Source organism: Paramisgurnus dabryanus, chromosome 4 (assembly GCF_030506205.2).
Source record: "Paramisgurnus dabryanus chromosome 4, PD_genome_1.1, whole genome shotgun sequence".
Lineage (NCBI taxonomy): Eukaryota > Metazoa > Chordata > Actinopteri > Cypriniformes > Cobitidae > Paramisgurnus > Paramisgurnus dabryanus.
Genome location: NC_133340.1, coordinates 7,472,242 through 7,544,330, shown reverse-complemented (window position 1 = coordinate 7,544,330; position 72,089 = coordinate 7,472,242). Strand labels below are relative to the sequence as shown.

At 38.1% G+C, this 72,089-nt stretch overlaps 1 protein-coding gene, 3 long non-coding RNA genes and 2 other non-coding genes across 8 annotated transcripts; 5 read left to right on the top strand and 1 right to left on the bottom strand.

The window, feature by feature from the left end:
• The first annotated feature begins 21,492 nt into the window (after positions 1–21,492).
• On the top strand, positions 21,493–24,518 carry LOC135786234 (uncharacterized). 2 transcript variants are annotated; one of them, XR_010546923.2, is made up of 5 exons: positions 21,493–21,816; positions 21,893–22,301; positions 22,486–22,570; positions 22,755–22,889; positions 23,085–24,518. It is a non-coding gene; the product is annotated as an uncharacterized lncRNA (long non-coding RNA). The 2 variants fall into 2 exon arrangements; XR_010546922.2 differs by having other exon boundaries at positions 22,486–22,889.
• A 5,714-nt stretch (positions 24,519–30,232) lies between these two features.
• On the top strand, positions 30,233–43,676 carry tpt1 (tumor protein, translationally-controlled 1). Its single transcript, XM_065295783.1, has 6 exons — positions 30,233–30,379; positions 31,037–31,110; positions 38,213–38,400; positions 39,275–39,380; positions 39,638–39,754; positions 43,240–43,676. The coding sequence occupies exons 1-6, from the start codon at positions 30,352–30,354 to the stop codon at positions 43,240–43,242; spliced, it is 516 nt and encodes a 171-aa protein (XP_065151855.1). The 5' UTR covers positions 30,233–30,351; the 3' UTR covers positions 43,243–43,676.
• LOC135786303 (small nucleolar RNA SNORD58) lies at positions 31,178–31,248 on the top strand. The gene has a single exon (XR_010546936.1). It is a non-coding gene; the product is annotated as a small nucleolar RNA SNORD58 (small nucleolar RNA).
• LOC135786305 (small nucleolar RNA SNORA31) lies at positions 40,201–40,332 on the top strand. Its single transcript, XR_010546937.1, has one exon. It is a non-coding gene; the product is annotated as a small nucleolar RNA SNORA31 (small nucleolar RNA).
• A 3,349-nt stretch (positions 43,677–47,025) lies between the features above and the next one.
• LOC135786233 (uncharacterized) lies at positions 47,026–50,242 on the bottom strand. Of its 2 annotated transcripts, none has more exons than XR_010546920.2 (3): positions 49,741–50,242; positions 47,735–47,893; positions 47,026–47,129 (listed from the first exon to the last, which is right to left on the bottom strand). It is a non-coding gene; the product is annotated as an uncharacterized lncRNA (long non-coding RNA). The 2 variants fall into 2 exon arrangements; XR_010546921.2 differs by having other exon boundaries at positions 49,963–50,240.
• Positions 50,243–57,455: 7,213 nt separating this feature from the next.
• Positions 57,456–64,139, top strand: LOC135786065 (uncharacterized). The gene is made up of 2 exons (XR_010546810.2): positions 57,456–63,232; positions 63,343–64,139. It is a non-coding gene; the product is annotated as an uncharacterized lncRNA (long non-coding RNA).
• Positions 64,140–72,089: the final 7,950 nt, after the last annotated feature.

Genomic DNA, 72,089 nt, shown 5'->3' with positions numbered 1-72,089 from the left:
TATTTTTTCCTGTGACCCGGGATTTAGCTGATACACATGTGTACCAAACCGCGTTAAGATATCTCTAACCGTTCACGAGTTATAGCCATTTTCCTGGAGATAGTCTACTTCCGGTATTGAATTTTGCCGCCCCTTAGTGACACTGAAGCGAAATTACACATTCTGTTCGATAATTATTTACCTACTCACTCCACAGATTTCTCCTGCGTTGGAACGATTCCGATCGGGCGAAAAACCTAGGACTAGTTCATTTTGGCTTGAAATGCATATTATGCAAATTAGCGAAAAAATTTGCATACCGGAAATGAAATCGGAGATATACATTTTTTAAGTTTGGAGCCAGGGATTACAATGATACCAAACACTTGAGTGTAGGATGTCCGGTTTAGGAGTTATGAGCCCCAACGCGTCGGGCATTGCTATAGCGCCACCTATGGGCCGATTTGGCTGATTCACTGTATCTGAGTAGCCTGCTAATATACAACCAGTTGACCAAGTGGCAAGTTTCTACGACTTACGGTTTGTGCTGGGCGACGCGTTTTATGGCGGAAAAATAATAATAATAATAATAATAATAATAAAACAGACAAATACAATAGGTTTTCAGCACTTCGTGCTCGAAACCCTAATAAAACAGACAAATACAATAGGTTTTCAGCACTTCGTGCTCGAAACCCTAAATATAGCTGCAAGCAGCGATTAGCGGGGTTCAAGCGATCTGGGACCTTAAAGGGGTCATAGCGTGAAAATCTGACTTTTTCCAAGTGTAAGTGCTATAATTGGGTCCCCAGTGCTTATATCAACCTAGAAAACATGAAAAAGATAAAAAATAAAATAATCGAGAGCACAATTGAATTTCAATTACAACAAACCACCATCATTGTGATCAGTGTTTGCATTTCATCCACTCATTTGCATTTTAAAGGAAACACCCAAAAACTGCACAATTTTGCTCAGGCCTACAAAGTGTCAATTTTAACATGCTATAATAAATGATCTGTGGAGTATTTTGAGATAACACTTCACATACACACTCTGGGTACACAAACAATTTATTTTACATCTTTAAAAAATCTCATTATATGAACCTTTAAGACCTTTAAGGGCATGCCTGTTTAGATTTGCTGCATTGTTATCAAATATACTTAGAATATGAAATACTAACATGTTACCAATTAGGTAAATTTTCTGAAGAGAAAATTATGTGGTGCATGCTGTTGCAAGATTTGTCACACAAAATGTTTCAAAAATTGTTAACATGAGACAAAACAGCCCACCACAATTTCTCTACGATGTTCTGATATAGAGATATAGGTCTCATATGGCTAATCTATAACACAGCAATGATGAAGAATAAGCTAAAACACATACATGCATTTACACACAGAAGCAGAAATGGCAGGGTTAGGAAATAAGACTTTGAAATAAATGACCAATCTCCATATGCTTGGTGTCCTTTAAGAGTTCATCAACCTATTTAAATGTTTATCCTATGTTCGAATGTCACATGACTGTTAAAACGGATACCGTCAGAATGATTGACGAAATGTTATTTTAACATAATAATACTGACTTCATAAAGTTAAATCATGCATCCATTGATGAAACCTGTGAACACAATTTCATTGAGTATACATTTTAAATAATAAATAATAGTTTTAGCCAGCAGATGGCAGAAGATGACCTTCTGCCATCTGTTGGCTAAAATTATTGTTTTCCTTTTACAATTAATTTAACATAAAATTAGTATTGAATATTTAAAAGTAAATAAAGGTAGACACATTTTTAACTCAAATCCTGATAAGCATGCTCTTAAGTATATTAATGAGGGTCTGTGTTTCACACAGAGAGTATATATTTTTCATATAATCCTTTTATTGTGTTATTGTAAGAGAATACTAATTTATGGATTTGGAAACAATAAAGCAAAGTTACATATTTTAATAGAAACATTTTTAGGCTCTGTCATGTTAAATTGTCAAATAGTGGTATAGCTCTGCAATTATTTTCATGTGATTTTAGGCTGGGCCAATAAATAACTGATCCAGATATGTTTTCAATATCAAATTATGTCAATAACAAATGTCATGTTATTTAGTAGATTTGCAGCAGATTTGCTGGTGAGCATTTGTCTGTGTTACTTTCATAAAGTGCTGCTTTTTAGTTGGGTTCTAGCAGGTCATTTATGTGAATAATAACCAATTGCATTATCACATGAAGTTTTTGGTGCAATATTTGAAAAATAACATATAAAAATGTAACAACTTTGTATTATACATCATGTCAGGACACGTTTATGTCATGGAAGGTAGAATAGAATCCTAATGCTACTGATGTAAATAAATGGAGATAATGAAAAACTTTAATCCATATCTTTATGAGTTCCTTTAAACACACATGCTGCAATTCAGTCGTACAAATGGCACCTACACCAATGTGTGACATCACATGAAATCTATGCTTACAAAAGCAGGTATTCAAATTCATTACATTTTGTATTTGATATACCTTTACACACAGAGGACAGAAAAATGTACTGCGCTGATTTTATTGTTGTTGACTGAAAAAATTCTAGTAGTTTTGAAAAGTTGTTTTTGTAATTCAAAGCTAAACAACTAAAGGAATAAGACGTACAATTGGTGATAACAATTTGGCATTCATATTTGCTCACAGACTACAGGAAATTGTATTGCATTGGCTTTAGTGGTGTTGAGTGAAAAACCAAGTATTAGTTCACAAAATAGTTTTTTCATATAAACATAAACATATAGAGCAGTGGTTCTCTACTCCGTTTCTGGAGAACCACTGCTCTGCACATTTTGTATGTTTCTCTCATCTGACACAATCAGTTTAGTTAATAGAGATCTCTACTATTGTGCTGATTATGTGAAGCAGGTGTGTTGAGAACCACTGATCTAGAGAACTGTTTACTTTGCACACATTGTGTTAGATGCAAAGATTTTCAGAAAGATGAACTAAAAATCCTCACAGACACTTGGAAACATAAGACCAACAGTCCCATGAGTTTAGTTGTAATCACACACCATTAGGCTTGACTCGTACATGGTTAATACTGGTTGGCTGTTGAGTGGCATGTTTTCAAAGATAAATAATTATCCTCATAGACCATTATAAGAACCTGAAAGTAGATGTAATGTGCAAAATAACAAGTAGGTCAGACAAATATTTATGTGTCATATACATATGCTATAGTTATGGTTATTTGTTCTTAAGTTATAGCGCCACCTAATGGACAATCTCTGCAATTTTTTGCATGTGACCTCAGCTTGGGTCTATACATATGTGTACCAAGTTTCATGTTGATATCTCATTCCTATCATAAATGATAGCAATTTAAGTATTTGTGGCCCCGCCTCTTCGTACTTTTGACCGTAGTGTTGCGACGACGAGTGCAAAGTTCAACTTTTTTTTGATAATTATTGATATTCAGTGTCTAAGGAATATTCCAGCACTGGATTGGTTCAGATCGGTCAAAAAACCTAGGACTAGTTCGCAAAAGTAGGTTTAAGAGAAAATTATGAATATCTAACAAACGATTCGACTGAGACAAGTGCTTCTTGAGGAAAAGTTGTTCATTAAATGTAGCTCTATTAAATGATATAAAGATCTTGTTGATATCTGAAACACTGCATAATACACAATCACTTAAACATTGAAAAAACGTGATAGCGCCTCCCGGAGGCCGAATTTTTTCTTACTCTGCACAGACCTTCATGGCCAAGAGACAAACAGGTCCACCACGTTTCGTTTCGATCGGCCTCCGTTAACCCTGCCCAATAGCTGCTTTTTCTTGATTGGCCGATGGCGGCCATGTTTTTTGAGCTACGCGAAATTCCTTTCCCACACAGATAGTACCCTAGACCAAGAGCACCCGTGCCAAATCTCAAGTTGATCGGTCCCATATTTCTCTAGTTACAGCTCTTCAAAGTTGAAGTAGTGTTATAGCGCCAACTAGTGGTCAAGCGATGCAATTTTTTGCACGTGACCCCAGAATAGTCCGCTGTATATGTGTACCAAATTTGGTTTCGATACCTCTTTCCAATCCCAAGTTACAGCCATTGAAGTCCAAGAGGCTCCGCCCATTGGGGGCGTTTGGGCGTGGCTTGACGACGACGAGTATAAAGTTCAACTTTTTTTTGATAACTTTCATATTCACACTCCAAGGAATATTACAGCACTGGAACGGTTCCGATCGGACAAAAAACCTAGGACTAGTTCGTTTTTATTTTTTTCGACAAAATCGAAAATAGCGAAAAAAATTTCATGACGGAAATGAAATCGGAGATATACGTTTTGTTCGTCTTGACGCAAGGAATCCAGGGATATAAGACACTTGACATTTGGACAAGAATTCTGGGAGTTATGAGCATCAACGCGTTTGTTATCGCTATAGCGCCACCTATAGGCCAATCGGGTTGAAACTCTATCAACCTCTCCCCAAATTGGGTCCTACCATTTGGCCAAGTCTCAAGTCTCTAGGCCTTACGGTTTGGTCTGCACGATCCGTTTTACGGCAGAAGAAAAATAATAAAAAGAAATATAGCTGCAAGCAGCGATTAGCGGGGTTCAAGCGATCTGGGACCTTAAAGGGGTCATAGCGTGAAAATCTGACTTTTTCCAAGTGTAAGTGCTATAATTGGGTCCCCAGTGCTTATATCAACCTAGAAAACATGAAAAAGATAAAAAATAAAATAATCGAGAGCACAATTGAATTTCAATTACAACAAACCACCATCATTGTGATCAGTGTTTGCATTTCATCCACTCATTTGCATTTTAAAGGAAACACCCAAAAACTGCACAATTTTGCTCAGGCCTACAAAGTGTCAATTTTAACATGCTATAATAAATGATCTGTGGAGTATTTTGAGATAACACTTCACATACACACTCTGGGTACACAAACAATTTATTTTACATCTTTAAAAAATCTCATTATATGAACCTTTAAGACCTTTAAGGGCATGCCTGTTTAGATTTGCTGCATTGTTATCAAATATACTTAGAATATGAAATACTAACATGTTACCAATTAGGTAAATTTTCTGAAGAGAAAATTATGTGGTGCATGCTGTTGCAAGATTTGTCACACAAAATGTTTCAAAAATTGTTAACATGAGACAAAACAGCCCACCACAATTTCTCTACGATGTTCTGATATAGAGATATAGGTCTCATATGGCTAATCTATAACACAGCAATGATGAAGAATAAGCTAAAACACATACATGCATTTACACACAGAAGCAGAAATGGCAGGGTTAGGAAATAAGACTTTGAAATAAATGACCAATCTCCATATGCTTGGTGTCCTTTAAGAGTTCATCAACCTATTTAAATGTTTATCCTATGTTCGAATGTCACATGACTGTTAAAACGGATACCGTCAGAATGATTGACGAAATGTTATTTTAACATAATAATACTGACTTCATAAAGTTAAATCATGCATCCATTGATGAAACCTGTGAACACAATTTCATTGAGTATACATTTTAAATAATAAATAATAATTTTAGCCAGCAGATGGCAGAAGATGACCTTCTGCCATCTGTTGGCTAAAATTATTGTTTTCCTTTTACAATTAATTTAACATAAAATTAGTATTGAATATTTAAAAGTAAATAAAGGTAGACACATTTTTAACTCAAATCCTGATAAGCATGCTCTTAAGTATATTAATGAGGGTCTGTGTTTCACACAGAGAGTATATATTTTTCATATAATCCTTTTATTGTGTTATTGTAAGAGAATACTAATTTATGGATTTGGAAACAATAAAGCAAAGTTACATATTTTAATAGAAACATTTTTAGGCTCTGTCATGTTAAATTGTCAAATAGTGGTATAGCTCTGCAATTATTTTCATGTGATTTTAGGCTGGGCCAATAAATAACTGATCCAGATATGTTTTCAATATCAAATTATGTCAATAACAAATGTCATGTTATTTAGTAGATTTGCAGCAGATTTGCTGGTGAGCATTTGTCTGTGTTACTTTCATAAAGTGCTGCTTTTTAGTTGGGTTCTAGCAGGTCATTTATGTGAATAATAACCAATTGCATTATCACATGAAGTTTTTGGTGCAATATTTGAAAAATAACATATAAAAATGTAACAACTTTGTATTATACATCATGTCAGGACACGTTTATGTCATGGAAGGTAGAATAGAATCCTAATGCTACTGATGTAAATAAATGGAGATAATGAAAAACTTTAATCCATATCTTTATGAGTTCCTTTAAACACACATGCTGCAATTCAGTCGTACAAATGGCACCTACACCAATGTGTGACATCACATGAAATCTATGCTTACAAAAGCAGGTATTCAAATTCATTACATTTTGTATTTGATATACCTTTACACACAGAGGACAGAAAAATGTACTGCGCTGATTTTATTGTTGTTGACTGAAAAAATTCTAGTAGTTTTGAAAAGTTGTTTTTGTAATTCAAAGCTAAACAACTAAAGGAATAAGACGTACAATTGGTGATAACAATTTGGCATTCATATTTGCTCACAGACTACAGGAAATTGTATTGCATTGGCTTTAGTGGTGTTGAGTGAAAAACCAAGTATTAGTTCACAAAATAGTTTTTTCATATAAACATAAACATATAGAGCAGTGGTTCTCTACTCCGTTTCTGGAGAACCACTGCTCTGCACATTTTGTATGTTTCTCTCATCTGACACAATCAGTTTAGTTAATAGAGATCTCTACTATTGTGCTGATTATGTGAAGCAGGTGTGTTGAGAACCACTGATCTAGAGAACTGTTTACTTTGCACACATTGTGTTAGATGCAAAGATTTTCAGAAAGATGAACTAAAAATCCTCACAGACACTTGGAAACATAAGACCAACAGTCCCATGAGTTTAGTTGTAATCACACACCATTAGGCTTGACTCGTACATGGTTAATACTGGTTGGCTGTTGAGTGGCATGTTTTCAAAGATAAATAATTATCCTCATAGACCATTATAAGAACCTGAAAGTAGATGTAATGTGCAAAATAACAAGTAGGTCAGACAAATATTTATGTGTCATATACATATGCTATAGTTATGGTTATTTGTTCTTAAGTTATAGCGCCACCTAATGGACAATCTCTGCAATTTTTTGCATGTGACCTCAGCTTGGGTCTATACATATGTGTACCAAGTTTCATGTTGATATCTCATTCCTATCATAAATGATAGCAATTTAAGTATTTGTGGCCCCGCCTCTTCGTACTTTTGACCGTAGTGTTGCGACGACGAGTGCAAAGTTCAACTTTTTTTTGATAATTATTGATATTCAGTGTCTAAGGAATATTCCAGCACTGGATTGGTTCAGATCGGTCAAAAAACCTAGGACTAGTTCACAAAAGTAGGTTTAAGAGAAAATTATGAATATCTAACAAACGATTCGACTGAGACAAGTGCTTCTTGAGGAAAAGTTGTTCATTAAATGTAGCTCTATTAAATGATATAAAGATCTTGTTGATATCTGAAACACTGCATAAACACAATCACTTAAACATTGAAAAAACGTGATAGCGCCTCCCGGAGGCCGAATTTTTTCTTACTCTGCACAGACCTTCATGGCCAAGAGACAAACAGGTCCACCACGTTTCGTTTCGATCGGCCTCCGTTAACCCTGCCCAATAGCTGCTTTTTCTTGATTGGCCGATGGCGGCCATGTTTTTTGAGCTACGCGAAATTCCTTTCCCACACAGATAGTACCCTAGACCAAGAGCACCCGTGCCAAATCTCAAGTTGATCGGTCCCATATTTCTCTAGTTACAGCTCTTCAAAGTTGAAGTAGTGTTATAGCGCCAACTAGTGGTCAAGCGATGCAATTTTTTGCACGTGACCCCAGAATAGTCCGCTGTATATGTGTACCAAATTTGGTTTCGATACCTCTTTCCAATCCCAAGTTACAGCCATTGAAGTCCAAGAGGCTCCGCCCATTGGGGGCGTTTGGGCGTGGCTTGACGACGACGAGTATAAAGTTCAACTTTTTTTTGATAACTTTTCATATTCACACTCCAAGGAATATTACAGCACTGGAACGGTTCCGATCGGACAAAAAACCTAGGACTAGTTCGTTTTTATTTTTTTCGACAAAATCGAAAATAGCGAAAAAAATTTCATGACGGAAATGAAATCGGAGATATACGTTTTGTTCGTCTTGGCGCAAGGAATCCAGGGATATAAGACACTTGACATTTGGACAAGAATTCTGGGAGTTATGAGCATCAACGCGTTTGTTATCGCTATAGCGCCACCTATAGGCCAATCGGGTTGATACTCTATCAACCTCTCCCCAAATTGGGTCCTACCATTTGGCCAAGTCTCAAGTCTCTAGGCCTTACGGTTTGGTCTGCACGATCCGTTTTACGGCAGAAGAAAAATAATAAAAAGAATAAAAATCCATACAAATACAATAGGGTTTCAGCCCTACGGGCTTGAACCCCTAAATATAGCTGCTAGCAGCGATTACCGGGGTTCAAGCCATTTAGATCACAAGACGTTTAAGGACATGGCCATATAGATATTCTGCATTGTATATTGTACACACACACGTTTATCTGAGAAAGGAGAAACAAGACTGTTAAAGAACAAGACTTAATATTGACATGGTTACACACTCATTTGGTATGTTTTTTTTATAAAAAACTAAAAATATATAATTCTTACTGCAAATGTCGTGTAAGTGCCTCCAAAATTATGTTCACGTTTCACAGCTTTCATAAAATGACATGAGTGTTAAAACTGATAACTCAGAACAATTGAAGTGGTAGTCTTTAACTAAATGTGATTTTAATATTATAACAGTAAAATCATGAAGTTAAAAGTGCAGTGTGTACATTTTAGCGGCGTCTAGTGGTGAGGTCACGAATTGCAACCAATGGCTTAGTCCACTGCTCACCCCTCGCTTTTGAAACACATAGAGAAGCTACGGTAGCCGCCACCAGACAAACATGTCATCGTCGGAGACAACTTAGTAAAAAAATGTCCGTTAGGGGCTTCTGTAGAAAAATGGCGCCACAAAATGGTGACTTCCATGTAAGGGGACACTCGGTGTATGTAGATAAAAAGGTCTCGTTCTAAGGTAATAAACACATACCGGTTCATTATGAAAGGTCTTTATACACCCCTGATGATATAGTTTTTTATATCATTTTGCATTTCTGTCAAGAGATCCTTCTAAAATTTACACACTGCACCTTTAAATGTGAACAGATTTCTATTAATAGTAAACTTAGATGATGATTACTCTTTAACTGTGTTTTCTGTGAGTGCAAATGTCAGCCAGTGATTGATCCTCTTCTACCATCTAGTGGACATAACGGAAAATTGCACCTAAAAACCACAATAAAGAATTTGAGTATATTGCCTGATCTCAATAATACATTGTATGCTTTGTCATAAGCTTTAGGGGCCGTTCGTCAGAGCCGTTTTCAAAATGACTGTGTGATAGCTATACTTCTGCAAAGTTGTTTTTGTATTTGATATATATATATTTATACAGTGTAGAGAAAATTGTACTGCACTGGCTTTACTGTTGTTGAGTGTAAGAACTGAAACAATTTAATAAACATAACCAGATACTTTATCTGAATGGTGGATGATGTTATTAAATCGTGTCAATAACAAATATCATTTCATTTAGCAGATTCATGTTCATGTCCTTTAATCGAGTACCATGAAGGCTTTCTGTTTTAATTAGGTAAATAAAGTGAGGTATGCAAGTTATTAAACCGTATATATTTTTATGGACAAAAGGAACATATACACAAACATGCTCTGAACATTTTGTATGTTTCTCTCATCTGAAACAGTCATTTTAGTTCATAGAGATATATTCTGTAGGTCTTACTAAATGGTTGCTTGTTTAAATCTTTTAGACTATTTTTTTTATTAACAAACGTAATTGTTCTTAAAGAACATATATATTCTTTGACATAAATATTATGTGCAAACATACAAGTATTTCAGATGACAGCCTCTGTCTTATTATAGTAGGCCTAAACATAACAAATCCAGATGTGTTGTTTATATCAAATGGAGTTAATAACAAATATGATGTCATTAAGCAAATGTCAGTCAGATTTGGTATTAAGCACTTATTTGTGTTCACACATGTGCTGTGCTTGAGTAAGTTTTCAGTAAATCATTTACATTTAAAACAACCAATTATATCATAACATTACAATTTCATTGCAATAATTCTATAAACAATTATTAAAAACTTTATAAGACACATCATGACATGTTTATGTCATGGAAAATAGATTAAAATACTAAAGCTACTGATAACCAAATATATATTCTCTTTATGTGTGATTATTAGTAATTATTTCTAATGTTGGCCTGTTCTTTAAGGATCCACATATTTACAGCAATCTTTTTCATACCTTTAGGATTTGAAGAATTCTAAGACAACATTTGAAGCTTTATAACTTTATTGGGTTGTTTCCCACAGGTTTAAATTGATGCATGACTAGCCATTAGTTATTTAAAAACATTTAGGTACTTTTTACAAACAAACCTTTTAAAAAACATTACTGGTGTACATCTTAAGACAAAACTATGGCCCTGATATATTTAAAGATAGGCCATTGTAAGCTATTTTCAAGTAAGACAACTAAAACATAAACCTAAATTTTAGTCTGTAACTACACTTAAACCAATGGTCAGTAACATTAATCTCTAAGACTAGTCTTAAAAGTTAGTCATACATTTTTGTCTTCATGACTGAACATAACTGCTTTAAGTATCATGTGAAAAAATATTTAAATTATTTAAATTATATTTAAATCCAAATAGTAAGACTGATTAGCCCTAACTAACTACTAGTTCTTCAGACTAGTCCTTAAAACACAGTTTTAACTTAATTATTCAACCAGCCCTAGTCTTGGAAAGACATATATTGTCTGATCTTAATAAAACTATTAATATTTTGTCATAAGCTTCACATTACTAGTTAATTGGTTAGATATACTTAGTCTGGCCCATTTTGAAAATGTCACATTTCAAAATGCTTGAATTGATAACCTCAAGTCTTTTAGTTTTAATGAGGTAAATGACTGCAGATCATTGAATCTTATAATAATTTTCATGCAGATGCAAACCCATGGACAAAAGGAACATAACAGCAGTTACAAATGAAATAACGAATACAGGTTAGAAATGGTTCCCACATCACTGTGAGACATCATATCAAATCTAGGAATACAACGGCAAAAGTTTATTTTATGTTTCATATTGATATTTGCCCAGATAGTACAGCAAATTCACAAAATTGTTTTTCATATAAACATAAACATCTAGAGCAGTACTTTCAACTAAGTGAAACACAGTGGTTTCTCCAGACCCAATGCTCAGCACATTTTCTATGATTCCCTCATCTGACACAATCAGGTCAGTTCATACAAATCTCTACTGATGATTAAAGTGGATTTGTTTAAAATAGAAGACTTTTGTATATGTGCAGAGCAGTGGGCTTCCAGGAATACTTTTGAAAACCACTGATCTAGGGGACAGTTAACGTTACACCCATTGTTCTAGATGCAAATATTTCCGGAATGATGAGCCAAAAATCCTCACAGACACTTGAGAACATAAGACAAAAAAGCCCATCAGTTTAGTTGTAATCGCTGGACTCGTACAAGGTTAATGCTGGCTGGCTGTTGGTCGGCATGTTTTCTAAGATATGTAATTATCCTAATAGACCCTTATAAGAATCTGAAAGCAGATGTTATGTGCAAAATAGTAGGTGAGACAAATATTTATGTGTCGTATACATATGCTATAGTCATCGTTCTTTGTTCTTAGATTATTGCGCCACCTAGTGGACAATCTCTGCTATTTTTTGCATGTGAACTCAGTCTAGGTCTATACATATGTGTACCAAGTTTCGTGTTGATATCTCATTCCTATCATAAATGATAGCCATTTAAGTATTTGTGGCACCGCCTCTTCGTACTTTTGACCGTGGTGTTGCGACGACGAGTGCAAAGTTCAACTTTTTTTTGATAATTATTGATATTCAATGTCTAAGGAATATTCCAGCACTGGATTGGTTCAGATTGGTCAAAAAACCTAGGACTAGTTTGCAAAAGTAGGTTTAAAAGAAAATGATGAATATCTAACAAACGATTTTACTGAGACAGTTGCTTCTTGAGGGAAAGTTGTTCATTGTAAGTACCTCTATTAAATGATATGAGGATCTTGTGGATATCTAAAACACTACATAATACACAATAATTTAAACACTAAAAAAACGTGATAGCGCCCCCCGGAGGCCGAATTTTTTCTTACTCTGCACAGACCTTCATGGCCAAGAGACAAACAGGCCCACCGCGTTTCGTTTCGATCGGCCTTCGTTAACCCTGTCTAATAGCTGCTTTTTCTTGATTGGCCGATGGCGGCTATGTTTCTTGAGCCATGCAAAATTCCTTTTAGACATTAATAGTACCCTAGACCAAGAGCAACCGTGCCAAATTTCAAGTTGATCGGTCCCACACTTTTGTAGCTACAGCCCTTCAAAGGTTGAGGTGGTGTTATAACGCCAACTAGTGGTCAAGCGGCGCAATTATTTGAACGTGAGCCCAGAATAGTCCCCTGTATATATACACCAAATTTGGTGTCGATACCTCTTTCTAATCCCAAGTTATAGCCATTTAAGACCTAGAGGCTCCGCCCATAGGGGGCGTTTGGGCGTGGCTTTACGACGGTGAGTCGAAAGTTCAACTTTTTTTTGATAACTTTTGATATTCACGCTCCAAGGAATATTACAGCACTGGAATGGTTCCGATCGGTCGAAAAACCTAGGACTAGTTCGTTTTTATTTTTTTCGACAAAATCGAAAATAGCGAAAAAAAATTCTAGGCGCAAATGAAATCGGAGATATACGTTTTGTTCGTCTTGACGCAAGGATTCCAGTGATATAAGACACTTGACATTTGGACAAGATTTCTGGGAGTTATGAGCATAAACGTGATTTCCGTCGTTATAGCGCCACCTATAGGCCAATCGGGTTGATACTCTGTCAACCTCTCCCCAAATTGGGTCCTACCATTTGGCCAAGTTTCAAGTCTCTAGGCCTTACGGTTTGGTCTGCACGTTCCGTTTTACGGCAGAATAATAATAATAAAAATCTTAACAATTACAATAGGGTTTCAGCGCTTCGCGCTTGAACCCCTAATAATAAAAATCCATACAAATACAATAGGGTTTCAGCCCTACGGGCTTGAACCCCTAATAAATATAGCTGCAAGCAGCGATTACCGGGGTTCAAGCGATTTGGGACATTAAGACCATTAAGGGCATGGCTGTGTAGATTTGCTGCATTGTACAAAATAAATGATGAAAAATAAGATACCAGACACACGTGTTCAAAGTTATTAGCAAAAATTGCTATCGTTCAGTGAAATGTCTCCCTCTCTTCTCACGGAACATTGACAAATAGAACACTGAAGGAAATGTTTGTGGTGCTTGCAATGGCAAAACTCGGGTCACAAAATGTTAAAATAGGGTTAATGAGTCAAAAGAGCCGAACCCCACGTCTCTACGATGTTCTGATACAGAGATACAGCTTGCTAAATGGTTGCTAGGGTATTCTCATTGGTTGCTAGGGAGTGACTTGCAATCCATCAATGATTATACTCAAAGCCATGAAAGGAATAATCCATGATGACTCATGATTTTAAATGTAAGGTTACAGTATTTTTAAGTGAAAATAACAAATTACCACTAGGTGGCGCTATGACAAACTCGTGCATGGAATCTCAGGTCATGACTGTGTTACATCTAGCTAGTATCATGGCTGTACACTTTAGTTTATTGAAAAAACAGTTGTTTGACCATAGGGTTTGCTCAATGTCATAGGTTTTGTTAAATTATGAGGCCAACTAGTGGTGCAGGCATACCATTTTTTTTTGTATTGCCTCAGACTGTGCTCAGACATCAGCGTATCAAATCTGGTGAAAAAATATCATTTCGTTGCGGAGTTATAACCATTTATGTGTAAAAACACAAAATTTTGAGGTAATTTTTCGTTTTTTTGCAATTTTCGGCCATTTCTGATGAAAATTTTAACATAACGCCAATAGAACTTTTTGTTCAGAAGGTAATACAATGTTCTTCCTATGGTCGTTTCGAGTCGATCGGAATAGCCCTCGCGGAGTTATTCGCGCGTGTTTTTTAAGCGCTATTTTCCTGTGCAGAACCAACCGTAAAGCAAAACCTGGCATGCTTGGTATCGTTGGACTCGGCAACAATTCAGGACTCCAAAGAAAAAAGTTGCATGAAAATATGTTAAACTCAGCCTAAGTTATAAGCGTTTAAATGATTCGTCTGACCACTAGGTGGCCCCGAGACGAAACGACGCATGCCACCTCAGGCCATGACTGTCATCACAAGTACCAAGTGTCGTGTTAATACTTCATTCCTGTCCGCAGTTATATCCAATAAATCCCTAGTGGCTGCGCACACTTCAGACGTTTGGGCGTGGCATGTCAACCGTGAGTCGAAAGTTCAACTTTTTTTCAATAATTATTGATATTCGAACTCCAAGGAACATTTTAGCACCGAAACGATTCCGATCGAGCGAAAAACCTAGGACTAGTTCGTTTTTATTTTTTTCGACAAAATCAAAAATAGCGAAAAATTTTTAATGACGGAAATGAAATCGGAGATATACATTTTGTTCGTCTTGACGCAAGGAATCCAGGAATATAAGACACTTGACATTTGGACAAGAATTGTCGAAGTTATGAGCATCAACGCGTTTGCCATCGCTGTAGCGCCCCCCATAGGCCGATTGGGATGACACTCTGTCATCTTCGCGCACGAATGAGACCTACCATTTGGCCAAGTCTCAAGTCTCTAGGCCTTACGGTTTGGTCTGCACGATCCGTTTAACGGCAGAAGAAAAATAATAAAAAATATAGCTGCAAGCAGCGATTACCGGGGTTCAAGCGATTTGGGACATTAAGACCTTTAAGGGCATGGCTGTGTAGATTTGCTGCATTGTACAAAATAAATGATGGAAAATAAGATACCAGACACACGTGTTCAAAGTTATCAGCAAAAAAGTGCTATCATTCAGTGAAATGTCTCCCTCTCTTCTCACAGAACATTGACAAATGGAACAATGAAAGAAATGTTTGTGGTGCTTGCATTGGCAAAACTCGGGTCACAAAATGTTAAAATAGTGTTAATGAGTCAAAAGAACTGAACCCCATGTCTCTACGATGTTCTGATACAGAGATACAGCTCTTGCTAAATGGTTGCTAGGGTATGCTCATTGGTTGCTAGGGAGTGACTTGCAATCCACCAATGATTATACTCAAAGTCATGAAAGGAATAATCCATGATGACTCATGATTTTAAATGTAAGGTTACAGTATTATTAAGTGAAAATAACAAATTACCACTAGGTGGCGCTATGACAAACTTGTGCATGGAATCTCAGGTCATGACTGTGTTACATCGAGCTAGTATCATGGCTACACACTTTAGTTTAGTGAAAAAACAGTTTTATGACCATTGGGCTTGCTCAATGTCAAAGGTTTTGTTCAATTATGAGGCCAACTAGTGGTGCAGGCATACCATATTTTTTATATTGCCTCAGACTGTGCTCAGACATCAGCGTATCAAATCTGGTGAAAAAATATCATTTCGTTGCGGAGTTATAACCATTTATGTGTAAAAACACAAAATTTTGAGGTAATTTTTCGTTTTTTGCAATTTTCGGTCATTTCTGATGAAAATTTTAACATAACGCCAATAGAACTTTTTGTTCAGAAGGTAATACAATGTTCTTCCTATGGTCGTTTCGAGTCGATCGGAATAACCCTCGCGGAGCTATTCGCGCGTGTTTTTTAAGCGCTATTTTCCTGTGCAGAACCAACCGTAAAGCAAAACCTGGCATGCTTGGTATCGTTGGACTCGGCAACAATTCAGGACTCCAAAGAAAAAAGTTGCATGAAAATATGTTAAACTCAGCCTAAGTTATAAGCGTTTAAATGATTCGTCTGACCACTAGGTGGCGCTGTGACGAAACGACGCATGCCACCTCAGGCCATGACTGTCATCACAAGTACCAAGTGTCGTGTTAATACTTCATTCCTGTCCGCAGTTATATCCAATAAATCCCTAGTGGCTGCGCACACTTCAGACGTTTGGGCGTGGCATGTCGACCGTGAGTCGAAAGTTCAACTTTTTTTCAATAATTATTGATATTCGAACTCCAAGGAACATTTTAGCACCGAAACGATTCCGATCGAGCGAAAAACCTAGGACTAGTTCGTTTTTATTTTTTTCGACAAAATCAAAAATAGCGGAAAATTTTTAATGACGGAAATGAAATCGGAGATATACATTTTGTTCGTCTTGACGCAAGGAATCCAGGAATATAAGACACTTGACATTTGGACAAGAATTGTCGAAGTTATGAGCATCAACGCGTTTGCCATCGCTGTAGCGCCCCCCATAGGCCGATTGGGATGACACTCTGTCATCTTCGCGCACGAATGAGACCTACCATTTGGCCAAGTCTCAAGTCTCTAGGCCTTACGGTTTGGTCTGCACGATCCGTTTTACGGCAGAAGAAAAATAATAAAAATAATAATAATAATAATAAATATAGCTGCAAGCAGCGATTACCGGGGTTCAAGCGATTTGGGACATTAAGACCATTAAGGGCATGGCTGTGTAGATTTGCTGCATTGTACAAAATAAATGATGAAAAATAAGATACCAGACACACGTGTTCAAAGTTATTAGCAAAAATTGCTATCGTTCAGTGAAATGTCTCCCTCTCTTCTCACGGAACATTGACAAATAGAACACTGAAGGAAATGTTTGTGGTGCTTGCAATGGCAAAACTCGGGTCACAAAATGTTAAAATAGGGTTAATGAGTCAAAAGAGCCGAACCCCACGTCTCTACGATGTTCTGATACAGAGATACAGCTTGCTAAATGGTTGCTAGGGTATTCTCATTGGTTGCTAGGGAGTGACTTGCAATCCATCAATGATTATACTCAAAGCCATGAAAGGAATAATCCATGATGACTCATGATTTTAAATGTAAGGTTACGGTATTTTTAAGTGAAAATAACAAATTACCACTAGGTGGCACTATGACAAACTCGTGCATGGAATCTCAGGTCATGACTGTGTTACATCTAGCTAGTATCATGGCTGTACACTTTAGTTTATTGAAAAAACAGTTGTTTGACCATAGGGTTTGCTCAATGTCATAGGTTTTGTTAAATTATGAGGCCAACTAGTGGTGCAGGCATACCATTTTTTTTGTATTGCCTCAGACTGTGCTCAGACATCAGCGTATCAAATCTGGTTAAAAAATATCATTTCGTTGCGGAGTTATAACCATTTATGTGTAAAAACACAAAATTTTGAGGTAATTTTTCGTTTTTTGCAATTTTCGGCCATTTCTGATGAAAATTTTAACATAACGCCAATAGAACTTTTTGTTCAGAAGGTAATACAATGTTCTTCCTATGGTCGTTTCGAGTCGATCGGAATAACCCTCGCGGAGTTATTCGCGCGTGTTTTTTAAGCGCTATTTTCCTGTGCAGAACCAACCGTAAAGCAAAACCTGGCATGCTTGGTATCGTTGGACTCGGCAACAATTCAGGACTCCAAAGAAAAAAGTTGCATGAAAATATGTTAAACTCAGCCTAAGTTATAAGCGTTTAAATGATTCGTCTGACCACTAGGTGGCGCTGTGACGAAACGACGCATGCCACCTCAGGCCATGACTGTCATCACAAGTACCAAGTGTCGTGTTAATACTTCATTCCTGTCCGCAGTTATATCCAATAATTCCCTAGTGGCTGCGCACACTTCAGACGTTTGGGCGTGGCATGTCGACCGTGAGTCGAAAGTTCAACTTTTTTTCAATAATTATTGATATTCGAACTCCAAGGAACATTTTAGCACCAAAACGATTCCGATCGAGCGAAAAACCTAGGACTAGTTCGTTTTTATTTTTTTCGACAAAATCAAAAATAGCGGAAAATTTTTAATGACGGAAATGAAATCGGAGATATACATTTTGTTCGTCTTGACGCAAGGAATCCAGGAATATAAGACACTTGACATTTGGACAAGAATTGTCGAAGTTATGAGCATCAACGCGTTTGCCATCGCTGTAGCGCCCCCCATAGGCCGATTGGGATGACACTCTGTCATCTTCGCGCACGAATGAGACCTACCATTTGGCCAAGTCTCAAGTCTCTAGGCCTTACGGTTTGGTCTGCACGATCCGTTTTACGGCAGAAGAAAAATAATAAAAATAATAATAATAATAATAATAAAAATCAGTACAAATACAATAGGGTTTCAGCCCTTCGGGCTTGAACCCCTAATAATAATAAAAATCAGTACAAATACAATAGGGTTTCAGCCCTTCGGGCTTGAACCCCTAAATATAGCTGCAAGCAGCGATTACCGGGGTTCAAGCGATTTGGGACATTAAGACCTTTAAGGGCATGGCTGTGTAGATGATGAATAAATAATAAATGATGAAAAATAAGATACCAGACACACGTGTTCAAAGTTATCAGCAAAAAAGTGCTATCATTTAGTGAAATGTCTCCCTCTCTTCTCACGGAACATTGACAAATGGAACACTGAAAGAAATGTTTGTGGTGCTTGCATTGGCAAAACTCGGGTCACAAATTGTTAAAATAGTGTTAATGAGTCAAAAAAACTGAACCCCATGTCTCTACGATGTTCTGATACAGAGATACAGCTCTTGCTAAATGGTTGCTAGGGTATGCTCATTGGTTGCTAGGGAGTGACTTGCAATCCACCAATGATTATACTCAAAGTCATGAAAGGAATAATCCATGATGACTTATGATTTTAAATGTAAGGTTACAGTATTTTTAAGTGAAAACAACAAATTACCACTAGGTGGCGCTATGAAAAACTTGTGCATGGAATCTCAGGTCATGACTGTGTTACATCGAGCTAGTATCATGGCTATACACTTTGGTTTAGTGAAAAAACAGTTTTATGACCATTGGGCTTGCTCAATGTCAAAGGTTTTGTTCAATTATGAGGCCAACTAGTGGTGCAGGCATACCATTTTTTTTGACGTGCGTGAAGTTGGCCCCCCACCCAACGCAAAACGTCGGCAAAATATGCTCAATCGTTTGTGCTCCGTTTGTGCTGGTTTGTGCCGCAAAAATTTTCGTTTGTGCTGCTTTGGTTTTTTAGATATTAGAAGAACATTTATAGGTCATACTGAGGTCACGTAGCCCCCCAACATGCTCCAAATTTACCCAAAATAGTCTTAAACGTTTGTGCTTCGTTTGTGCTGGTTTGTGCAGGTAAAATTTTCGTTTGTGCTGCTTCGGTTTTTATAATATTTGACATTGAAATAAGGCGATGACGTCACTCAGCCCCCCACATGCTTCAAGTTCACCCAAAGTATTCTTGTTTGATTGTGCTTCGTTTGTGCTGGTTTGTGCAGGTAAAAATTTCGTTTGTGCAGTTTTCGTTTTTTAGATATTAAAAGAACATTTATAGGTCATACAGAGGTCACACAGCCCCCCACATGCTCAAAATTAACCCAAAATAGTCTTAAACGTTTGTGCTTCGTTTGTGCTGGTTTGTGCAGGTAAAATTTACGTTTGTGCAGTTTTCGTTTTTTAGATATTTAAAACATTTATAGGTCATACTGAGGTCACGTAGCCCCCAACATGCTCCAAATTTACCCAAAATAGTCTTAAACGTTTGTGCTTCGTTTGTGCTGGTTTGTGCAGGTAAAAGTTTCGTTTGTGCTGCTTCGGTTTTTATAATATTTGAGATTGAATTATGGCGATGACGTCACTCAGCCTCCCGCATGCTTCAAGTTCACTCAAAACTATATTTGTTCGTTTGTGCTGGTTTGTGCAGGTAAAAGTTTCGTTTGTGCTGCTTCGGTTTTTATAATATTTGACATTGAATTATGGCGATGACGTCACTCAGCCTCCCGCATGCTTCAAGTTCACTCAAACAATTCTTGTTCGATTGTGCTTCGTTTGTGCTGATTTGTGCTGTAAACATGTACAGGTCTTAATGATCACTAACGCAGTTTCAACGTTTAATGGACACAACGGATCACAGGATGTGTTGTTGAATAAGAATTCTGAGGTAAGCGGTTTTTATGTGTTTACAGAATTGTTACGTAAATAACAGTAGTAATATTAACATACACACAACATAATCTGTTTGCTTTAGCTCTGTGTATACATAGGCTATTTATGTGTTAGGAGCTTAAATGCAAAACCCTATAAGTCTGACTGACATATTTTCTTGCAAATATCAGACTTTTAACACACACACACACACACACACAGACACACACACGCGCACACACACACACACACACACACACACACACACACACACACACACACACACACACACACACATGGGGACTCAATGAATGAATTAAGCCAAAATGATTTTACTTGTAAAATAGAATTACTGTGTATTAGTGAACATCAAATAACAATAAGAATAAAACCTTTAAAAATGTAAAAACTATTAATACTGACAAGCCACTGTCTGACTTCAAAACAAAAACACCACACAGAATAAACTTGTGTGTAAACACCAGTAGGAAAACAAAGGTGTGTGTTACTTTACAGAAATTAATTTAAATAAATTCAATTACTCTTTTGTGTATAAAACAGCATGTGGACATATTTTGTTTTTTTCTGACACTCCTGTCATTCCACTTCTCAGGTCATCATACATCTCCCAGACACACGAAGACCTCCTGCAGTAGGCCACATAATGTCCAATAGAATTCTTGGTTAAGCCTCCTTTAAAAGCAACGACTGCCCTTAAAACAAATCTCTCCCCTTGAAGCATCAGGTTGGAAGAAAATTCACACAAAGGAAATTGGACTCTGGATTTACTTCCCAGGTCAGTGTCAATCCACAGAAGTTCTCCTACACTGTAACTGTGAGAAACTGTCCCTTCACAGAGCACTTTTTCTGAGGTAGAGTCTGTCTTGAATGGAGAGGGGGACTGACTTTGGATTGGCCTGAGGCAGGGGGACTTTGGAAGGTTAAGCCCTTCTTCCACTGCAGTTTGTAGATGAGCCACGCCAGAAGCCTGCAGTACAGCATCAGACGTACAAACAAAAGAAATTTCCCTTGTGAGTGGTTTGCTGAGACTGCAATGCTGTGAGGAGCACTGTTTGGTAAGGGAAACACATTTTGTCATTAACTTATTAATGATTGTGGAGATGTGGCATTGTGCATTGATTTGGAGAACACCAGACTTCAACTGTACACCTTCAAATATTTCACTTAGCAGCTGTGCCCTCTGTGTGTAGGCATGTGCATTTAGACCTTTTCTGGTGATGGTTTTTACTAGCTGGAGGAGGTTGTTGGAGTCCTCACTGCAAACAGTGTTTCCAAAAGTGAGACTATCGCAGAAAGCACAACATAAGCATTGACAAAAAGCATCAAATGCACATGTGTTCAGCACAGAGATTCTTGATTTCCCAATTTTAACAGGCTGTTGATTATTTCCATTTTTCAACAGTTCCACTTTTAGTTTTTTCCCTTTCACAGATGAATCTGCATGGAGCCATTCAGGACAGGGAGAGAGGTATGAACTCATCTTCCTCTTTTTGGGTGGAACTGCTAGGCCTCTCCAGTTTTCAACCGCATCTTCATCGGCTGGATGGATGTTTATGACAGCATCAGAGGTCTCAGAACAGGAAGCATCCATTTCTGGCTTTACATCTACACTGCAAGTTGTGGTGGGTATTGAATTGGCTCCTGTGACAAGCACTTCCCCAACAGTTACATCTTTTTCTTCACCTTTTTGTTTTGCAGAACAAATTCGCATGTTGCCTTCAATGAAGGACAGATGTTGAGCAATGAATCTATCCACCCTAATTGGCAAGTTTTCATGCTTGAAAAGGCCGCGCTTGATGTTTTTGAATTCTGCTTCAACATTGGCTGAACTTGCGGTAATGTTGGTGCTTCGGAAGTGAGGGACCATTACTGCTGTCCAGAGTGGCAAGTAACTTGCAAGCCAGATTATATTAGGAATAATCTCAGGGAGGAAGTGCATATTATCGTGATCACCATTACCGCTGGCAAGCGACCTGCTCTCTTCACATATGTCTATGACCCACTGCCGTAGGTCTGTCTGTGTTTGGTCACATGGATCCTCTTCTCCCAGGTCCTTGCCCTCTAGATCTGGGATGATGGCACACTCTTCTGCAATCCGGGATTTCAGGTATTTCTTGCACCTTTCTGATATTAAGGGGGCTCCAGAGCTGTCATTGCCTTCTGCTTCACTGAGAGCCACAACAGTAATACTCCTTAGTAGCTCTTTTGCATCATTCATGGATTGTGACTTAAGAAGCTGTGCCATTGATCTCACAAAGAAATCTTTAATGCGATGTGGTTTTTTCTTCAAGCAGCCCCACTGGCAGATCGTCTTGATGCAGTGTGCAACATCAACCCGAACAAAACAAGGTGGCACTTTTGCTGACTGTTTACCAAGTAAGACACCACAACACTCATTGATGTAGCTCTTCAGATCAGGATATGGAGTGAAAGACTTGACCAGAGCTCCGAGCAAAGCTAGAGAAAAGTCACTCACAACCTCTTTTGGAGTTGGTGCACCTGCACGTATCCACTCTTTCAACCAATGTGTTATTGCATTAACATCATGTCTCTCTGACAGCATTTGCACCACTGGGACACTAGAGCTCTCCTCTCCTGCCAGAACTCCCTGATATAAAAAGATATGGCCAGACATGCCAGTTGGTCTTGTTAGTTTCCTCACTACTGAGCCAGTTGCATCAAAACTGACAGTGGGGTTAGTAGACACCTTTATCAATGACTTGTACATATACATTTGTGTTTGACTCCAATAGTGACAAAAAAACTTATCCAGTCCAATATCTTTAATGCTACCACTGTGAGGTGCACTGTATTTCAACATCTGCAGTGACAAAATAGGATCCTTGTCGCCTAATTCTAAGTCATTTCTCTCCTGCTTTGCCTTCCGCAGGGTGGCCAAATTAGGGAGATGACTTGGCTCAGGATCTCCAAAATCCATCAGTTTTGTTGCCTCTGTTGCCCTCCAGACATGGGGTTCCATTCTACCCTCACACAGTTCTTTGGCTATCTGCACACGCAAATTACCAGACATTGCACGCTTTGAACCACCAGTGTGCAGGGAGTTATTTGTGTTTTTAATTAAACACTTAAACACCATTGGGCTGTTTATTTCAGGCTTTTTGTCGCATTTCATGTGAATCAGGCCATTGCACTCCTTACAGTTACCTCTGATTTCAATGTATTTCTCTGTGGCTGATGGATAGACCTTGGCTCTTTTAAAGGCAAAAGTGCAGGTGCTTTTCACCTCTTGCCAAATGTAATGATTTATCACATGTGTCCAGTTGCCAGGCTTCAAAACTGTGTATTCCCTTTTTTGTGTTTTACTGAACTTGTTTTTGTATTCAACCGTTTCAGGGATGAATTCAATCCATTTCTGAAATGGAACTTCAAGACCAAAAGCCCAGCAATCTTTTGGTCTTTGGGAAAGGGACCCTGGCTCAAAATCAGTGTCATCACTACTGCCACTTGCTTCATGATCACTTTCATAAGTAAACTCTAAAGCAGCCCAGATGTTGTGTCTGTTTAATTTAACAAACGTGTATAGCGCCTTTGGGGTGATCTTGTTTTCTAGCTGCTTACTAAGCTCTGTCCAGATGCTCTGACTGGGAGTAGCTATGTTGCCATTTTGGACTATGGCCTCTTTTGATAAACACAGCACCGTGAAAATGGACTCCTTGTCAACCACTGGTTTCTTGGGCATCTGGCATAAGCAAAACATAATTACTTAATGTCATAGAGTAAACTTGTTTTCATATTTTACTGTATGGGTCTGAATATTTGTATAATTTAATATAGTTATAACATAATGTATCCTATATTAGGACATATGGTAGATGCACAACGTATTTAAATACCCAAAATAGGTGACATGAGTTTTCTGTTCAACACACATTGACAATCTTAGCTCTTTTGAATGTTGTACCATTATCCTTGAACTTAGCTTATAATATTGTTACTGACAGTGTTAAAACATACTTACATTGGCCAGAAAATATATTTCCTCCACCAACTCTAGACTGGTTTAGAGCCTCTTACGCGCCTAGTGTTAGGAGTAGTGTTGCAAGTGATAGGGTGGAGTGGGGAGAGCGCCCCCTTGAGGCAAAAGCAAATGGCTGGCTGAATTCAGAATCGCATTTGAACATGCATTATTTATATTATTTGTACCATGGGCATCTTTGCTTTGTTACTTATATGTGAGGGAAGTAGCATAAATCCAATCGCAAGTGATCATCACGAGGCGAATCATGCACCTGAATGTGTCTTAGAAACAAGTTTGTATAGTGTTTATAATCTATGCTATTAGTAGGTGGAGGTAAATGCACTATTTTCAGAGCACATTTCAATTTTAGAGAATAAAAATGACTCGCTGTGACTTAGCAGTAGAGATTTTATTTTTTTCTTTAAAAACAAAAATCACAATTCTTTCCAAAATTTTCTTTACAATACCAAAAGGAAAAACAAAAAAGACTTGGTAGTTATATTTACGTTTCTGTGCACAAATATATTAACATATGCAGTATTGTAATTTCATAATTTCTTCACAAAGTCAAATAATTATCATTAATAAATCAATAATTATGGTAATTGATCATCCAAACAACAATAACATTAACTGTTCTTCTTGGTTTTATATATTATGAGAATGAATGATATATTTTATCTTAATCTTCACAAGTCATTTTCATAATTTACAATAAATAATAATTATGTATAATGACCGAAAAGAGTGTAGGCTGAAGCATTTGCTTATTACACCTACCCTATATACATCATTAAATAAGCGACATTTTCTCACAATATATTATAATATGATTCTTATAAAGAAAACACAAAGTAAAGAAAACATTTACATGAAAAAGACAATTTAATTCATAATAACCAGATACATGTTTCGTATTGTTAATTTCAATAAAAACATTGGAGAATGGAGTCTGATGTTATTTCAATGTTCACACAAGTGTAAAGATCGACAGAGTAAGACTTTAACCTTTTTCTGAAGGCTTAAAATACTATGTAGGCGATAACCAGAAATCAGATGCAATTAAATTTCTAATATTTTAATATTGTAAAGAGCAGCACAAACGAAATTAAAAAACAAAACAAAAGCAAACGGAGCACGATCGAATAAATATAATTTGGGGTGAACTTGAACCAGAGGCTGAGTGACGTCATCGCCATAATTCAATGTCAAATATTATAAAAACCGAAGCAGCACAAACGAAACTTTTACCTGCACAAACCAGCACAAACGAACAAATATAGTTTTGAGTGAACTTGAAGCATGCGGGAGGCTGAGTGACGTCATCGCCATAATTCAATCTCAAATATTATAAAAACCGAAGCAGCACAAACGAAACTTTTACCTGCACAAACCAGCACAAACGAAGCACAAACGTTTAAGACTATTTTGGGTAAATTTGGAGCATGTTGGGGGCTACGTGACCTCAGTATGACCTATAAATGTTTTAAATATCTAAAAAACGAAAACTGCACAAACGTAAATTTTACCTGCACAAACCAGCACAAACGAAGCACAAACGTTTAAGACTATTTTGGGTTAATTTTGAGCATGTGGGGGGCTGTGTGACCTCTGTATGACCTATAAATGTTCTTTTAATATCTAAAAAACGAAAACTGCACAAACGAAATTTTTACCTGCACAAACCAGCACAAACGAAGCACAATCAAACAAGAATACTTTGGGTGAACTTGAAGCATGTGGGGGGCTGAGTGACGTCATCGCCTTATTTCAATGTCAAATATTATAAAAACCGAAGCAGCACAAACGAAAATTTTACCTGCACAAACCAGCACAAACGAAGCACAAACGTTTAAGACTATTTTGGGTAAATTTGGAGCATGTTGGGGGGCTACGTGACCTCAGTATGACCTATAAATGTTCTTCTAATATCTAAAAAACCAAAGCAGCACAAACGAAAATTTTTGCGGCACAAACCAGCACAAACGGAGCACAAACGATTGAGCATATTTTGCCGACGTTTTGCGTTGGGTGGGGGGCCAACTTCACGCACGCTACAGAAAGCTGTCTCGTGGCATATAATATAATGCAAAGCCTATTTTTACAAGGCTACTGCATAGGAAATTGCCCTTCAACCCTGCTGAAAAAAAAACAATAAAACCATTACAGAAATTCCTAATGGTTTCCAATAAAAACAAAATCATGTTTAAAAGTCATTTTATTCATCTGAATCTGCAAATATGAATTTTGTTGTTGGTGTAGTTGTCTTCTTATGGCCACCACCATCCATCCATTCTGGCTCATGATGTACTTAAAATATGATGACAGCATCTAAAGAGGTAAAAAAACAAGTTATTACATTTTTAAAAAATGCTGTATTTTGGCCCATGTACACTTTTTTTTTGTTAATGCACATCAGGGCAAGATCCGTGTTCTTTAATGGTCTGAATTGAAACATTGCATAGCCATCTGATGAAGGAAGAAAGCTGTTGTGTTCAATCAAGATCATCTACAGTGCATTCAGAAATTATTCAAACCCCTTTCACTTTTTATTTTTATGTTGTTGCGTGATACTGTTATTGTTTAGACATTAATAATAATTCAGTAAAAACTGAATTTTAGAAACTTTTGCTAATGTATGAAAAATGAAAACTGAAATATCATATTTATATTATACATATTCAGACCCTTTGCAACAACATCTGCAATTTAGCTCAGTTGCCTCCATTTTTTCTTGATGGTTGCTGAGATGTTTCTACACATTAAAGGGTCCAGATGAACACAAAGATTTTTTGAGGAATGTCTGTAACCAAACTGACCAGAAGCACCATTGACTTACATAGTAGGATAAAAGAATACTATGGAAGTGAATGGTGCTTCTGATCGATTTGGTTACAAATGAATCCAATACTGAATGCTTAAGTGATATCGACCTTATATTTTCAACACCCCCAAATGAGATGCTTAACAAAACAAAAAATATTTACTGGTTGCTTTATGTGTAGATCTAACAGTCTCTTGTGCAGTCCCTTAACAATGAAAGCTTAGATGGATGCCAGAAGTAGCGTAGCCTTCAAGGCAGCTTCTGCAGTGAAGCAGTTCGAGCTCACCGTTGGTCAGATGAGTAGCGCAGATATGGTATATTAGGTTAATCATTTCACTCTCAGAAATCGTAGCCTACAAATAACGTTCATTTTAGATGTGTAATTACTAGAGTATTTGAATCGCTAGACGAGGGATTAATGTAGGCTATTTATTTTTCCTGAAAACCTCCCACTCATTTAGACAGAATGGGTCACATATGTAACTGTGCTGAAAGACACAAACGCTTAAAGGTGATGTACAGTCAACGCGCTCTCAAGTTCAACGCACATTGGGACATATAGCTGTATGAGGCTTTGAAAATGAGAAGTTTGTTTTCCATGCCTATTATTAATGAGAATCAAGGTATTTGTCTTTTTGATTAAAATTTTGTAATATTATTTTTAATAAATATTTACAGTTATTTAAGTTATAATTATAATAGAAGCAAAAATTAATTTAAAATGCTATTTTCATGTAATATGACAAACGTCCGGTTTAAGACCCGCCCATTTCCAGTTCCAATACAAATACAGATACAAATAATTTTGAGATTGTTACAGATACAAATACTGACTCTGCTGCACACCCCTATATGATAGCATCTTGCAGTTGATGAAGATTTATGGGACCACATCCAGGGCATGAAGCTCCCGTTCCACCACATCCCAAATGCTCTATTGGGTTGAGGTCTGGTGACTGTGGGGGCCATTTTAGTACAGTGAACTCATTGTCATGTTTAAGAAACCAATTTGAAATTGTTTGAGCTTTGTGACATGGTGCATTATCCTGCTGGAAGTAGCCATCAGAGGATGGTACATGGTGGTCATAAAGGGATGGACATGGTCAGAAACAATGCTCAGGTAGGCCGTGGCATTTAAACAATGCCCAATTGGCACTAAGGGGCCTAAAGTGGGCCAAGAAAACATCCCCAACACCATTACACCACCAGCATGCACAGTGGTAACAGGGCATGATGGATCCATGTTCTCATTCTGTTTACGCCAAATTCTGACTCTACCATCTGAATGTCTTAACAGAAATCGAGACTCATCAGACCAGGCAACATTTTTCCAGACTTCACTACAAAAAGGAAAAAGAGGATACAATTTGCACAAGCTCACCAAAATTGGACAGTTGGAGATGAGTGGTACCCGGTGGGGTCTTCTGCTGTTGTAGCCCATCCGCCTCAAGGTTGTGCGTGTTGTGGCTCCCAAATGCTCGGCTGTAACGAGTGGTTATTTCAGTCAAAGTTGCTCTTCTATCAGCTTGAATCAGTCGGCACATTCCCCTCTGACCTCCAGCATCAACAAGGCATTTTTGCCCACACTGCCCCTTACCGGATGTTTTTCCCTTTTGACACCATTCTTTGTAAACCCTAGAAATAGTTGTGCATGAAAATCCCAGTAACTGAGCAGATTGTGAAATACTCAGACCGGCCCGTCTGGCACCAACAACCATGCCACGCTCAAAATTGCTTTCAGATAGAAAGTTTTCATTGTAGTAGCATAATGGTCCATTAACTCAGCCATGAAAAAGGAGAGGACAACAAAAACATGATCGAAAATGACAAAGCAGTTGAAGTAAACAGGTAGAAAAGTGACAAAAAGTCAAGAAACATTGCAGCCTAGAGTACTGGAGATTTGAAATATCTGATCTACTTAAGCCATGATGAAGAGCACAGAGACAAGACAGCAAGTGAGTAGCAGGTGAAGAGAACAGGTAGAACTAGCCAGACAGGATATTTATTGTCACAGATTAGATTATTTCAAACTTGGTTTGTTTTGCAAAAACATTTGCATTCATTTGTCATAAAATGTCATCTGAACTTAGAAGTGATTTTGCATAAATTTATTAATCTGCAGTTGTGCCCCATGTGCTGGCCTGTTGTTCTTTATGTAATTTCATTAAACAGTTACACATTTTCAGTTATGTTATTTTCTGCATTTAGGTCTGCAAAGTTGGTGGTCTTTTTATTTATTTTGATGGTGCTCGGCCTTACAACAGTGCAATTATAACTCTTGCAACACTGCACTTTTTATTGTGACTTAAATCATAGAGAGACATGAACTGGACATTATGGCGTCAGTAACATTGAAATAATTGTTGTACGAATTTTTAACAGAATTCAGTCAGAATCCCTATTTGTTACAAAATTTAATTGAAATATATTTTTTTAGAATAACATGTACAGAACAACTGTGAAAGTCAGCATATAGATGGTTTCCACAGTAACAACATAAACAAGATCCTTTTAGAGTGTTTCTGATAACAAGCAAAATACACAACAAGTAGATTACCTTCAAATCATAGCTAAAGCATATCAAAAACTACACTGAGCTATGTTGTGTAAAATGTGTACTATATAATGAAACACATTTTTTACTACAGATTGGCTGCCAAACCTCCCTTTATGCAATGATCCATGATCACCATCTCGTCTTTAGAAAACTAACATTTGTTATTTTTGACGAGGAATTATTTTTTATTTGTTCCCGAGTTCTGTTTAGCTAGCAGACCATAAAACAGAGACCGGAAGTAAAAAAAAAAACAGGATTTTGAGAACTGTCTTAGAAACTGTCACCTTTCTTACTAAATGTAAGTGCTTACTAAGAGTCTTGTAAAAAATTTTTATAATATTTTCATACAAGGTTATATATTTATCTGTAATACAAATTAGCCTACATACATTTTCAACAGGGGGTCCAAAGATTCTATCATAATGTTTATTACAGTTTTTTTCGATTGCTAAACGACAGTGGACACAACTGGAGTCACATGTGCAAAACTCAGTCTGCACTACTCCAACAGTCAGAAAAAAAAACTGTAATGTAAATTTTGCTATTTAACTGTTTCAGAGAAAGCTATCAAGTTACACACAATAAATATATAAATATTGGAGATGAAAATTGAGGGGGTTTGTGGAAACTGTAAATAGTCGTGTGACGTTTCCATGTTTTACCATAAGAGGGCGCGAGTCTTTTTCAGCCCATATATAACATGCACATGCATCGGGGCGGCCTTTTCAGCTGAGTCCGCCATCAGGTCGCAGCCAGAGCTGTACACCTCCTAAAAACTCCAAACAGCATCCGTCAAAATGATCATCTACAAGGACATCATCACTGGTAAGAATAGCCACTAACTCAACGCAGCCGTTCAAAATGTTACGATTTTACAGATATTTTTTGTGTGAGATGTTGGGGAGTTGTTTTTAAACGCCGGTCTTTCCCGCTTTACTGCGGCCTAACTTTCTCGAAAGCTGTTAGCTGGGTGGCTAACGGTGTAAAGTTGTGAACAAATCTGTTACTCTGCTGTCGTCTTTAATATGTTCTAGCTGCGTCTGTTTGATCAACTTACTGTATTTAAACACTTTGATGAGTACGTGTTATGAAGTTTTTAGTTAAATTGTGTGGTAAAGTTAGCGTTAAATAAATGTTAGCGGTTCAGTTAAAACGCCGGTAAGCTGGTGTGATATTCTGTAAAAGAGATTTTACGGTTTTAAAACGCATTCTTTAGAAAAATATTACTATCTATATAAAGAATGGCCATATTTTGTGATTTTGCTTTGTTTTTAAGACCTAAACGAATTATTTTGTACGGTTAGGTGATTGTACTCATTGTTGATTTCACAAACCGTTGTGAGCTGATGAAATTACAGCTGAACAGGGCGTTTTACTACGCTAGTACAGTTTGTTCATCACTCTGTCTTAAATGTGACTACTGAAATGCCACGTACAACCCACACGTGATCTTGACCTTTTTATTTTGTTTTTTGTTCACAGGCGATGAGATGTTCTCCGACATCTACAAAATCAAGGAGTCTGAGAATGGGATGATGATTGAAGTGGAGGGAAAGGTATGTTTCGTTATTTAAGTTAATCTAACAGATGTTTATTTAAAACCCTGTGTAATAAACAGCCCTGGTACAATGATGACAATCTTAGGACACCTTTGGAGGTTATGACCAATGAAACTAAACCATATACTGAGTACCTGTATAAGAAGGGCTATGTAAGTGTTGCTTTTTGTTTCTTGAATACACCTTATAGAATGCCGATTTGTGTCTGTAAACAATGTTCTGTTTTACAACTGCAGATGTTCACAGTTGTTATGCAGTTGCCTTGTAGGCCTTCCTTAATTATAAACAAGTTAGAAAGTCATATGAAATTACCTGTCTCACAATAAAGCAATATCTCTAATCTAAGACTTAATAATTGGTTTAAACTACTGTAAATATTTTGACAAACCACACAATGTACCACACTGAGTAGGGCGATCAGTTTGGTGATTTTATTTTATGGTTTTAGATTTCTATTGAAGAGCACCAATTATCCGATTCATGATTTTACATTTCCTTTGGTGTGTATTCGTACATGCTAACCATATGCAACGGGTACATACCCCAAAGTAAACGATGATATGAGTTATTGTATTCTTGGACTACAACAAACACACATTTTGTAGGCAACAGTTTACTTCCTGGGATTAGTGATGTAGACAAGACTGACATTAACATAATTTCTCCCGCTTCGGACTGCGTCTGTAAGTTAACTCCTGTTAGCATAAGTAAGGTAAGGAGCGTCACATTTATCCGGCTGATGTCAGAGGTATTTATGCCAATCACAATGCACAGATTAGTTGTTTTTTTAACCATAAACCACGTAAACACATTGTATTATTACCAAATACACAAAATAAAATTTAATTTAGCAATGAATTGGGTGCACTTTCAATTCAATTTTGAATAGTTATCGGTAGGGGTGGGCAATAAACCAGTATGATAGTAATTACCGGTATTGTGTCACGCCATGATATGGATTTTGCTAAACCGTTGATACCGGCGTTACATATTTTAAATTCTATTTTTGCACTTATCAGGGTTCCCGCGGGGTGTTACAAAAAACTAACCTTCAGAAAGTTATATCTATGGCCTTAAAACGCCCAGATCTTCATCCTAGGACTTAAATTTAACTTTATGAATGTCATTTTTTTAAGACCCCGCGGGAGTTTACCCAAGTCTTAAAAGTCAAACCTCCGTTCCCGAGATGCGCTGTCCACAGAAACACAAAACGAAAGGCTCCGATCGCACTTCAATCCATTTTTAATCATCATTTTTTTTAAGAGGATGCACATAATAGTGCACGCAAATCCTGCCAAAGACTATATTTCAGGTGCTGTGATCTGTATACAGCGAGTTTGGCGAGAACCAAGCCCGTGGCTTACCTATAGCATTACCAGGTTCTGAAACATAACAGGAAGCGAACAAAATCAACACTGCTTTATTGAAAATCAACTTAAACAGTCGGGTTGTCAAATCCCAAGGCACCAACAGCGCGTCAACAGTTATACATTTAGGAGGCTTTTTTTTACCTCACTGCTTCAAAGTCGTTTAACGGTGTACTCCCTTTTCACTCAGATCTGCTCTCTCTACTGCGCCCTGCACGCGCTCTCCAGGTAAGCGATTGGAGGACGGAAAGCAAGAAATTACCGTAATACACCATAATTTGGCAAAAAGTGCAATTTATCTTCTTTTAGGAACCATTCCTTTTTTGATAGCGCAAATGGTTGAGGAGTAACGGTTAAATGAATAGCGCTTTCAGAGTGCTTTAGCGGATAACGTAAGCAACGTACCAAACACATTAAAAACAGCCTTTAATGGTAAATTTCGTTTTCTTAATGCAGGTTTATTAATTAGAGAGGCTATTAAACAATACATAGTGCATATTTACGCATAAAAACGTATGAGTGGAGTGTTTTTGGCAATGTGAATCTGCTGGTTAATTAAATTAAATTAAATGCAATTAAATGCAATAAATACATTTATTAATATAACTAACTTGTATTAATAAACTGCATTCATTAATGCGTTCAGGGATTAATAATAATTTAAAGTGAGATGGCATCTCCCATCAGATGTTCATATTAACAACAAAAAGAAAATCTTGTTCTTTGTATATTTATAAATCAAACAGACACAAGATATACACAGCACACAGCTTTAAAGTTGTTGGATGTAGCGTAAAACATTGTAATAGCCTACAAGCAAATGACCATACTAATTTCCATATTTTCATACTTCCCATATTAGTGACAATATGCATAAGAAGATGAGTCCACCCATTCACACAATTGCGCTTTTAAAGGAAAAAATGGGAAAAGATAAAAAATCATGTCTATGTCCAATCCCTCACTTATTCGTAACATAAGGTGAAAAATACAAATTTTGTCCGTAATTTAACTAAGGTTTACTACAGTGTGACTCCAAGTTTTATCTCATATGGCAACATACCGTAATACCGTTATACCGGCTGAAGAGTGAAAAATACCCTGATATGAATTTTTGCTCATACCGCCCACCCCTAGTTATCGGTGTTTCATAATTTTTATTTAGCTTTGCAGACATTGAAACTAAATTTAAATGCTGGTAATTGAAACCATCCCACTTAGCTATATCACCCAAACTATAAGCCCAACCAATTATTTTATGCCTTTTAATTTGAGTAACAAATAGTTTAAACAAGAAATCATAAATATGGGTAAACAAAACACAACTTGGTGCACCATCTAAACCAGGGGTCTCCAAACTTTTTTACACCGCTGACCAGTTTAAGCTTTAAAAAATGTGTGGAACTGGGGTAAGATTTGGGGGGAAGGGGGTTTGCGGAGTTGCTGTTCGAACAAAGTGCTGAAAATTCTCCTTTTCGAAATGTATAACGTTTAAATTGAAGTAAAGATACAGTGTTTCCCACAGGATTTTGAGAGACTTGTGGCGGTGATGACGTCACACTCTAATTAGCATATATGTGACGTCATCGTGTCTTTGCGTTTGATCCGGTTTGATCGAGTGTTGGCACCTGAAATATGTTTCACTTCTACTCTTTGATCTGTCACGTTATATTGCATTTTAACACAACTGATTGCTATTATTTACATATTATCAGTTCTGTTGTCAGACATAAAATGAGCAGACTATAGCCCTATTCGGATGGGATTAGTTTTACGGTTGTAGATGGCGTAATGTAATTTTACCACAGGACGTCTGTAATATTGATGGTCAATTCGGACGGGATTAGAAATCTCAGTTAAACATTCAGAAGTGAGAGGGGTAACTCGATTGCGCAGCAGGTCACCTCTCTCGTCGTCATGTGCACGTTGCTTCTTGATATCAACATGACACAGACGAGAAAAACTCGAAACACTGTGTTTAATTTCAGTTTGGGGAGAACGTCAGTTTCAGAAACAGTTCTGTGCCTCTGAGAAGTGAATTTGACTTTTTAAAGTTTGTGTCGTGTTATTCAGGAACTGACTTGCCACTGACTTGTTTTTTTTGCCTATAATACAAGTAAATGCTTAAGCGCTTTTATATTTAAAAGAAACCCGCAAAATAACAGGAAATTACGAAACGTACGTGTATGTTTACAGCTGGTATATCAATCACCATACATTTACATTGAAGTCTTACTGCTGTTGCTCGTCTCATCAATGTCTTGTTATGAGCCCCTTTTCATTTAAATGCGAGTTTTATTGTCGCGTATAGCGCAGACAATTGGGTGCAAATTCAGAAATATGAGAGAATACACAGTAACACAAAGTTACTACAAAACACGTGCGCAGGCATATCACATTATAGAGAGGGAGAGAACGGGTGTGTGTGGGAAACACTAATGCTAACCTTTCGTCAAGTCATCGCCGTCTTCTCTGTCAGTAAAATCTGTGACTGTTGACGTTTACGCGAAAAAGAAAGTATACGGAGGAACGGACATTGTAACACCGCCACCTTTTCACGCTCATGTGAGAGAGAGAGAGAGAGAGAGAGAGAGGGGGGGGGCGCGCGCTGCATGCAACATAGAAAGGGAGGGCACGATGGGTGCTTGCAACAATGAATTAAGACGTTTTTAAACAGTAAAATATAAATGTAAATGGGGATCATGAAAAATCTATTTGTGGGGGCCAGCACTGATTCTGTGGCGGTGCGCCACGTATGAAAATCAACGTATGGGAAACACTGAGATAACATCCATGCATTAGGAAATTTAATAATTGCTTCATTTATAGTATATTTTCTATAGACGTTTAAAACCATATTTTGGCAGATTGTTTTTTTTTACTTTCATTGTTTCACTAGTTTGCCTGCCCATTTAGTCTTAATAGTTAATGGTAAACGAACTTTGCTTACTGTTCTCGAAGGCAGCTCGAATCTTGGTCGGGCTCGAGTCACAAGTCCAAGTAACAGAACAGAAAAAAATGCAGTGAAAGAGGAGAGATGCCAGAAGAATTGCGGCTGAACGTGGAGCCACGAAGACTCCCGTTTAGACTACCATATGATTTCAATAATGATTGACACGGGACTGTTTTGGGTCCTTTCAAACCTACGTTAAAAGTGTAGCTGTTAAAATATTATTAATAGTTTATTTTGATCATGGTGCCACGATCGCTGAATAATTCTAAAGTTGTTTTAAAGAAGAATAAAATAATTATATTTCAGTCATTTGCGATGTCACACTGTTGAACGTCTCCGTGTATTTACATGATTTGCGAGGTACATTTGCAAATGACTCAAAATTGTACCTCTGCAATTCTTTGCTGTCATTAGAGTTTTGAGCATACAGTACTTCGATCAATGTGATTGCTGATGCGCTGGTAGAGAGAGAGACTGAGAAAAAGCGAGAGCATGGCCCTGTACACAAGTAGAAATGATTTATCTTATTTGACGTCGGCCCTTAAGGTACAAAATGCTATGTAAATGGCTATTATAAAAAAAAAATTCGGGACGTTCTTGCGACCCGGTGGCAACTTGTCCACAACCCGGTACTGTGTCGCGACCCGGTGGTTCGGGACCTATGATCTAAACAATGCACATTGCTGTAAAGAAAGAAAAAATACTATAAATGTGTGACAGTGGAATGCATTAACCACTTAAAACATAAAATAAGTTTTTAAAAATCATAATGGTCAAAACCCAGTAATGGCCCAAAATCCCTGTGTCTGGACATTGAGTATACAAAACTTCTCGACCCCATGTTTCGACATTTTTAGGTCGAGACATCTATTATAGATAATGCTCGCATCCTCTGAAGTAAAGCATGCACAGTAAGAATTGATTCAGGGATTTCCCGATTCAAGTTTTTCTTTAAATTAAAGGCTGGGAATAGTTTGTGCTTAGCCGTAATTTCAAGATTCAGCTTGTGCTGATTAGATGTTTTAACTTAAAGGGATAGTTCACCCAAAAATGAAAATTCTGTCATTTACTCACTCTCATGTTGCTACAAACCTGTATAAATTTCGTTGTTCTGATGAACACACAAAAAAGATATTTTGAGAAATGTTTGTAACCAAACCGTTCGTGGACCCCATTTACTTCCATAGTAGGAAAAAATAATACTATGAAAGTAAATGGGCTCCACAAACGGTTTGGTTACAAACATTTCTCAAAATATCTTCCTTTGTGTTCATCAGAACAAAGAAATGTATGTGGGTTTTTAACAACATAAGGGTGAGTAAATGATGACAGAGTTTTCTTTTTTGGGTGAACTATCCCTTTAACACTAGAACAGCCATGACGGTCAAAATGACCGTTTTGAAATTTATATTTACAATAACTTTGTTAATTAAAAAAATACAATCTTGCTGGTTTGTGACTTTTCCTTAAAGTGTTTGTATTTTTACTTACAATAGATTTTATATAAATTACACACAAGGCAAAGAAAATTTGACCATTTCTACCTATTTCAGCCATAGCGGTCATATTGACCGCTCTAAATTTCGCGCAATTCTATTGTCCTTTCCTGCGGTTTATTGTCTCTGTCAGCATCTCCAGTACTATTAGCATATGCTTGTTTGCTTACAAATGCAAATTATTGGAATACAAATTATTATTGCCTTTTAAAAAATAGGTTTATAAAGAGTTTACAGGGAGCGTTTTAGAAATGTGATACAAATAATAGAATGAAGAGAAATATGACTGCTGTGACAGCGACCTTTCCTGGGTGCAAGACAACAGTTCATCCTCATCAAAAAATGAGTCAGAGTCCTTACCGAGGAAAAAGATGCGGCTACCTTCATCGGAGATTAGGGATCCAGATGTTTCATTCACATCTGACAAGCTTGCGGCTGCCCTGCTCTCCGCTATGCACCGCTGTCCTATCGAGTGCTGCTCTGCGCAAGTTATATTCACTAGTTCTGCTGGTCATATTATTATTATTAGAATATTACTATTATTATTATTATTAGGACCGTCTTTCAGTCAACTGAACGTCCAGGGAGAAGGCAGAGCCTTGTCCTGACTGAAGCTGCTGGCTCCACCGCGCACACGAAGCGCAACATCGAAGATGCGCTCACGGCCTTTCTGTGTTTGTTTGACGATGCCACAAACCCTTGTGCGGAAATTGTGCGAGGAGAACAAAAGTAACTTGTGTTGACTGTGAAGCTTAAAAAAAGCTTAAAATTTGTAGCCTAATTGTTTTATGGTTCTAAACTTCGTTGTGGCTCTTTTTGTTTACTTTATAGCAGCTTGTTTTCAGCTTTTCCGTTTATGTTCTGTGTTATAAGTGTATGATAAATGTTAAAACACATTTTTTCATAGTCAAATAGATCCTTTAATTTGTTATTTTGTTGTTCCGAGTTATGTTAAATAAATACAGAGAAATACTGAATATAGCGTATGCAATAATTACATTTTACTTTATGAGATGGTGTGAATATTTATAAATGTATAATTATCTTTTTAACTAAAAAAAAAAAAGTAGATGTTGGGGTTATTTGGTTTTTTAAAATATATCCTCACAGAATTAATACATTAATCTCTCATTTGGGGAATTTATCAGAGAGATAATAGAGTTTATAATCTAGCGGTCAGAATGACCGCTAACGGCTGTTCTAGTAGTCTTGGAATTCTGGCGCTTCTAGTGTTAAAGGACAGAGTGGCATCCGATATCGTGACACTTGTGTTTTTATTGAAGATGATCTCAAGGTCAGAGGGAGACATCGATGATGCTCTGATTGGTGGCAATGCATCAGCGGAAGTTCAGGATGAGGGCTGTGAAAGTTCCATGGTCAGTGGTGTGGATATTGTCCTCAATCACAAACTTCAAGAGACATCCTATGACAAGAAGTCTTACACGGCATACATCAAGGACTACATGAAAGCGTAAGTGCTCGTTACAGCACTATCCTTGTTAAAGAAAAAAAAATGGCAGCTATCACTTAAATAAAGGGCGATTTATAGTCGTGCATAGGTCCTACGGCGTAGCCGCGACGGCGTAGGATCCGCGTCGGTTTTCATTTATACTTTTGCGTCGATGTGCAAACACGCGCGAAACCGCTGGTTGGCAGTAATCACGCGTGTAACCACAGTGGCAGCAGAAGTCGTCACAGAAGAAGAAGCTAAGCAAGTTAACCCACAAACGAAGAAGAAATAGCAACTTGTGTATAATTTGAGAAGACCAGCAATGATGGAAGTAAATAAACAGCGACTTGTGTTGCAGTTTGAGTTAAATCACTCCTCAACTTGGCTCATCTTTGTTTTCACCGTCTCAAACGGAAATACCTATGACGCAGTTTTTTTTACCTGACGGGAGGTTTTCTGGTGGACCAATCACAGCGCTTGCGGTCCGCGTAGAGCCGCCGCGCTGTTAAAAATTTTGTGAGGTGCGCGTCAGGCTACGCACAGGCTACGGTAGCTATGGCGTAGGACCTACGCACGACTATAAATCGCCCTTAAGTATGTTATACCTTACCACAGAATTTGTGTACTGTAAATATCTTTGTTTTGTTTAACTACCATTTTTTTGCTGGGTTATCCTGCTTTTTTTGCATCATTGACAGCTCAGAGTCTTGTATTGTGGCCACCTGGGTTTAAAGATGTAAAGATGCAAAATTAAAAGTCCCTGCGCTTTCTGCTTGCACTATGAGTGGCATGTAAGATTGATTTGGGGACAACAAAAAGTTCAGTTTTTTCATTGCACTTCACATGATGTGGATGTTGTTTTAAAGCATAACTAATTTGGCAATTTCTATAACAGAGTTAAAGCCAAACTTCAGGAGACTGCACCTGACAGGGTAGACCCCTTTATGGCTAATGCACCAGCTGAGGTCAAGAAAATTCTAGGCAACATCAAGAACTATCAGGTAGGCTGCAGAAGTTTCTTATATTTTGAATGTACTGCTAATAGTAGCAAATGTTTACTTGAAAGTACACAGTTATTACAAACCTTAGGACATGTAATTTAATGCAGAGTGTATTCCTTTAGCTTAAACGTACTTAAATCTTCTAAAATCTTCGTTATTTTCAAAAAACAAATTGGTTTTGAGTTTTTGAGTTGTGACCTTTTAAAGTATGACCTTTTTAAGTTGTTTGTCCAACTAACATAATTTCTGTCTTGTAGTTTTTCACTGGTGAGTCCATGAACCCAGATGGTGTAATTGGTCTCCTTGACTTCCGTGAGGATGGCGTCACACCATACATGCTTTTCTTTAAGGATGGTTTGGAGATTGAGAAATGCGTAAGTTTATGAATTTGTTTTGTTTCTATTTAAATGTTATTTACAAAGAGCATCTAAAGGCAGGGTAGGCAGTTTTCCGAGATGCTTGCAATACCAAGCTAGCTTTAAACGCACAAGATCCCACCTGCAATAGCGCTTTCTAAAACACCCGGTGGCCTTGCACAAGTTCCCAACTTTTACTTTTAGAAGTAATCAAAATTGACAGCTGATTAACAGAACTCTTTAACCTGTGAAAAAAACAACCAGAGGATGCACTAATTGGATGAATATTACATGGTCCTGTGCCTATATTAAGACAACTTGATGATTGCTATCAGGTTGTAAAGAAACTTTCAACCAGCATAACAAAACATTAAGGAAAAATTGTCTACCCTGCATTTAAATGATTTTTAAAATGTTGTGTAGTATAAATTCAAGTCTGTAAAAAAGCACTAATGTTTTGCAAATAGCATCCACTGATAGACCTGTTGCACCAATAAGTGGCCTCTGGGTTTGCACTAGGATGCAAAAGTAAACCTCCTTATGTCTACTTGTCATCTGAAAGGTGGCTTGTATTGACTGAACAGAGGAGAATAAACACTTTTGTTAGCTTTGAGATATATGAACTGTTGTACAAATCTGGCTATACTGCACTGATTTTAATATTTTCAAATACATTTTTTTAATGTCTTTTGGAATTGTTTTTATAAACCTAAATGTTAAGTGTTGTTTTTTTGCAAAGCTACTTGCTTATTCCGCCTCTGCTATGAAGTAGAAGTCAACCGATTTATCGGCCGGGGCCGATTAATTGGCCGATTTTTGGCATATTTTAAAATATCTGCTTTGGCCGATTTTGCTGCAAAATTAGGCCGATTAATAGGCAGGCGCATCTGCGGGCACCTAAGCGTTGTTGTAGAACTCGTGACGCTGCCTCTTGCTGCAAGCAGATCGCTCCCGTATGTGTGCACCCGTGACTTGTTCACAAACAGCTTTAGTAAACGATGGCGGGATCGCGCGAAATAAGCAGCCAGTACAACAGCGCGACGGGCTTATCTCGCGGTGCACTGTCCGTGCAAAGATTAGGCTCATTTCATGTGATTAATGAGTGCTGATGATCTTTATTTGCGTGACAGAGAGAGCAGAGCCGCGCGCGCACGCTTTCTGTCTTTAAACTGTCTCCCTGCTTTTATTACTCAAAACAAAACTGACTCTGACACTGACTGATGGCGAAAGGTCGGAAGACCAAATCATATCAGAAGAGTTTTTCGTGTTGTTACAGTAACACTTTGTTTACAGTTTTGCGCTGCTCAGCCTGGATTAGAACACAACGCGTCCGATTTGCGAACTGACTCCTTTGAACGGATTTGTTTGAATAAACGGTTGAAACAACAGATCTGTCCCAACACTAAACTCACAAGACGTCACTGTCCGCACAATCAGACACTTATAGCGCCTCAGAAATGAGAATGTAAATGTGTTTAGAAAGATTTGCCCTAAATAACAGTCTCAACTAAAAAACATAGACATTTACTTTAACTTTATGATGAATAAATAATTTATCAGGTCTACCAAATAAGGATTTTATCCTACAAAGCAATTAAAGCCATGGTAAAAAAAACTGATCAAAGATGATGACAGCAGAATGTCAGGTAATAAAGAGGAGGTTGTAAAACTCTTCAGAAAGACCAGTCATAATTTTTTTAAATACTTTGACTTTAATAGTGACATTTTTACATTTAAAATATCTGCTAATGATGATAAAATTTTGATTATTATGTGCATATAGAAAATCGGCCAAACATATCGGCCATCGGCTGCCCTGATTTCTAAATATCGGCATCGGCCAGAGAAAAAGCCATACAGTGTTTCCCACAGATCTGAAATTTACTTGTGGTGGTAGCTGGTGAAAAGGGCAATCATTATTATCCACCGACAAAAAATGGTCTACTATACATGTAACAAAGAACTAATAATGTGTGACACAACACAATACTTTGATTTATAAAACATTCATATTAATTTCACATTATAGTTCATTAATCTAACCACCCCAAACTTTTTTTTGCCATAAACAAAGCTGACACTGTTTGTCAAAGCACCACGAAAAAACTTGATGTTTTTGCACTGATATATGAAGCAATTTGATGACCCCTTTTATCAAACTCAATTATATACAATACTATGTATACTATAGCCTATATAGACAGTGCAGGTCTATATATTATAAATGTGACTGATGTTATAATGGTAATAACTTCTATAAGATAGGCACTTTTACTGCTTTCTATTTCTCTTTTGCCGATTTAAAAAAGCTTAATCCACTAATTATTTCAGATTTAAAAGTCTACTTGCTGTGCTGTCCCGATGACAGACTTTACATTACAGCTTTGCGTTTTTTATATCCTGAGTCAGCTAGAGCTTTGCTCATTCAGTATTAGCACTGCTTTTTGCTACAATCTCTGTGCAAACTGTTTAGATTTTAGTAAAGATATTGTCTATTAATAGTAAGACTATTAAAAAATGGGATAAAGAAAATGAAGCGGCGCGTGGTCGTGACAAGAGCCAGTTGCTATCGCCATAGAAACCGGAGGCACGCTAAAACAGCACTCGAGCTTTAGCGCGGTAGCGCTCACGGCCGTTCTCTAATCGACTCGGGTTTTACACACAATATTAATCAGACTTGGGACCCGAAGTAATGAACTAGGACCGACCCGGACCCATCTGACCATTTAAAATATAAACCCGGAACCGTACGGGTCCCGCGTCCTCAGTGAAGAAAGACCTCTAATGGTAAAACTCTGCTCAAGTTCAGAAACATGAAAGGATACAATGTGACACTGAGGTTGCTTCGCGTCGCGCCCAATTCATTGAGAAACAGAGAGCACGTGAACGGACACTCAACCGGAGAGACACAACGTGCTTGCACGCAAAATGAAGCCAACTTAGATGCTATAAACACATATGCACATAAGCATATGCGACCATTTTGGTCGCAGTGTGTTCCCTGGCTGCTCCGTATGTGCTGCTGCAGTTGATCCAGTTTGCCGCGCTGGATGATGAGTTTATGACGCGTGCATCATCTTCACGGTCACCCGACCCCCACCTCTCTCTTTCGCTCTCTCTCTCGCGCTCTCTCTTTCGCTCTCTCTTTCGCTCTCTTTCGCTCTCTCTCTCTCTCTCTCTCTCTCTCTCTCTCTCTCTCTCTCTCTCTCTCTCTCTCTCTCTCTCCAAAACACGGGTCATCCAGTCGAGTTCAGAAATACGGAAATTCGTAAAGTGATTTTTTTTACTTGGGCGGGTTGCAATTTACCTGGGCGCAGCGCCCAAGTAGAGCCTATGTATGGGAAACACTGCCATATCAGTCGACCTCTACTATGAAGCACTGCCAAACATGGAATTAAATAATGCATTCAGAAGCATAATGTCATTTTTTTATCCAGACAGGATTTTGGTTGTAATTTAAAATTTGTTTTAAACATGATTTTGTTTTCTGTTTCTCTCTATAGTAAAGTGTTCAGATTACCCTTCCAACACTGGCCTCTGCTCTGTGGATTAAACAAGACATTCCCTCTAATCCTTTGCATCAGGACCAGAGGCTCTTTTAACTTCACGAAGCCACTGTTTTTCATTTCTTGATTGGCATATGTCTTTTCATGCTAAAGACATGATTGTCCTCTCAAAAAAATAAAAACAGGACTTTTAGCAAGCCAAACTACAATGTGAAAATGTTGTGGTTATTAACTGAATTGTTTAGGGGTTTTCTTTTATTTCATCGTCTCATGGAGGTGAAGATGACTGCTGGCTTTTCATTTGCTCTGCATGTCAGCTTCTTGTTTCAGCAAATGTACAGTTGTAAGTCCCCCTTTTCCCATTGAATCAAAGGATTGTATAGGATTTCTTGGCACAATTTGTGAAAATAAAGTCAAGCTGCTGGCTAATTCAAGATGTTGCCTGTGTTAACCGCTACCTTGTGTTATGTGTTGTCATTAAGAAGCAATGTTTCTGTGAACAGAGAAGAAACGGTTGTAATGAGGGAGTCGTGACAAAAGCAAACGATTGTTGGTAATGACCAAGTTGCAGATCTTATTTGTTGTACACCAATAGATGCACGTCAATATCATTTTACATGTTAACAAAATCGTCTGCAGAGGGCCACCCATGAATAATCAGAATTATGTTTTCTAAATCTAATAGACAAGCACAGTCTGACCAATAACAATAGTTGATGTTTTCAGACTTTAATAAAAGTTAATGATTGCCTTTTTTATTTTAGTAACCTGGGAGAATGCAGTAACATTTTCTACCTTTCACCAAATCTTCCTTGCACCTGCTTTTGAATGGGCCACTATAAACCAAATTTTTTTCATATTTTATCAGTTCATATACCCATCTTTTCTGTGTTTTTGTCTTGTGTTTCCAAACCTCTGCCCTGTAAAATTAATTAGGTGTGCGGAGCTATGACATTATTTTGAGTGATGAGCAGGTTCGTTTGCTCTTGTGGTACTCTGATGTCCTATGCTGATTGGTCACTGTGGCGAAACACTTGTAGTATTTGTCACCTTTTGTGATTTCACTGATTGCTCATCTGGAATATAAAACTAATTTAATAATTTAATCATAATTTAACATTTATGAATGCAGCGCACATTATTAATTACATGATTATCACAGTCGGATCTATAATAATGTGTAAATGTGTTGCAAGGTTTCTAGCCAATAGGCTAATTTGGAACCCTAGTCCCTGACACCTGGCGGTAATTTTTCCTGACCGGTTTTAAAAAAGGTGATAACTAGTTTACTGTGAATTGGCAGGCAAATGCTGCTCGCATCTCATCCAGTTGCATTAAGAAAATGCATGAAATTTATCTACAAGAAATGTTTTTTTTAATATATATTTTATTATATACAAAAAGCCTGACAACTTTATGCCTATTTTGTGATCCACATTGTATTCCTTCTGGTCCTTCTTTGTGTCATGCAATGTGCATGCTGTCCCTTCTGTGCTCAGTGGCCCAGTAATTGTTAACTGAATTGTCAAATTTTATTTCACAAATAGCAGCAGTTTCAATTATGACTGAAAAATCTGACACATAAAAGATAAACTAGGATTCTTAAAAGAAAATGTATTAAATGAAAATTAAATATTATTCCATATATTAAAACAATTCTTAAATAAAACACAAGCAACAACATGCCACGTAGGGCCAGTTTATGGGTGTAATTTTCTCATATAACACATTAACAGATAGCAGTTATCTAGGAAGAATCAATAAATTAAAAGAAAAAATTAGATGTAGCTGTGTGAATAAACACTTTATTTCAACAGTAAAATGCTAAAGAGAGACAATGTAGCAACAACTTTTCTTTTCATATTAAGGCAGCAGTCACTGGCACACCGGGTGTGCCTCATAAGCCTTGAAAAGTGAAGCCTCTGGCTCTTTGATCGCCCCCTGGTGGCTGGCTGCAGTACAAGTCATAAACCCCGCCCTCTCCATTCAAACGAATGGGACTCTGCTCTAAATAAAAAAATTATTTACACTTCCAATAAAAGTTTCTGAAAGATGGTTTTAGTCCTTTCAAGTAGTTTTTATCATGCTGGTATATGTTCAAGTCTTCATTATTGTGGTAAGTTTCATTTTAGCTTGTAATTCGATGCAATATAAACGGGGCGTGACGTTATGATTTGCGTGGTTGAATTGGTCGCGCGGGCGTTTGGGCGGAAGTTTGATACCGCGGCTCCGCCTCTGGTTCCACGGACGATTCCTTCTGCGCATGCCTTGGCTCCAAACTGACCGACCGTGGTCGGACATTTTTGGATTCAATTCATTACAATGGTGGGAGGCGACGTCGCGTCGTCCATCTTTTTTTACAGTCTATGTGGCACACATAAGCATGTTCATTTCTCTCAGTTCAATTTTCTTTTATAGCTCCAATTACTTCTCATCTCAAGGCCAAGTACATAATTTGTTGATGGCCAAACATTCCATCACAAATTTGAAATGGGATGTGTTGGTCGCTCCTCACAGGAGATCAATTCATTTAGGTAATTGTTCAACTGGGCATAGGGATATTAAGGATAAAGCCTCAATCCTGCATAGAGGGCATCAGTAAATGTGTTGTAAAATGTATGTAGGTGTGTGTGTTGGTCAGAGACACTGTAGTGTAGAAGGACAGAGTGCCCGCCTGTCAACACACCCATGTGGGGCCCATATGGGATGGATATGGGCTAGTGAGTGGGCCCCATGTGGGCTGCCCAGATGGGGCCCAGTTAGTTTTGTCCGCGGTTTCCATGGTGGCCCCATGTGGGCAAGCCCACATGGGCTAAAGGTGGGCTTTACATGGGCCCTAGCTAAAACCCACATGGGCAACCCAGGTTTCTCCCATCTGGGGCCGACGTGGGCTGATTATAGGGTCCCTGCTATTCTACCCATATGGGTAATAACCATTATTATGTGCTAAAAAAAAATTGGGGCTTATTTTACAGTCAGCCCATACTTTAACAATTGTAAGATGTTAATATGGTCTGGTGGACCCACCACATTATTAGCCTTTTAATTCAATACAGCCATAACAATTTATGTAAAAATACTTAACAGATATTTACTTTAGCTCAATATTACCAATGGTATATATATAATTTATGGTTTTTATTCGCCATTTACCCCTGTGAGATCACAATTATGATCATATGTTTTTTTTTTTGTGAGAAAATAAGGAAATTCATTTATAAAAAATGTTAAAAAATAATTTCTTAGAACTTGATCAGAACAGGTGAAAGTGCTTGAAATGTAACAATTTTGTAACTGTGTGTGGGAATAGTAGTTACAGAAAAAAAACATTCGCACACACAGACAAGACACACACACAAACAGACACACACACACACCAGGCCCAGTTAGGAGGAGGACACAGTTAAGTTTCATAGCACCTACAATTATTACTCTCTGGATTAGTAGAGCCGAACACCTCATATGTAATAGTTATGTATAGGACGGTGTACCATGTGCAGTCATTGAAAAAGTTATTTTTTATACGTTTGAGTTAAAAGAAATAATAACTTTTTCTTTTAGCAAACACTGAAAACTGGTCCCACAGACCTGAACACAACAAGCTACAATAACAAAGAGACCAGTAATACAATTAATGACATTTTTATTTAAGTAAATTTATAACAACATGCTTTTGCAATGTTCCCTCACAGTCACAGACAGAATTAGTTTATTTCCACCTCAAATGAGCCTGAAGCCTGAAGTCCTTGTTGAGGGGTTGCCTGTCGGGCCTGTCTATTACCCCCCCTCCCCCCCCCCCCCGGTCCCTAGCACCAATGAGCCACTTGGAGACCGCATTCTCGGCATCTTTAAGGGTGATTTGGCTGGTCATGGTGTTTCACTTTAAGCTTCGTTCAAGAAAAAAACAAATATAAAGACAACTGTAAAGACAACTATGTTAAGAAAAGCGCTATATAAATTAAGATTATTATTAGAAATACACACATTCTCTTAAACACACAAGCTAAGCAACTGAAAGACATGTGCGATCACACTGCTTAGCCAGGACAACAAACAGTCCATTAAAGGGATAGTTCACCCAAAAATGAAAATTGTGTCATCATTTACTTACTCTCATGTTGCTACAAACTCACATAAATTTCTTTGTTCTGATGAACATGAAGGAAGATATTTTGAGAAATGTTTGTAACCAAACCGTTCGTGGACCCCATTCACTTCCATTGTAGGAAAAAAGAATACAATAGAAGTAAATGGGGTCCATGAATGCTTTGGTTACAAACATTTCTTAAAATATCTTCCTTTGTGTTTTTCAGAACAACACAATTTATAAAGGTTTGTAACAACATGAGGGCGACTAAATGATGACAGAATTTTAATTTTTGGGTGAACTATCCCTTTAACAATATTTCAAATCGACATGTTTATAATCAGGGTATTGTGACACCTTTCTATTATCGGTACAACTTAAAACATTATCCACATGCACACCTACCATATATAACTTCATACAGTTTTAAGGACTTGAACTCTCTCTTTCCATTTCGGCCCAGAAAATTATACTGCCTGGATAGGCCATGGTCTAGAAGGAAGGTCATCATTCTTTTTGTGGCCTCGTCAACAGTCCCCCCCCCATGTCAGTCACAGCTGCAACCTGAGGGAGAACAAAGGCAATACAAAGCAAATTTATCTACAGTATATTGCTCACTGGAGTAAACCACTCAACATGAAAAAACTGCCAGAACCATATGTTTGAGCTAGGGGTGGAACTGTACATGTATTCGTATTGATCCGAAATGATACAGGCTTCACGGTTCGGTGCATGAATATACACGGAGAATACACGGTATAAAAATAAATAAAACTTGCGTGCAAATTAATGCAATGCGGAACATTGTGCTTTTGTCAAACTGTAACCTACAACTGTCACCCAACCAAAATCTCTCTCTCTCTCTCTGTCTCTCTCTCTCTCTCTCTCTCTCTCTCTCTCTCTCTCTCTCTCTCTCTCACACACACACACAGTTTAAAAGCAAAAAATATTTATCCAACCCCATTTATAACCAGTCTGTCGGTGACGTCTTTTGGAAATTCATCATATTACATTGGTTTTCATTTCTTGAACAGAGCACTAATCTGTTCATTTTTAAGTTACACATTTTAAACTGATTAAAAAAGAAAAATCAAATGTTTTTAAAGGTAGTAGTATTATTTTATACAGAAATAAAGTATTTATAATTCAGATGAGAAAAAAATTAGTGTTAAATAAAATAAAGGAAAACAAATATATTGATCTGAAATATAGCAAATTAATTTTTAATTCATTCAGGTACAATTACCCAGACCTGCAAACTCGCGCACGCGTGGGGGGATGTTACCCCAGCTCTATTTTTGTGATTTAAATATGAAAATGACACATTTCTGACCGTGACTTAACAAAAATCAGCATACTTTATAGGGATGCTCCGATCGATCGACCGCCGATCGGTATCGGCCGATAATGGCATTAAATGACTCGATCGGTGCTCGCTAAATCTGCCGATCTCATAAACCGATCTTTCTGTTTACTTTTGTCATCAAAAGGATCCTGAATGCGGTTGCAATTAAAGACATTTTTTACGTAGCGCGAGCATTTTTACAACCTGTTGCTCATGTGCAGCGTGCAGATTTGTATGTCTCTCTTTGCCTTTACACACCCTGTACATGTATTCGTATTGATCCGAAATGATACAGGCTTCACGGTTCGGTGCATGAATATACACGGAGAATACACGGTATAAAAATAAATAAAACTTGCGTGCAAATGAATGCAATGCGGAACATTGTGCTTTTGTCAAACTGTAACCTACAACTGTCACCCAACCAAAATCTCTCTCTCTCTCTCTCTCTCTCTCACACACACACACACAGTTTAAAAGCAAAAAATATTTATCCAACCCCATTTATAACCAGTCTGTCGGTGACGTCTTTTGGAAATTCATCATATTACATTGGTTTTCATTTCTTGAACAGAGCACTAATCTGTTCATTTTTAAGTTACACATTTTAAACTGATTAAAAAAGAAAAATCAAATGTTTTTAAAGGTAGTAGTATTATTTTATACAGAAATAAAGTATTTATAATTCAGATGAGAATAAAGTTAGTGTTAAATAAAATAAAGGAAAACAAATATATTGATCTGAAATATAGCAAATTAATTTTTAATTCATTCAGGTACAATTACCCAGACCTGCAAACTCGCGCACGCGTGGGGGGATGTTACCCCAGCTCTATTTTTGTGATTTAAATATGAAAATGACACATTTCTGACCGTGACTTAACAAAAATCAGCATACTTTATAGGGATCGGTATCGGCCGATAATGGCATTAAATGACTCGATCGGTGCTCGCTAAATCTGCCGATCTCATAAACCGATCTTTCTGTTTACTTTTGTCATCAAAAGGATCCTGAATGCGGTTGCAATTAAAGACATTTTTTACGTAGCGCGAGCATTTTTACAACCTGTTGCTCATGTGCAGCGTGCAGATTTGTATGTCTCTCTTTGCCTTTACAGAGATATGCGTATGAGGACGCGCTCCGGTAAACAGCGCGAGGCGTCTTCACATCCCCATCAAACAGCGTATACAACACATATCTATCACGGACAATTGCATCCTCATGCCAAAAGTTTCTTATTTGCATGCGTCTTAAAGTTTTGAGCGTTTAAACTTTTATTTTCCTCACAGCTGCTTGTCTGCGTTCAGCCGCCGCCCACACACAGCAGCCTGTCATCAGTGCACGTGAACAGAGCGATCTCTCTCTCACGTCTTAAAGCTGCAGTAACCTAATTCATCTCTCAATAAAATCACTCTCTGCTCTTGACTAAAGATTTTTTATACTTCATACGAATGCGTGTATATTTAATTAATACAGTAAAGTCTGTGAAGTGTTTTATTTTCAGTACTTTTAGGAGACATAAGCCTTTGTAAAGCCATATTAAATTTCTCTTTGCAGAATAAATATTTGTTGTGCTTATTTATTTGAGTCTCAACAATAATAAATAATAAAACAATAATATACCTAATTACTGCAAGTAATATAACAAAGGCAACATCCGTGTTATTATTTTATTTAGAAAGATTGTAACAGTTAGTCATCAAAGAGCTGGCATATCAGCTTTAAAAAAAATCGGAATCGGTATCGGCCGATCACGAAGATTACAAATCGGTGATCGGTATCGGCTGCAAAAATCCTGATCGGAGCATCCCTAATACTTTATCAAAAATCTATTTTAAAACATCCTTGAGGCTTAAAGAGAATGACACATTTAAAAAATGTTTTTATTTACAACTCACGGAAATGCCTGAAAGTGTTGTGAAGCATGACACTGAATAAAGAATAACAAAAGACAGACAGACATGAAAAAAAAGAAGTAATATTTTGCTGATGTTCGCGAAAGCTTCGTGCGACAAAGCCACTTTGTCCTCAGCCGGCGTCTGTGCAAGGTTGACGATGACGGGCCATTGTGAATGGCACTTAGTCCTCCACCAAAGTGCCCAGAACCATTGCCTGAAAGTAAATTAAAATCAATTAAATGTAACCTTGCAAACTATCATACATAGGGCTAATATGTTAAAACAACGTGTCTTCATACTGTATGGGTGATATGCAGTGAATATCAAAAATACATTTCTGTTTAATAATTATAATAATAATAAATTTTATATGTAGTGCTACTTACATTGAATAAACAATCTTACAAATTAATAAAGTGCTAGTGTTCATAATGTAAATTCAACTAACAACACAATGTAAAGATTTCATTGACAGACTTTGATGCAAAATGCAGCCCTTTATTATACAGAAATTGGCTGTTGGTGTATTAGCCTAGATTAGCTTGCCAGATTGTTTCTAAACAGCCCTATGTTGTTAGAAATTACTGTTTACCAGGTATACAGCCACCAGGGGCCTATTGCACAAAACTAGGATAAGGGATTAAGCCGGGATATCTTGGTGATCCTGGCTCAATTGATACGTGATCCGGTTGCACTAAAGCTGGATAGGGGGCAGGAGGATATGTTTTGGTATAAATTACCATGGAGATCTATTCTGTGGAGCTAGCCTGCTCCAGACCAGGCTAAATTCAAGGATCTATTTAATCTCATCCCTTATGTCAGTCAGCAATCACCACAAATGGAAACCAATAATTATTTCACTGCCCAATATACATTGTTATCACATATAACTTGACCCACTGTAATTTTATTAAATGTTTGTGATCATTAATTTTGATAATTTTGGATAAATTATGATTTTTAGATGATGTTGCTATCATTAGATAATTTACAGTTTCCTAAAGACTATAAGGCTGTATATAAAATGATAGAACATTAGGGCCACAGAGAAAAAAGACAGAGAATGAAGTCGTAATATTGTAACTTGTTTTAGAGGAGGACAGTTGTTACAATAACAGTTGTGGGGCATTTCGTGGAATTGTACTTCAGTATGGTTTCAGAAACAAGGAAATACTTAATCAAATTGTTATAAGTATCAGGTCTGTAAAAACAATATGCATCTTTCCACAGAAAGAACAAGCCTCAAATGTATGACTTTCTCCTTTCCTCGGTGTGGCCCTTATGCTCTGTCGTATAAAATACACATTTCATATAAATATAAAAGCACAAAGTGTAACATTATGTTTCTTTATTGAATAAGGAAAAAACAAAGCAGGTAAACCATCAGCTCCTTTCGAAACTGAAGTCACACAGTGACTCTACAAGATGGAAAGCACAGAATCAAAGCATATTATACAACCAAAGGTCTGTATATAACACGCCCTGCAAGTCTGCACACTGAAATAAATGCAGGACAAATTCATACACATTAACTGAACAGACAATTTCAGACAACTGAAAACAAGACAATTAATGGATGCAGTAGCCTCCCTGCAAGCTTGTATTACAAACAGTATACACACAATACACAGTACAAACATCAAAAGAGGCCAAATCAATAAAAAACAAAACAAATTGAAAGCACACATACTAACTAAAATAATTCAACACATATTGGTCCCTCAGCAGCCGACCACTGTTGTCATCAGGAAAGATTTCCAGATTGTCCCAGTCCATGGCTGGCGGCACTCTGGGGGCCCTCTCCTTCCTCAGGCAGGCCACATTGTGGAGGACAGCACAAGCCACAGTAATGTCACATGCCCTCACAGGGCTGACCCTTAATTTGTGAAGGCAGTGAGAGCGTGCCTTCAGGAGGCCAAAGGTCATTTCAACTCTGGCCCTAGCATGGGCATAGTTGTAGGCCTGCTGTGCTTCCTGGGGGTCTGTGAAAGGTGTCAGGAAAAACGGCTGGCAGCCTTACCCCCTGTCTACCAGCAATACACCAGAGAATTCACCTGTCAACATAAAATCTCATCATTACTAATAAAACACAGTGATATTGTTGACACAGCCATTATGTAAAAAGTGGTTATATATGGGTTGTGTGGCTCACCTTGTGATAAGCGCTGATAGATTTCAGAGGTCCAAAAGATTCTGGAGTCATGGACTGAGCCAGGCCATTTTGCCAGTGTTCAATGGAAAAGATCAAAAAGTTATGTTCACCTGAACATTAATGCTGTAAAAAGATTTCATACTTACAAAATCTGCCTCATGGGCACCTGAGGGGGCTTTTATCCTTATGTTTGTGCAGTCCAGTGCTCCAATGACTCTGGGTCCTGTAAAAGAAATGAGATTTTGTGATGGCTCCCAATGATGACTCCTTTGTATAGTACTTTCACAAGTTTGACATGATATCTTATGCCTTTTGGAATCCAGCGAGATGGTCTCCTCATCATCATCGCCGTTATGGGCTGATGAAATGGGGCCTTGACCCCATCACATTTAATCGGATTCATATTGAAGCTAGTAGACAAGACATGCCAGGCCTACAGTATGCCTTTGATGGAGTACTCACTGGATCAGCATCGTCAGGTGCTCGTGCTGGTGGCTTTAACAGTAATATAGTGCTGCCAGACACTACAAGGCAATAGGCAAACCAAAGTCAGACAGTCCAAATAGATTCAATATGAATGTGATTGTGTCCCATGTAGAGATGGAAGAACATACCTTGTATGAAGCGGGTGGCATCTTGTGAGGGACCTATGCTTGTCTCTTTTCCCCCAGGGATCCCCTCCAACAGACCTGCCTTTATTTAGCTCCAAAGCTGGCCTCTGCTGGGGTGAGGTCAGCTTTTGGTGACCCACCACCCGTGCCTTGTCTCTGGGTATTCTTTTTCACTGCTAAAACAGTACAGACAATGTGTGAGCAGGCACCTTCTGGGTACAATCTATGCTTGTGCATTATTAAGTATTAGTCAGGGCCCTTACCATTCTGCAGATTTTGATTTTGACCTGCTGCCATGTCCGTTTTGGCCCGGTCATATTTAATCTACATCACACAACACCACACACAAAAAGAGAGACTTTCTTTAACACACAAGAACATTCAATGGAGTCACACTGCAAAAAATGACTTACTTTGTATTGTTGTCTTGTTTTCAGTAAAAATATCAAAAAATTCTTCAATTAAGATGCATTTTCTTGAGGAGCAAAATGACCTAGGAAAATAAGCAAAAATCTCAGCCAATGGAATAAAAAAAATGTTTTAAATTAAGTGTTTATGAAAAATTATATTTCAATAAACCTTTGAATACATCTTAATTTAAGAATTTTTTGATATTTGTACTGAAAACAAGACAAAAACACGAAGAAAGTCATTTTTTTGCAGTGCAATGAGCAAGTGACCTTGCGTCCTTTGAAAGGCGCTTTATAAATTAAATTGATTATTATTAATAGCTCATCTATTTATTCAATTCAATTTTATTTATAAAGCGCTTTTCACGATTGTTTCATTGTTTCAAAGCAGCTTTAATAAAAGCAGAAAAAAAGAAAAAGAAATAAAAAACCGGTGGACAACATAAGAAGCAGAGTACATAATGAGCGTAGTAATAATGTAAGGCTTTCATAATAATTTATTGAAGCCTTATCCAGTGTGATGGAGTTACTTTACACAATTTAACTCATTTGCAGTCCATTTCAATAAAAAAATGAACTGTTTTATAATCAGAGTACCATTGCGTTTTTGGAGATGTGAATTAAATCTTTTAATTGTAATTGTGATGTTTCAGCGGAGCGGTGAGTGTGTAATTGTGCACTACTTACGCATTCAGGCGGTCTGCAATACTTTGCCACGCTTTTTCTCTCTGCTTTACCACTGTTGCGGTGTTGCCTTTCTTTTTTAATTATGTCTTTTACCTCCTCGTATGGATTTGTGCCTCTGACGGGGAAAAGAACGCCGCTAGTTGCCATGGTGAATCTGTGATCGGTGGCGGGGTCTTGTTGAGTGAGCCGTGAGCGCGCACCTATCCAGGATTGGTTTCACCTGGCTTGATGAATCCGTGTCTGATCATCCTGGCTTGCTCTTTGTGCAACCAATTAAGCGTGGACGCACTTGTTTTGGCTTCATTGAGCTCAGCTCTAAGTCTAAGTCTTAATTCTACTTTTGTGCAACAGGCCCCAGGAATGAATGGGGCTAGGCTAAATCCTAACACATTCACAAAGATTAAATGCATGCATTAAAAAAAGATAGGTATGTATTAATTAGTCTAAGTTGAGATAAGCACATAGTAAAATATTGAAAAACAGTGTTTTCCTTTAACGTTACTCTCGCATCAGCTGTTGTGTAAACAGTCACATTTACCCACATGACGAATGACTGCCTGTGCAAGCGCGCACCACAGCCACCATAATGAATTAGTTATTCAGGGTAACGTTAGCTCATAATTCGAGTAAAAGCCGTATATCTCTGAACTCAGGGCAGAGCACCCGGGTAACGATAAGCCTAGCTAGCTACAACTTCCACTCGTCATGGTAAATTAGCTTACATTAGTCATTTTGCTCGAAGCATAGGCAAACTTAATGCAAGGTCTATTTGTACTACCCGATGTTGGCTCGTTCCTAAAAATACAATATAAGCGGTAAAAAAGTTGACTTACCTCGAATAAGATGGTTCCTTCACATTAAAAGTGCCCATCAGACTCTTCAGGATTCTGGAGGAAGTGCTAAGATTCCGATTGGCCCAGAGAAAAGCAGGTGCTAAGATTCCGATTGGCCCAGAGAAATGTCAATTATAAGAATTATCCAATAATGACCGCGTTTACATGCACCCTAATAATGCGATTATAATGGGATTTTGTCAATACTGCGATTATACTTTACCTCATGTAAACGCAATAATTCGATAAAAATAATGCGATTAAGCTCATAATCGCAATAAGTAAAGTCGCATTAAAAGAGGTGGCGTACGCCGTTTATAATCGCAGTATGCGTCCATGTAAACGCTTTAATCGCATTTATACCGCACTAATTAAGTGCACGTGTGTTTTAGTCACGCACCTTAACTCTTTCACCGCCAGCGTTTTTAAAAAAAGTTGCCAGCCAGCGCCAGCGTTTTTCATGATTTTCACCAAAGTTTAATGCCTTCCAGAAAATGTTCTTCTTTAAATATATAAACATACAATATACCAAATGAAAGAACAGACCCTCTGCTTTCAAACAAAAAAAACCGTTTCATCCTACCTTTAGTGGTTCTTTTGCAATCAGCTTTTGAATATGGGTAGGTTTTTGCAAAAACACCATATTTTGAGCAAAAAGCAGAAATAATTCCATTTTTATGACGGACTTTTCATAGAGATCCGATTCAGAGCGATCTTTAAAACAGACACGGACATGCAGCAGCTTGTCATAGGGCAATACTTCCGGTTTTAAAAAGTTGCGGAAGGGCGCCACCTGGTGGATAATAGCGGTATTGCGGAAAGACGGAATATCTCGTCATTGGCGGGGAAGCGTTTTCTCTTAATTGACGAGAAATCTCGTCAATGGCGGGGAAAGAGTTAAGCACAAATTCGTTTTAATCTTGACATTAGGAAGTTTTACATGAACTCTGCCAACACGACTCGCTGTCAGCAGTCTGCCTTCATTCAGAAACAGCTCAAATAACACGACAGCAGTGTATAAAACCTTTAAATGACATTATAACGATAATTATAACGATAAATATATTAGTGACCACATCATAATGATAACTTCATGCTAATTCGATAAAACGAGCGCGGCATTACCTAATATTGGATATTTCTTGTAATAAAAACTTTTTTTGCAATTGTTTACATGTCACTGAATATGTAAGTTACATATGCTGTTCTTGTTGCATTTACACAGCGGGAAACCAGCAGATGTCCTCAACTGAATGAATGTAGTAGTTTGTGTAATAATATCATACCTTTTGGCGTAATCAGTGTGGTAGAAAAATTTCACAGCATCAGCGCTGGATACCTGAGGTAATTTTATGTTATAAACCTCAGCAATGAAAGAGCTTTCTGCTGCATTTTAAGTGCGCGTGCACTTCAAGTTCAAATAGATTTGATTGGCTGTCAATGGTTTATCGTTCATCATGTGCCAAAATCGCTATCGTTATAGTTGTTGTGTGAGCTCTGCTATTATCTTTAATATAAAAGATTTTTAAAACTATATTTTTATATCATGTGAACGCCCTTTACAGGCACTGTCATATTTATATCTTCATCACGGCACCGGATAATGAAATACATCTATAACAACGTGTTTGTCATTTAACGTAAGTAAATTAAAACAGTGGACCATATATGTGAGTTCATCATTTGTGCTCTGCATTGAACTTTGTGTGAATAATCCGAAAATAAAAACTGCATGTAAACCGGAGTGAAGAGGTTAGCTCCAGTCATGTAAACATCTTACTGCGATTAAGACCTTACTCGCATTATTGGAAATAATCGCATTTTTGGTGTGCATGTAAACGTGGTGAATGTTTGGCAATTCTAGCCCGCATGGCATGCAGTTGAAGGGCAGCCTCCCAACCCCCCTCACCTCCCAAAAAAAAAAAAACTCCGGTTCAACGCGATTCACGTGAATGACCCAATTGACCAAGAAAACAGCGATTGTCGCCGAAAAGCGATAAGTTTGCAGGTCTGATTACCAAACATATCTAAACAACCACGAAATATATTTTTGTCTTTTTATTAATTTAATTAATAAACTAATTATATTAAAATATTGTCACTACAAATAAACTGGTTCTGTGCCTTTATTAATAAAACTTAACATTTTCTTAAAATTAAATTAAAAATACAAGGTTTAAGACATTTATTTTACTTTGGTGGTATGCAAAAAAAAAAAAATGCAACTAAAAATAAAATGCTTTTCTTTTTTATTGCTTTTCCCTCCATTGTACCAAACTAGTACCGAACCGAGATGTCAGAGCCAAGGTATGAACCGAACCGTGACTTATGTGTCTGTTCCACCCCTAGTGTGAGCACACCTGGGGAGTTTCAGATCAAATTCACTAAAAAAGCCCCCCAATAACAATTTAATTGAGTTGCACTACCCTAGACTTAACATACATACCAGTTCAGACATGAAGTTTGGGTTTGCCAGTTTTTCCTCCATGATTTCCACATCCCTAACTGTCTTTAGGGGGAGGCCCTGTGGGGTAGAAGAGACGGTCCCCTGGATTCTTTGTGTCTCTTTCATCTCCTCAAGCAATGTTAAGATGCGAACAAACATGTTGTCCCTGATTTGTCTTCGAGGGGTTTCTGGTGACGTGGTGGTAGGTTGAAACATTGGGCCTTCTAAGGTTACCCAGAGGTGGTGGAACTGTCGGCCTAGTAGATGGTGGTGAAGACCTGAGGGTGGATGGAGGCGGTGCAGGTGTGTAGTGGAGGACTTTTATTATGCTTTTATTTTCATATTATTATGTTTTATTTTTCATCCTATTTTTCATTTTTTAATAACAATCTGAAGCTCACAAATTGTGATTCATATGGAGATAATGTTTTTCTGCTAACGTACAGAATTATGCTCTTTCTGTCTTTTCAGCAAGTACAATGTCCAAGGAAGGACTTAAACATCATGTACCAGCATGTACTGTCCTTTATGATTATGTTTAACGGTTTTTGCTCTTAATCACTGACAACTGAAGGCTATCTTCTAAATGACGTAGAAACGGATGATTGTACGTGTTTCAGCATCTTACTATAAATGTGTCTTCAACCTTGTGATCGGGGCTCTTAGGTTTTTAAACTTCTAGCACCATGGGGGTGAGAGCCTATTCTGCAGAATATATAAAATTCAGACAAAGAAAATTCTGTCGACAGTGTGTCTGTGTGATCCTTGACTTTGACTCTTAGTGAGTATTATTTGATGCGGCTAAAATTCCACGACAATAATGGCGACGAGGATGCGGATTCCACAGCTGTAGACTCCAGGTTTGGGAGATACTGACTGATCACCCCTGAGACAAGAGGTCTCGGGCTCCGTACCCCAGGCCTAAGGGAAGGGAGAGTCTCAACCAGTTCTGAAGTCAAGGCTGACTGGAATCTGGAAAAGAACCGTTGTGGTGGCATCTGAATAGATAATATGGTAAGCGTTATTTCGTTCGTGACCATGGGTCAGGGTAATTCGAAAGGGAGTACAAAGTCAATGGATCTGGAAAATGGCGTGTATGCTCGAGTGATCAAATCAAAGGGCACGGGGGCGTTGGAAAGCGTAAAATCTGGGAGAAAAGGTATGATTTTCCTCCTAAAGGAACACTGAGTGTAAAAGCACTCATTTTATTAAGGGAAAAATCATTGCGGATGGCAGAGAAATGAGAGCACAGAGTAAGATAAAGACCAAGGACGAACTGACTCAGACTAAGTCAGAGCTAAACATTAAGCAAATGTTTTTCCTACATCAGATTCATTACATGATGAACCTAACTTTCTTTTTTTTCCCTCCTCCCTATGCACCTGCACGTACCCCACCTGGGGTACATTTCCAATTCACAAGGGTACCGCTTCTGGACGATGACCTCCAACCCCCTCCACAACGTCGCCCTCCACCACCACCTGCTCAACAAATCGCACAGATACAACAACCAGCTCAACAAGCCGCACAGATACAACAGCCAGCACGACAAGCACCACTTTCTGCACCCCCGCCACCGCCGATGCAAGAACTGCCACGTGGACCAGAATCAGAAATCATCCACATCCTTGACAGCACTTTTGAAGAGGACAAAGATGATGTTCAGATAAAGACGGAACGGGAGGCAAGGCCTAAGGAAACAGCAGAGAAGCCGTTCACCAGAGAAACAGCTATCTTCAGCTTTTGCCAAGATAGGAGAATGGGCACAGCCACAACATAACAACGCAATTTCTCTTCGCAAGGACAACGCTCCCGAGAGAACGGGCAGCAGAGAGAATGAGAGAAGAGGAGAGGAGATCCGAAAGAAAATGTTTGCTGGTATTGCGGACAGAAAGGACATTTGAAAAACCAATGTTCCCATTTCCTGAAAACTAAAGGGACACCGGAATCCCAGGGGAGCGCGGGAAACCTGCCGGTGTGTAAAGAAAAGGGGCGACTGAAGCCAGGAGGGGGAAGGGGAGCATCGTACGGAGGCGGGTAAGTCCAATCTTGTTTTTTCTGCGGTTCAAATGCCATATTATCTGCTTGCTAATTCTGTTTTTTCTGATGTGTGTGAAAGGGAAAGAAATGCTCTATGCAATGAAGAACTTGCTTTGCTTGATGTTGAACGAGAGGCATACTCTAAACTGCCTCTCGAAGAAATAATGGTTGAGGGACAGGCTATGTTATTTATGGTGGACTCTGGTGCGACTAACTCTGTCATACGCAAAGATGAATTCCCATTTGTCACCTTGAGTGGGCAGTTTAACTCATCTATGAGTGCTACGGGGCATATAGTGAGGGAAGAATTTACTGCTCCACTCTGTTGTATGCATGACGGTAACAAGTTTATGCATATGTTCCTTTTATCTGACGCGTGTCCGGTAAACCTCATGGGGAGGGATTTGATGTGTAAAATTAATGCTAGCATCTTATGTAACAACCAAGGCCTGAATATTTCTTGTTGGGATCCCAGAATGTCATCTATGTGTATGTCTCTGTCTGTATATGTGTATGAATGGGCCTTTCTGAATGAAGAGTTGCATGCTGAAGGGAAGATAAGATTGCCACAAGCCAGCGAGGTCATTCCAGCTGAAAACATGCATTGCACAAGCTCATGTTGTTGACATAACAGAAAGAGAGTGGCAAGAGAGATGGTTTTCTGTAAAGACAGAGGGTTTTGACTTTAACCCATATATGCTGGAATGACTCATGGTGTGTGGCACTCGTTCAGTTGACAGGAAAGCAGGAACAAATTTTTGATTTTGACAATTCAGTACCCCACATCTCCATTGCAAAAAATACTAGTCAGCCGTTAGAAATGCAGGTGAATTTGCAAAGGCCTGCAGCGAGGCTGTTGATTGGGAACCATTGGCAGATAGCATACAGTTCTCAGAGCAGTTATCAGCACACAGAAGAGATTATGCTGCTTTTTCATGGCTGAGAGAGAGAGAGTTGTAATACAGAAAGCTGTTTCTGCAGATTTCAACTCACAAAACAGTTTGTCAGTACACATGACGTGTGCTAGTATTGATTTACCGCAAAAAGTTATTGACAATGTACCTGATTACCTGTGGGCTAAAGACAAGTATGATGTGGGCTTGATTAAAGGGTGTGAACCAGTAACTATCACCCCAAAGAGTGATTATAGACCATGTAAACCCCAATATCCTCTGAAAAGGGAGGCGCTTGAGGGGATAAGGCCAGTATTTTAGGCATTATTGGGATAATTATTCCCTGCCCACACTCACCTGTGAGAACACCCATTTTTCCTGTACAAAAGGTCAGGGATGCAGGTCAGCCCACAGAGTGGAGGTTTGTTCAAGATCTCCAAGCAGGGAATGCTGTGGTACAAGCAAGAGCACCTCACGTGCCAAACCCTTACACAATTCTCTCACAGATACCAGCTGATGGCCAGTGGTTTTCAGTGTAGTGGATATTTCAAGTGCATTTTTCAGAGTTCCTGTCCATTCTGATAGCCAGTTTTGGTTTGATTTTACATTTAAGGGGTATAGCGAGAGCCGCACTATTTACAAACTCTGCATTGCATTGTTCATTACAGAAACTTGTGTTGGATGATGATGTTGCTTTATTGCAGTACGTGGATGACCTCTTGGTGCCAGCACCGACTCAGCAATCGTACACAGACAACACCATACGGCTGCTTACTCATCTAGCTAAGGAAGGTCATAAGGTCAACCCCAAAAAGGTACAGTGCTCTGTCCAGAAAGTAACCTTTCTAGGACACGAAATTACACCTATGGGTAAGTCTCTCTCTCCAAAGAGAATAGAGGCAATAGCTAACATACCAAAACCCATTACAAAGAAACAGGTGATGTCATTCTTGGGTATGACATCTTATTGCAGGACTTTTATTGCTAACTATTCTGAGATGCAACAACCATTGCATGATATGATTTATGAGAAACCTTTGGCACCATCAGAGAAGGTAGAATGGACAGAGAAGGCTGAAAAGGCATTTGTGGAACTAAAACAGACACTACAGCAGGCACCCACTTTAGGTTTGCCAGACCCGAAAAAGCCTTTTGTTCAAACTGTGGATGAAAGAAATGGCTGTATGACATCTGTTTTGTTACAAGAACATGGTGACAAGTTGAGACCAGTTGCATATTTTTCAGGACGCCTTGATGCGGTGGCCAGGGGCCTACCAGGATGTCTCAGGGCTTGAACAGCGCACATCTCACTTGTCTGCAGCAAGATGGCTGCGTTATTCCTGTGCATTGTTTCAGATGTCTAATGTCACAGTTGAAAGATGTACAGTGCTAAACCCGGCGACATTGTTACCTACACCTGATGAAGGTACACCACATTGTTGTTTGTCTGCCCTACGGGAAGTATGCACACCAAGGCCTGACCTTGCTGACACACCCATACCTAAATGCACCCTCACATATTATGTGGATGGTTCCTCTTCCAGAGATGACAGAGGCATAGATAGGATGGGGTGGGCAGTTGTGTCTGACTTTGAAGTAGTGAAATCCGGATGCTTACCACCTCAGAAATCTGCAAAGGTGGCTGAATTGCATGCACTAACACAAGCTTGTCAACTTGCTACTAATCAATCTATAACCATTTACATTGACTGCTGATTTTACTGACAGTTTCTCTCCTATAACAAATTTTACTCCTTTCTCAAATAGCTGTGTGCAAATGCAAAGCACACACCAAGGAACAGGACGTGATCTCCAGAGGAAATGCACGCACGGATGCGGAAGCATCTCTCATGACTACTAACAAAAACGTTTCTCTTACACAGATTTCCCAGGAAAAGGAAGCTGAAACACCACAGGAGTTACTAATAAGCATGCAAACATTTTCTCTTCCAACAGAAATAGCTCTATGGAAATCGTGTGGAGCAACCAAAACTCCTGAAGGGATTTGGATGGGTCCAAATCAAAAACCTTGCTTACCTAAACATTTTTATTCCCATTTTGCTAGGTTGACACATGGGGACCACGGTGACATGCGATACTCTTCAAAATGAAAATGACATGTTGCAATATTGTATTTCTATGTCCTCTGTATTTCAAAATATCTCCAAAGCAGGTTAAATCAGCCCTACCCCGTCCAGTAGAAGAACCATTACACAACATCAAACCAGGGGATTACATGGTGGTAAAGAACCTCAGGAGGAAATCCTGGAAAGCCAGACGGTGGGAGGGGCCATTTCAGGTTCTGCTGACGACTCACACCGCTGTGAAGGTCACGGAGCGTGCCACCTGGGTGCACGTTGCCCATTGCCGGAGGGTTGGTCCGGGACTGCAAGGTGTAAACCAAAGGGAGGACGGCTAGTCGACTGCTACGGACCACTTTTTCGTATTGGTGGGAACCACAGATACCTGTATACTGCAAGTTTATTTCGAAGAACGACACGAGAGAACTGCAAGAGCTCACAAAGTATTGGAGGACGACTCCAGTATTCTGGGTTTGGTTTGGACACACGCACACGACATCTTTAATGTGGGTAATCGACACGACGCTTGCAGCTTAATAACTGTAATTACAACACCAGCTTTGAGACCCCACATTAATTTAGACACTAAGATAATTTCATTCAAACAAGAAAGCAGGATAGCTTGGCACGACTGCACCGTGTGGTCCTACCAAACCCGAACCTACAAAGGAAATTAATCAACAAGGGCTCACGACCCCAACTCTAACTGTGCTCAGGGCTCACGACCCCAACTCTAACTGTGCTCAATCCGGAATCATCAAGGGCTCACGACCCCAACTCTAACTGTGCTCAATTTCTTCAAGAAAACGAACTATTTTTCTTCTTTCAAAAATGAGATTCATGATCATACTATGTGTGTGTGCATTTTTACTTTTGCAACTGCACAGAACTATATGTACACTATGGTTAAGGGTAATAACCAGAGCTACGTAACGATGACAGTAAATGAAGTTATGAATAAATCATAAAAAGGGAGGAGTGTAGTGGAGGACTTTTATTATGCTTTTATTTTCATATTATTATGTTTTATTTTTCATCCTATTTTTCATTTTTTAATAACAATCTGAAGCTCACAAATTGTGATTCATATGGAGATCATGTTTTTCTGCTAACGTACAGAATTATGCTCTTTCTGTCTTTTCAGCAAGTACAATGTCCAAGGAAGGACTTAAACATCATGTACCAGCATGTACTGTCCTTTATGATAATGTTTAACGGTTTTTGCTCTTAATCACTGACAACTGAAGGCTATCTTCTAAATGACGTAGAAACGGATGATTGTACGTGTTTCAGCATCTTACTATAAATGTGTCTTCAACCTTGTGATCGGGGCTCTTAGGTTTTTAAACTTCTAGCACCATGGGGGTGAGAGCCTATTCTGCAGAATATATAAAATTCAGACAAAGAAAATTCTGTCGACAGTGTGTCTGTGTGATCCTTGACTTTGACTCTTAGTGAGTATTATTTGATGCGGCTAAAATTCCACGACAGTGTCTGCACAGACCTGAGTGTGGATGGAGGCGGTACAGGTGTCTGCACAGACCTGAGGGTGGATGGAGGCAGTGGAGGTTAGGGCTGCACAATAAATCGCATGTGAGCGTCATGCGCATCTCATCAGTAATGACGGTTCCTTGATTAGTAGTAAATCGCCATCAGCTGTTTTCAGATGGATGCGCATTTACTACACAGAGCTGTAGTTCACTGACAATCGGGGCAATTTTGCAGTAATTATTGCGGACGTTTCGCCTGCGACATGTATGCGATATGGCCCAGCTTGTCAGGGAACTACGGCTCTGTGTAGAAAATGCCGCTCCATCTGAAAACAGTTGATGGCGATTTAATACTAATTAAGGAACCGGCATAACTGACATGATGCGCGTGGTATCGCATGCGATTCATCGTGCAGCCCTAGTGGAATTGTCTGCACAGACCTCAGGGTGGATGGAGGCGGTGGAAGTGTCACAAACCTGAGGGTGGATGGAGCCGGTGCACTGTACAAAAATCCACACTGTAAACATCCCGTACAACAACAACAAACAAAAAACTCACACAAAAATGGTGTGAATCAAACCACCCAACCAAAGGAAACAATCATCACCAAAATGGTAAAAGAAAATTACAGTGTGGAGGTGATTACCTGAGGTTGGATGGAGGTGTAGGCCTGATTTGCCTGCCGGACCAATTGTCATCATCCTCATTCTCACTGGACAAAATCACTCGCCTAGAAATTTATAATATACAAGCACAATCAACTAGTTAAAGAATTTTAAAAACAGTTGGTTAAAAAATACATTTTGGACAACAGGTGATACCACTTTACACAGGGTTCGTACACATTTCCACCAGAGAATTTCCATGTGTATGCCAAATACACTTACAGGGCTTGAAATTGAGAGTATTTGGGTGCACATGCGACCGAAATATAACCTGTACGAAGTTAAAATATATTTGGGAGCATTTGTGCGACTTAACGTTAAAGGCGGAGTCCACAATGTTTGAAAAACGCTTTGGAAAAGGAGACGGGCCGACTACCAAAACACACTTATAGCCAATAATGGGGTGGGTCTATCAACAGAAGGTCCAGATTCTATTGGGGTAGGGGCGTGTTTGTTTAGGTGATTTCAAATATCAACATTGGCTTTCAAACATTGTGGACTCCGCCTTTAAACCTTTCGGAGAGAGTGGCTTGAAGATTTCGAGTGGCTCCGCTATGAAAATGGCTTGATGGACAGTAGTACAGTAGTGTTTACTGTAAATCCTGTGGAACGGAGGTTGCAGATAAAACGGCTTGGTTGCAGAATACACATGTTTTAAGCGTGAGACCTTGCTAAAAGATGGCGAAAGTAAAAACACAAAAACACAAGAAGTGTCGTGACAAATGCATTAAATGGATTAAAGTGAAAAAAATTATTTGGACAAATTTTTTTTCAAGCCAAGTCATATTCCTTTAACTAACACAAGACCAATAGCATTTTAAGGGGAGATTTTTTTGCCATTAATTCCATATTGAAATCTCATGTGGCATATATAGCTGTACTTGGCATGCCATTTCAGATTAAGGCAAAACAGCTAAATAAAATGCTTATATACTCATAATTTGTATTGTTTGTTCATGTTATATAATGCATTTACTGATGTGAACAAATACAACTTTTTATATTATATTATTCAGTACACAAATGAAAAATGCAGGGTTCACACAACAGCTTACAGTCACAGTAATAATACATTAATACAGTATGTCTGAATAGAAGCCCTAAACGATCAACTCGAGTAAAACTCGTGTACAATTCGCACAGGATGTCTGTAACCATAGTGACAGTTGTAAATTGAATGACTGTGCTATTTAATGCGCAATGTTTCTGCTGTTTACTTTCTCCTAAGATCTAAATGGTCGTGTTTATATAAGGATACTTGCAAAGAAGGGATTTTTGAAGCATATGTGTATTTAAGACCAATAAAGCGGCAAAAATAATCACAAGCTCAATGAGAAGCGAATGCGCTGCTTGTGTGCTCCTCTGACACAAAAACAGCGGGCACACATAGCAATGCTGTTTGTGTTTGAATGGCTTAAAATCACTTGTTCTTAAACTGCGGTGCTTAAATACAAGTACAAATGTTGCGTTTTTGTGACCACGCGCAAATGCAACTGCAAGAACCGATAGGTCGAGTCTCCTCTTATGATTCCTCGAATCGCTCTCACAGGATTTGGATGTCATCTGCCTCTTGGTTCTTATGGCGCCACATGAAGTTTACCCACGAGTTTAACAAACCCGTTGTATCAGCCACTGGTTAGATCAGCATAGCAGTCAAAAACGGTACGTGGGTGATCACGTATGGGATAAATTATTTACCCCCAAAATACAGGACCCTTAGTCATATTGTGCAAAGACACGCAAGTTATCTGGATGTTTGGTTGTTTTAGCCCATGAACTGAAAGGCTTGCCAATCTTCCTCATTTCGCTAAGCCAAATCAATCTCTATTGGTCTTTTACACCTTTATCTTCAAAACATCGGAGCCTTTCGCATTATACCGTAATTCCTCAAATAAAAGCCGGTATTCAAATAAATGCTGGGCCTCTGGTAGTGGCCGGGGGTGTGGTCATCGCGGACAAATAAAGGCCAGTCTCAAATTAAGGCCGGGGAAAGATGAGTGCCAGGGGGAAATGAGAGAGCTAAGCTTACTTAGGCGCAGTGTGAGTGCAATCACGCCAGAGCGCGTATCAAAAGGAGAGACGTCAACTGCGCGAGCACTCACCTTCATCTGCCTTCGTGAAAACCTTTTAATGCGCGCAGCAGGGCTAAGTGAATACCTACGGTGCACACGCGACAGATCAACAAAGCGATATCATAGGCATGTGGGTAAGGCTGCTTGATTATGGGAAAAATCATAATCCTGATTGTTTTGATAAAAATCTTAATCTCGATTATTTAACACGATTATTTAAATGACTGTAAAAACATGCATTTATACATGGGCTTGACATTAACTTTTTTGCTCACCAGCCAAAGTTTTCCAAAGTTACTAGCCACTCAGCATTTTCGCAGGCCACAATTTTGTTGCTGGTAAAACAAATTTTATATGATTAAACTTGACTTCCTAAACTGACTTTAATTCGAGCAAATTTACTTGGTTTAGCTAAATTAGATGCAGATTGAATTTCAAATGCAGTCTGACCACCCAAATTAGGACAACATTTATTAGCTGGTATACCGGTATATCAGTATAGATCATATCATATATTTAGGTGCATAAAAACAGTCTAGTAAGGCATAAATAGATTTACATTGAATGAATATATTAAAAGTGGAGCAGGGGTGTAGAAGATTAACTGAAAACCCAGCAAACACAAAAACATTATAAAAACGTTTTTTTCACGTTGTGAAAAAGTTGTGATAACGTTATTTCCGGACGTACTTAATACGACCAAATGTCGGGTTTTTTTAACGTTATAAATACGTATTTTCACAACGTTGCAAAAACGTTTAGATTACGTTATCAAAACGTTTGTGCAACGTTGTGAAAATAAGTATTTATAACATTCAAAAAACCCGACATTTGGTCGTATTAAGTACGTCGGGAAATAACGTTATCACAACCTTTTCACAACGTGAAAAAAACGAAAAGTGTAGTAGATATCACAAACACGTTATAAAAACTTTTTTTCACTTTGTGAAAAGGTTGTGATAACGTTATTTTCCGACGTACTTTATACGACCAAATGTCGGGTTTTTTTAATGTTATAAATACGTATTTTCACAACGTTACACAAACGTTTTGATAACGTAATCTAAACGTTTTTGCAACGATGTGAAAATACGTATTTATAACGTCGGAAGTTTTAGTACTTTAGTATTTAGTACGTCGGAAAATAACGTTATCAAAACTTTTTCACAACGTGAAAAAAAGTTTTTATAACGTTTTTGTGTTTGCTGGATTATTATTACCTCTTATGTAGTAAGCATACGTTACCTCATTCACCAGAAGCGGTATTCGCCCAAACCCTCTGGCAGGGCCGTGCAGAGACAATTGGAGGGGCAGGTGCTCAAAAAATAAAAAGGGCACTTTGCTCGCTGACACGCAAGCACACAACTAAAACAAATAATAAAGTAATACAGAATAGAAAGATGATTTTAAGTCTAACGTTTTCCTTTATTGTCCTTGCAAATAGAGTGAGAGAGAAAAATCTATATAGACTGAGTTTTATATCTATATATTTATGCATTTGGCAGCCACTTTTATCCAAAACGACTTACAGTGCATTTCATTTTGTGTTTGTGTGTGTCAACAGTATATGCAGTTTTGAAATTATATGATATTATTGCATTGTGACATTAAGATATTATTACGTTTACAGTCTTGTGTTTTTGTTGTCATATTTAAAATATAATTCTATTCTATTCTAATCCTGTTCGAAATTTGTATACAAAGAGAGTAGCCTATAGTTTTGAATCGTGTTTGTGTTGTGTTTTTGCACACTTTGATGCCTTGATGACACGGCAATAAAATAATGACATTCATCTCTCCTTTCATTCATTTTATGAAGCCTCTAGTACTTTCTTTATTTTCAGGTAAACTAAAACTGGTTGCAAAGCTGGAGAGTTTTTGACTGAGTTAATAATTTAGCACGAGTATGGCTATATTACCCAACATCAGCTCACATTGTCTTTTATCAAAGGCGAGTCCAGGAATCGTAAATTCAATATGATACAAAAATTAAACGAGTTTCTTACCGTATTCATCGGATCTTGCTCCTCCAACAAACTCCGCGTGACAGGTGGATGACATTAGAACAGCGCGAGAGCGATTTGAAATCAAACTCCTCCGTATGATTTCCAGAATATTTCTCGCGGTACTTTGATGTCATAAGCGTTTCGGTTCTTGCATTGCTGCGTGAAGTTGAGCACACCTAAAAACTCGAGACAGCTACCTGTATGAACTCCCGATAATAAAATAAAATAAAATAAAACATTCTTCCCATATAAAAACAATGAATGAGGCAAAGGCAGGTACGTTCTCTGCCTCATCCATTGTTTTTATATGGGAAGAATGTTTTATTTTCAGCGTGAGAAATACAAGGTGTGGCGTCACTGGCGTGTAACTGGCTGAAGTGCGTGTGTCTCCCGCCGAATGCGTGAGACTTGATAGCCCTGTTTGCATCTAACGTTGTAGAGATGTTAATACACACATACAGCAATAAACAAAAGCTGTGCATGCTCTCCTCACGTTGTTCTTGTAAAATAATAATAATATAACAAGCATATCGCTTCGGTTCAATGCCGGCTCGAGGGGGATCCTCCCTGTCCTGCGCACCGTGTCGTGCACGTGTGGGCGCTGCCAGCGCTATGAACTAGCTAGTGATGATCGTCCCTAAAGAGATTGTCCAATGAAAGGTCAATACGTCATCATGTGACTAATTTTATTTGCGTCTAAATTATTTTTTATTAATTTTACTAATAGTTAGATTGGGCAGGCCTTCACAAAAGGGCATTTAATTACAAAAAAATGCCTTGACAAAAAGGGCACTTTGGTCATCCAGGGGTAAAGGGGCAGGTGCTTGGGCACCCGCCGCCCCCCCCCCCCCTCTGCACGTGCCTGCCCTCTGGTATCCTTTTAGCTGAACCTTGCAGACTTCCGTGCATTATACCTCTTTGTTCTAGCTGCTACGTCGCTCTTCCATTAATTCGTCGTGAAGTATAATTAAAAGCAGGAAATTTGGGTTGGAAATAGCCAGCATTTTTAAGAGTGTATAGAAAACTACTTTTTAAAACACAGTTGGGCCCAATAAGAGACAAACTTATAAGATCATTTTTGTTACTATTTTAAAAACAATTTCTATGCAACGCAATCTTAACACATCTGTAATATATTAATAAATATATCATTAAATATACGATAAAATCAATAAATAGTATAAACAAATCAACACACAAAATAATGTGGAACTCATCTTTAAACACTGAGACATCACTGGAATAGAAACAAGCAATTTTAATAATAATTTATTGATTTAAATATCAATAGCCTACAATTAATTGTTTAGAAATATGTATAAGAATAATACATGTATATATGAACAGAATGTAAAATGGACTCATGTAATATTTTGATAAATTTGAAAAAGGTAACAATGAAATCAATAAATACTATAAATAAATCAACACTAAAAAACAGGAATTTTAAGAAACATTAAGATGTAACTTTTTTATATTTTACTTATACTTTAAATTTTATATAATAACAAATTTAAAATAATAATAATCCTTAAAAATATTGAGAACAATAACGCTATATGCACACATTTAATTAATACATTTTAAATAAATAATGATTAAAAAGAGTAAATATTTAAAATAAACCAACAGTAAAACGATAAATAATTCGCCAAAACACCTTAACTCTCGTCCTCACTGTCTGAGTGGAATAGGGAGGGAGACTGAAATTCATAAATAAAATTAATTTTATTATAAAATTAGTTCTTTAACTACACAGCAAAATCTCCAATGTTAAATTACAACTGCTAGTGTATATATAATCAACACTGAGGGGCGGTCCATCTAAAATAAATGTACCCAGCAAACATGCCCATGCGGGCCCACTGTGGGTATGCTGTGGGACACTGTGGGCAGGGCAAACCCACACCAAACCCCAAATGGGCCCCATGCGGGTTAGCCCATGTGGGGCCCACAGTAGTTTGCCCTTTGGGGGCCCTACATGGGTTTACTAGGGGCAAGCCCACTGTGGGCTTGCCCATAGTAAACCCACACAGGCCCCATATGGGCCACCCCATGCGGGCCCCGTATGACTTTGCCCTTTTGGGCCCCATGAGGGTTTTTTTGTGGGCCAACCCACTGTGGGCTTGCCCACAGAAAAACCCAAACAGGGCCCATATGGGCCAGCCCATGCGGGCCCCGTATGACTTTGCCCTTTTGGGCCCCATGAGGGTTTTTTGTGGGCAAACCCACTGTGGGCTTGCCCACAGAAAAACCCAAACAGAGCCCATATGGGCTAGCCCATGCGGGCCCTCTATTACTTTGCCCTTTTTATCCCATGAGATTTTTTGTGGGCCATCCCACTGTGGGCTTGCCCACAAAAAAACCCACACAAGCCCCATATTTTCTAGCTAGCCCCAATTATTTTGCCATTTATTCTTGGATCCCTCACATCCATGTCACCCCATTTTTGAACTTTTGCCATCTGGCCGGCGCTTCAGAGCCTCGAATACCAGAACAGTAAGGCACAAAAACAGTTTCTTCCCCCAGGCAATCTACATGAACAGTTAAATGTTCCCCACTCATGCTTATGCAAAAAAAGTGCAATATCCTTATATTTTATTTGTTACCCCTCCATTCTAGTACATCCCTGCATCTTATTTAATCCTATTAAATTGTCTTTTATAGCACAATTGTTTACACACCTATTTATTTGCCTTCAATTTTTGTCTGTGTGTTGGTGTCTTTGTGTACTGGAAGCTTATGTCACTAAAACAAATTCCTTGTATGTGCAAGCATTCTTGGCAATAAAGCTCTTTCTGATTCTGATTTCTGATTCATTTATCATATAGTAATAATATTTTTTTTAATATTTGAATGATTAAAATAAGTATAATTATTATTAAATTATTAAAATAATTATCATTGGTTGTTATTATCTTAGCAGATCATTTCCTTTTGATGTTAATTGTTGTTGTTAAATCAAAAACCATAGTTACTACACTTGCTATAATAAAACCATTTTTATACATTTTTATGAAGGTCTGTCCATTTAGAACAAAATGTGCATGCATGTTTATGTAGAAATAATTGAACACACCCCCGGATAAGGATCTTAAAAGCTATGCTTTAAAGCACAACATTTCTGTT

What these genes read in the sequence shown, in the direction of transcription:
- tpt1 (XM_065295783.1), top strand. Translation starts at nt 30,352, where the DNA reads ATGATCATCTACAAGGACATCATCACTG. An exon ending in CTACAAGGACATCATCACTG is followed by an intron (nt 30,380 to 31,036) that starts GTAAGAATAGCC and finishes TTTTGTTCACAG; the next exon opens with GCGATGAGATGTTCTCCGAC. An exon ending in ATCAAGGACTACATGAAAGC is followed by an intron (nt 38,401 to 39,274) that starts GTAAGTGCTCGT and finishes TTTCTATAACAG; the next exon opens with AGTTAAAGCCAAACTTCAGG.